The sequence below is a fragment of the Octopus sinensis genome, unplaced genomic scaffold, assembly GCF_006345805.1.
Source record: "Octopus sinensis unplaced genomic scaffold, ASM634580v1 Contig11864, whole genome shotgun sequence".
Taxonomy (NCBI): domain Eukaryota; kingdom Metazoa; phylum Mollusca; class Cephalopoda; order Octopoda; family Octopodidae; genus Octopus; species Octopus sinensis.
The window spans coordinates 11,782-83,870 of record NW_021832439.1 but is presented as its reverse complement, the minus strand read 5'-3'; the positions used below and the strand labels follow the sequence as shown (position 1 = coordinate 83,870).

General features: G+C 40.6%; 1 protein-coding gene across 14 annotated transcripts; it reads left to right on the top strand.

Moving 5' to 3' along the window:
* Nucleotides 1-15,255: 15,255 nt before the first annotated feature.
* LOC115229099 lies at nt 15,256-69,925 on the top strand. 14 transcript variants are annotated; one of them, XM_036499104.1, is made up of 5 exons: nt 17,304-17,895; nt 47,031-52,052; nt 52,112-53,505; nt 65,266-69,827; nt 69,864-69,925. In XM_036499104.1, exons 2-4 carry the CDS (start codon nt 47,875-47,877, stop codon nt 69,789-69,791), a joined length of 10,098 nt encoding a protein of 3,365 aa, XP_036354997.1. In that variant the 5' UTR covers nt 17,304-17,895; nt 47,031-47,874; the 3' UTR covers nt 69,792-69,827; nt 69,864-69,925. The 14 variants fall into 14 exon arrangements, with proteins under 14 accessions (XP_036355001.1, XP_036354997.1, XP_036355008.1 ...); XM_036499115.1 differs by having other exon boundaries at nt 47,031-50,805; nt 50,881-52,052; nt 65,266-69,916; XM_036499117.1 differs by having other exon boundaries at nt 47,031-51,632; nt 51,873-52,052; nt 65,266-69,916.
* Nucleotides 69,926-72,089: the final 2,164 nt, after the last annotated feature.

The window sequence follows — 72,089 nt, the reverse complement described above, 5'->3', positions numbered from 1 at the left end:
CTTTTCATGTGGCACCTGCACTAACACGGTCACCAAGTACTTAGGCAATGGGGGAGGGTTAAGGTTAGGGTTGCTGTAGAGGAATTACAAGGTTACCCAGTTGGAGAGAGAAAGATCAGGAATTATATATATATATATATATCATCATCATCATCATCATCATCATCATCGTTTAACGTCCGTTTTCCGCGCCAGCACGGGTTGGACAGTTCGACCGGGGTCTGGGAAGCCAGGGGCTGCACCAGGCTCCAGTCTGATCTGGCAGAGTTTCTACAGCTGGATGCCGTAGAAACTATATATATATTTATATATATATATATAAATACTTAAAAATGTTTCAGCCCGGAGGCTGCGGCCATGCTGGGGCACCACCGCATGTATTATTTATATAAATATAAATCATACATTTCTAAATCTCTCAGAGGGATTCATACAGTAGTGACAAGATAAAGTGGTGGTATGTTGTCTACTTAATAACTTTATGTGACAGTCCCATGAAAGGGAATAATACTACAGCTGTTTAGCCCTAGGAAGCAACGCTTCCTGTCGGCCTTGACACATTTCCTCTGTCCTTATGTTTACAGAGGCAGGCAGGCATCGACAGCTAGCAACCCATACTACTCCAGACTGATGATGAGCAATGACTCAGAAACTAGTCGCTGGTAGCTAGCTTTGCTTGGTGGAGGTGCTTATCCCTTCCTTTGTAGACATAAGGACACAGGAAATATGTCAAGGCCGACAGGAAGCATTGCTGCTTCCAAGGGCTAAATAGCAGCAGTATTATTCCCTTTCATGGGACTGTCACATTAAGTTGACAACATACCACTGCTTTATACACACACACACACACGTATATATATATATATATATATATAATATATATATATATACGCGGTTTCGATTCCCAGACCGGGCGTTGTGAGTGTTTATTGAGCAAAAACACCTAAAAGCTCCACGAGGCTCCGGCAGGGATGGTGGTGATCCCTGCTGTACTCTTTCACCACAACTTTCTCTCACTCTTACTTCCTGTTTCTGTTGTACCTGTATTTCAAAGGGTCGGCCTTGTCACTCTCTGTGTCACGCTGAATATCCCCGAGAACTACGTTAAGGGTACATGTATCTGTGGAGTGCTCAGCCACTTACACGTTAATTTCACGAGCAGGCTGTTCCGTTGATTCGGATCAACCGGAACCCTCGTCGTCGTAACCAATGGAGTGCTTCCATCCACCAGAGCCTAGCAACTTATTGTTAACTCACATATCACAAAAGGTCCATTGTGGTAAGCCGGCATCTAAAACTGAATTAAGAGGAAACACAGTAACCACTATGGCGATATACCTCTTAAACTCATTTTTGGAGATATATATATATATATATATATATATATATTACGTGCTGGTGGCACGTAAAAAGCACCCACTACACTCACGGAGTGGTTGACATTAGGAAGGGCAACCAGCTGTAGAAACACTGCCAGATCAGACTGGAGCCTGGTACAGCCTCCTGGCTTCCCAGACCCCAGTCGAACCGTCCAACCCATGCTAGCATGGAAAACGGACATTAAACGATGATGATGATGATATATACACATACATATAATTGCCATCCAAGTGTGGCGTCCTATACAGAACAATGCTACTGACGTTTATAGCCCCAGGAAGACATCTCTTCCAGCTGGCTAATGAAACACATTCTGTATCTGATTAGTATTTGTAAATACTAATCAGACACAGAATGTGTATTGTTAGGCAGCTGGAAGAGATGTCTTCTTGGGGCTATAAACATCAGTAGCACTGTCCTGTATAGGATGCCACACTTGGTTGGCAACTATATGTTACTGTTCCATATTGCTACTGTTTCTTCAGAGCTTTAATATAGTATATATATATAACTGTTGTAGAGATACTTACTTTAGAGCAAACAACTATTCCTGACGTGCTTTGACTTGGAGAAGGCCTTTAACAGGGTACCACATTCAGTAATTTGGTGATCACAAAAGAAACTAGGTGTGGAAAGGTGGCAAGCTGGCAGAAACGTTAGCACGCCAGGCGAAATGCTTAGCAGTATTTCGTCTGCCGTTACGTTCTGAGTTCAAATTCCACCGAGGTCGACTTTGCCTTTCATCCTTTCAGGGTCGATTAAATAAGTACCAGTTATGCACCAGGGTCAATATAATCGACTTAATCCATTTGACTGTCCTTGTTTGTCTTCTCTGTGTTTAGCCCCTTGTGGGCAGTAAAAAAATAGGTATTTCGTCTGCCGTTATGTTCTGAGTTCTAATTCCGCCGAGGTCGACTTTGCCTTTCATCCTTTCGGGGGTCGATAAATTAAGTACCAGTTACGCACTGGGGGTCGATGTAATCGACTTAATCCGTTTGTCTGTCCTTGTTTGTCCCCTCTATGTTTAGCTCCTTGTGGGCAATAAAGAAATAAGAAACTAGGTGTAGATGAAGGGCTGGTGGGGGTTGTACAAGTTATATACAAAGAGGCAGTAAGTTATGTTAATTAACAATGATTTCAGTAATGAATTTAGTGCAAGGACAGGAGTTCCTCAAGGCTTATTTATCAAAGTCCTACTGGCCAATACACAAGATTTTAAGACTCAGTTACCCATAAGAACTCCTATTTGGTGATTACCAAATCCTCAAAGCTGAATCTAAAGGGAAATTAGAGAGGAGATTCCAGGCATAGAAGCTAAACATAGTATCTATAGGTCTTTAGTTAAACTTAGTAAAGATAAAGGTTTTAGTAAGTAGAAAAAGAAAATAGACTGACCCTGATATCTTCAAAGAAATGGCCTTGCTCAATATGTAGAAAAAGAGATGGTATGAACTCAATATGTTGCACCCAATATAAGCTATGAACACTCAATAGGGGTTGTGGAATCATTGGAAGACTAAAAGAGAATGTAAGCTTCATATGAGACAGATGCACAGGAGCAGCATGTGCTGTAGATTTTCTTAAATACCTGGATGACTCACTAGAAGTAGTTAATAGCTTTTGTTACATCATCATCATCGTTTAGCGTCCTCTTTCCATGCTGGCATGGGTTGGACAGTGCAACTGGGGTCTGGGAAGCCAGAAGGCTGCACCAGGCCCAGTCTGATCTGGCAATGTTTCTACGGCTGGATGCCCTTCCTAACGCCAACCACTCCTTGAGTGTAGTGGGTGCTTTTTACGTGCCAGGCGAGGCTGGCAAACGGCCACGATTGGATGGTGCTTTTTACGTGCCACCGGCACGGAGATAACATAAGCGTAAATGTCGCGCTTTTCAGGCCTAGCCAGGCTCATGGGCCCGGTTTCCGTGGCGTATGTGTTCCCCCCAGCTGGACGAGACGCCAGTCCATCGCAGCATTACTCAAGAAACAGGAAGAGAGAGTGAGAGAAAGTTGTGGCGAAAAAGTACAACAGGGGTCGCCACCACTCACCCACTGCCGGAGCCTCTTGGAGCTTTTAGGTGTTTTCGCTCAATAAACACACACAACGCCCAGTCTAGGAATCGAAACCACAATCCTCCGACCGCAAGTCCGCTGCCCTAACCACTGGGCCATTGCGCCTCCACCTTTTGTTACATAGGAGATGTAATTAGCAAGGAGGATGGCTGCTCTGAAAGTGTTGTAGCCAGGGTAAGAACAGGCTGGAAAAAGTTCAGGGAGCTATTGCTACAGCTGGTAACAAAGGTTTTTTCCCTCAGTGGGAGGGGCAGATTGCATGATGCTTGTGTTAGAACTGAGATGCTACATGCAGTGGCATAGCTAGTAGGGGAGAAAAGAGAGCGACTACTCACCCTGGGCACATTTTCCAAAACTGGTCCCTTTTCAACAATTTTTTTTAATTCTTCAGTTCACTTTCTCTTTTGCTTGTTTCAGTCATTTGACTGCGGCCATGCTGGAGCACCGCCTTTAATCGAGCAACTCGACCCCAGGACTTATTCTTTTATAAGATTAGTACTTATTCTATCAGTCTATTTTGCTGAACCTCTAAGTAACGGGGACATAAACACACCAGCATCGGTTGTCAAGCAATGCTAGGGGGACAAACACAGACACACAAACACACACACGCATATATATATATATATATATATATATATATATATATATACATATATACGACGGGCTTCTTTTAGTTTCCGTCTACCAAATCCACTCACAAGGCTTTGGTTGGCCCAAAGCTATAGTAGAAGACACTTGCCCAAGGTGCCACGCAGTGAGACTGAACCCGGAACCATGTGGTTGGTAAACAAGCTACTTACCACACAGCCACTCCTGTGCCTGTACTCTAGAAGTCGAATCTCTTTCTTTTGTTAATCACATACCCTTGGAAGAAATTTCTGGAGTCATTACTTTATTTGGCTAGCTTCCCATGTTTTTGGACTGTCTGCTCAATCTCTGGTGATGTGTTGGTAACCAGTGACATCTGAAGAACCAAAACAAACCCTGGTGTCATAACCTCTTGAGACAGGATGATCCCATGTAGTTTTATAGTCCATGTCACACCTATATCAGTAGCTGTAAGATTCATACATAATGAGATTGTTAATGAAGCATGAAATTAACCCTTTCGTTACTGTATTTAATTTGAGATGCTCTGTGTTTCTTTCAACTAATTTAAAATATAACAAAGAATTTAGTAAAATAACTTAGTTACCTTTCGTTTTTGGATTTGGTTTGCAAGATTCTTTATATGAGTTCATGTGTTGAAGCATATTCTGTTGTGTCTGGGGAGAGTCATTTTCTTTTTGTGCCTTAAGAGTCAAGACTATTGAAAAAGTTGCAAGACACAACAAAAATTTTAGGAAAATAAAAATAAGAAATAAGTGGAAATTTTACCAGTGAGTGTGTTACATTATAAGGCACACAAAGAAAATGACTCTCCCCAGACACAACAGAACTTAGTTATCCTCAAGCTAGTGTTAGGAACATAGGTTGTAAATAAGGTTGGGTGGAAGATTTTAATTCAAAACTTATGAAAATAAGACATCTGTACTACAGAGCCAGAAGTGGTTTCAGGCAGGTTGGTATAAAAAGGGTTAAGAATTGTTTCTCTGTTATATTTTTTAACCCTTTCGTTACTGTATTTATTTTGAGATACTCTGTGTTTCTTTCAATTAATTTTAAATATTACAAAGAATTTAGTAAAGTAACTTAGTTATCATTCAGCTAGTGTTAGGAACATAAATTGTGATTAAGGTTTGGTGGAAGATTTTAATTCAAAACTTATGAAAACAAGACATTTGTACTTCAGAGCCAGAGGCAGTTTCAGTCGGATTGGTATAAAAAGGGTTAAGGATTGTTTCTCTATTGTATATTTTAATCCTTTCATTACTGTATTTAATTTGAGATGCTCTGTGTTTCTTTCAATTAATTTTAAGTATATCAAAGAATTTAGTAAAATAACTTAGTTATCATTAAGCTAGTGTTAGGAACATAAATTGTGACTAAGGTTTGGTGGAAGATTTTAATTCAAAACTTATGAAAACAAGACATCTGTACTACAGAGCCAGATGTGTGTTTCTGTCTCTGTAGCTTTCCTCATTGAGAAATACCGAAGAGAGATGACCCTGAGCAGATTCAAAGTTGTAACTTTAGTTAAAATGTGTCACAAACATATTTTAACTAACCTAGTTTCTATCATGTTTTTCATTGTTTGCCATTTTTGTTTATTTAAATGGAGGAAGGTCCACACGCACTCAGCTCTATTCAAAGCTTCACCTTAAAGACCTAGCTCAGATGTTTACCAACAGCAGAGTGCATTTTTCTGAAGGCACACAAGGACCAGGATTTTGGGTTGATGATAGCTCCTTCCTTTCTTCCAACTAGCCTCAAAGGTTCTCAATAAACTAAAGGTCACATATGCTAGCTTGTAGATAGGAATTTGTGTATACAGTGTAATTAAAGATTTATTATTTTTCTTGTCTCGGGAACACTCTCTCCATAAACTTGTAATCATCATCATCATCATCATCACTATCATCGTTTAACGTCCGCTTTCCATGCTAGCATGGGTTGGACAATTTGACTGAGGTCTGGCGAACCAGATCGCTGCACCAAGCTCCAATCTGATCTGGCAGGGTTTCTACAGCTGGATGCCCTTCCTAACACCAACCACTCCAAGAGTGTAGTGGGTGCTTTTACGTGCCACCGGCACGAGGGCCAGCCAGGCGGTACTGGCAACGGCACTTATAAAAGAGATAGAAAGGAAAAAATGGAAAAAAAGAGGTGTGGTTTTAAGACTGGGTGATGGATTATGTCTACTACATAAGGAAGGAACAGATGTGGTCCCTGTGTAAGCTTCTAATTTTCTTAGAAGGCGTTTGTTTACCCAAGATTGTGGTAGAAAATACTTGGCCAAAATCTACAACAATGGCATCAATCTTCGTTTTTTCTAAAGTATTCTTATGTATCATGGAAAGCAGTGCGTTTTTGACAATTTCGAAAAATATTACAATGATTGTTACATTTCAGGTACAAAGCTCCAGGACCTGGTTACACAACTCAGATGTAACCTCCATGAAATTCCAATATATAAGGGTAAAAAATAGTAAGAAACAAGTTTCGTCACTTTTGAAATTCATTAGGGTCCAACTCAGTTATGCTAATACAAGAAGAGCTTTAGGGTGTCTGATTCTCAAACTTTTCGCGTTTACCGTAAATCCTCGAGTATAATCCGCATTCCCCCCCCCCCAAATTTAAAGATCAAAATCCCTAGTGCGTACTATATACGAGGTTAAAAATAAAAATTATTTTCTAAGCAATGTCAGAGTCTCTATTTGCTGTCCAGCAATGTTTATTCAGACGCATTTTGTGATGTTGGGCGCGAAAATACCTTAAGCTAAGCCAGAAAGCAATGAAGTCATAAAAGAATCATCCATAACTTGCAATACGCAACATTTATTAAACGTTATTACTGTTATTTCTTTATTTTCTGCAAACAAAATGCACAAAAAAGCTACACGTTTGCATTATGTTATGTATACAATAATAATAAAGGACGTTACTGTATACATTTTTACAAACCAAGGACATTATATAGAACTCCTTGACTCAAGTTAGAGAAGGGGTGCGTATTATATACAAGGTTTAGGTTTTTCAGAGGTACAGCCCCCTAAAAATCCCCTGCGTATTATACTCAAGGGCGGACTATACTCGAGGATTTACAGTACTGTCCAGTTTTTTTCATTAAACCTTTCTAGCGTGTCTTCAACGAATATAATTTTCGTATCAGAGACGAGGAAGGAAGCTTGGCAAGCGAGGAAAAAATGTAGGCTACATTTAAAGTTTGAACCAGTTCGCTGTCAAAATGCTTAAAAAAATATTTTTAAAAAGTTTCATCCAAAATGTAACAGAATTTTCAGAAAAGAATTTATGTAATTAAAGATTCATTATTTTTTCATTATGGCTACGTTGCAGATATGACGCCTCCCCGCCATAAACTTGTAACAGCATTTTGAAAAGTTTTCCCATACTTTCTCCTCGTGATCGCTGGGATAGCTAGAAACAGCAGTCAAATATCTATCAAATCATAGCTTGCTGTCTTAAAAAAAAAAATAGAAGGGCTTTTTGAATAATGCAGTCCTGGCTGTACTAAATGTGGAGCAAAAATATAAAAAAAATGAAATGTCTTTCGTTAGCAGTCTATTCGATCGAGACCGATTTGTCGCAGACGACAATAACTTAGAAGAAAGACTGGGTCACACGACAATATTGAAGAAAAAGTATTTTATCTAAGACAGGCTAACAATAAATTCTACGCCTTCCTTCGAAATAATTTCCCTTACAGCTCCCTCATCAGCAACAAAGTGATCCCTGTTAGCTATAATGGGAGCAATGGTGCTGACGACTGCTATGGGAACTGCTGGTTTAGATGTTCAACTTGTTGCTAGATTTAACAGCCAAATAAATATGCTGTAAGGTAAAACAATCAACAATGGACAACGAAATGAATTCTTAAGCGTAACGCATCTTTATTTAGTTTTATTAGAATTAAAGACACATAGCCATGATGTTTCTATAATACAAAACGGACTTGGGAATAATGAATACCGGTCGTGGTATGATTAATTAAAATCTTGTATGGTAGTAGAAATGACATGAATATTTTAGTCATAACATCATTCTCTGTTGGAAGGGAAAATGCGGCGGCGACCTAAGAAATATATGAAAATGTATTTTAATATTTCGTCATTCCCTGATTTAAAAAGGCTTCAGGTTAAAGGATCCTTTACTAGGGATTCTTTGAAGCAAATGTTGTATTAAATTAATGTAAAAATATGGTAGTATTTCGTTTGATTTCAGTAAATGATTTTTATTAGGAATGAATATTGAAGAGAAGCAGACTGTTACATAATCGAACAGAGAGAGTTACAAAATAGTCCAAGCTGTAAAAGAATCGATAAAACCATTTGGACAGAAAATGCCTGCCTGCTTCTCTCTTTCTCTCCCTATATACATATATATATATATATATATATATATATATATATATAATACAAAAATGGGACAAGAACGCAAAACATCCATATATATTTATATATATATATAATAAAAATAACCATAAAATCCCTAATGAAATACAGCTTCCCAGGGTTTCCTGGCCGAAATATTAATTTATTTCACCATTTATCAAGCTGTTACCTGATCGAGTGCTTTCCTAATTTTGCTATTTGCTGAAAATCTTACTACACAGTATATATATATATATATATATATATATATACATACACACACTCTGTAATACAAAATAATGCACCTCATAGCTTCACAGAGAGACGAGGCACTTTATGATTGTGAAATTTGTGGAAATGTCGTCATGTCTATTTGATTAAAACAGACGTTAAAAAGTTGACGTTAAAACAGCATCAAATTGTTGAAAAATTGTCTGAATGTTTTACAATATAGTTTTCCTGAAAAACTTTCATCTAATGATAAGCACAAAATTATATTCATGTTGACATTGTGTCGTTTATTTTAGATTTTACTGCAGCAATTTTGGCGCCTTTCCATGTTCCATGGTTTTGTTATGCTTAACCTTAATCAAGCGCTCCAGCCTTGCCCATCCTGATTTTATTTTTCCCATACCTCATTATCAAATGTCCTTCCTCTGAAGACTCTAATATGTAATTTAAAACAGCTTTAGCAGCTATTTTTAGCATGTCAATAGACCAATTGAGAATATTTACCTCGATCTATTTAATGCTACGTAATATAAATAAATCATGGTGCTTTGGGTTTGCTTTTCATGAATTTACTTTATTCTGACACAAATTTATGACAGAAAATTCTGTCAATACTAAACCCCAGTCATTAATAATGTCCACTAAATTAAGATATTAACAGAAACTTGATACAGGTTGGAGAAATTGCAAGATGAAAGGAATGTATTAAATATTTTAAAGAAAATATTTCCAGAAAAAAAAATTCCGCCATTTCAAGGGAGACAATTTTTAGCGTCCAATTTTTAGTGTTAAGAAAATGTCCCCCTTGGTCCGTTTTAATAAAAACCTGAGGAGAATCCACTTGTTTATTAATCAGTAGAATTTTAATTAGATTATCTTTGTTCTAGCTTCATAATGGAATTACTTATTATTATTATTTTCCATTTCCAAAAATATTTTTAATCTTTATTTTTCATAAAATTATAATTTCAACTTAAAATTAAGTTTTCTGAATTAGTGATTTTGAAGTATTTAAGCAGAACCCTAATAATTTGTTAGATTTTTAGAATAGTTTAAGGTAGTGTTTCTCACAGGAATTGGGTTGTAAGGGTGTGGACAAATAAACTTCCATTTTCAATGAAATTCAGTTAGGTTTGTAAACTTTGGTTTTTTTCGCTTTGCCCGGCAGATTTTTAAAATAATTTCTTTGTAACTAAACACTGTTAAACTTCGTATACTGGTAGAATGTGTTTATAAAACATCTTTTTCTCTTGGCTTTCTTGAGAAAATTCTGTAGTTTGTAAGCTATTTGTTGTCTAATTTCTTGCATTTCGGCAATTTCAACCAATCAATTATTTTAAAAATTTGCCCGTCAAAACGAAAATATCCTAAACTTTTAAAACTCATCTAACATCTTGATGAAAAAAGAGGAGTCATACGAAGGTCAAACGAATTTTACTTTGTCATTAATAAAAGGAAGAAAAGGGCTGAGTTCATCACGACAAGGTCAATTTTGCCTTTCAACCGTCTGAGGTCCATAAAACAGTACAAGTAGCGAGGTCAATGGTGTCAACGGATACCCTCTTCAAAACTGGTTGGTCTTATAGCTTAAGTCGGAAACTATTAATAAAGGACAAAAAAATGTTTAATAATTTTTAGGGGTAAATGGTAATTAGTTATGACTCAGTGTTTGCCTCATTTGTTGAGGAGTCTATAAAATAAAAGCCATTTAAGTTCGGGAGCCATGTGTGATGTTATCTAAGTGTCTATCCTAAAATCATTTTGACACTCGTGAGATAAGCATAATAATGCGTTAGATTTTTAAATTCATATTAAATTTTCTCTTTCCTCTCTCTCTAATGGATTAATTTCTTCTGATTAAAATATTTTAATGAATCTTTTCGGTTTGAACGGCAGTTTTTAAACATAATTTCTAGGTAACTAAAACATTTTAATATATATACGATGGGCTTCTTTCAGTTTCTGTCTACTAAATCCACTCACAAAGCTTTGGTCAGCCCAAGGCTATAATAGAAGACACTTGCCCAAGGTGCCACACAGTGGGACTGAACCCAGAACTATGTGACTGGGGAGTTGGCTTCTTACCACACATCCACACCTGTATAAAATGAAAAGTAAAACGAATAATTAATGCGCTAAGTATTTATTTTATGTTTGCGGGATTGCTACTAAAATTTTAATTAAAGTAGCAATTTATAATGAATTTCTAAATTTTGAGTTAGCCTCAGGTCGACCTCCGACCGTAAAGTCCTAAAAAGGTATTGCGTCTCTGTTTTTAAGGCATAGTATAAGGGGGATTACATCATCGAATGTGGTATATCTTAAGGGGGATTTGATTGCCATTTCTAATAGAGGTCAACTCATTAGCTCGTGTTTTTAAAAATCGAAGTTATTGCTGTTTAGTCCAAAACCAATGTTGATCGGAAAGACTTACGACTAAAAGCATTCCAGCCGCGACCATCCCGTAGTTTTAAGGGTAGCATAGACTATTTCATCTAATGTATCAATCCTTGTTTTTTTGTTTTTGTTTTCGTTTTTGTGTTCGTTCCGAGTTCAAATCCCTTTGAGGTCGATAAATTAAAGTACCAGTCCAGTCCAAGACCTGAAATTTTGTGGGGAGAGGGCCAACCGATTACATCGATCCTCTGTGTTCAGCTAGTACTTATTTTATCGACCCGGAGAGCATAAAAAACAAAGTTGGCCTCAGCAGAATTTGAACTCAGCTAACGTAAAAGAAATACCCATTTCTTTACTACCGACAAGGGGATAAACACAGAGGGGACCAACAAGGACAGACATAGGTATTAAGTCGATTACATCGACCCCAGTGCTTAACTGGTACTTAATTTATCGATCCCGAAAGGATGAAAGGCAAAGTCGACCTCAACGGAATTTGTCGTAAAAGAAATACTTGTTTCTTTATTACCCACAAGGGGCTAAACACAGAGAGGACAAACAAGGACAGACAAACTGGTACTTATTTAATCGACCCCGAAAGGTTGAAAGGCAAAGTCGACCTTGGCGGAATTTGAACTCAGCTAACGTAAAAGAAATACCGCTAAGCATTTTGATCGACGCTCACCCATACTATCAGTTTACCGCCTTAGTTAAAGTTTTAATAATAATTACATAGATTTATAAATAAAGCTTACACTAGATTGTATTATATTTTTCGAGGAGGAAATCATTAAATTATTATGCTAATGAACTAATAGAAAACGTGTCCAAAAGATGTTTAGCCCAAGGTCAACGCTTCCGTTTCAATTAGATTTCGAAAATGTTCCAATTCTGATTTTCCTGCCTTGTTTTCGAATAAAGTCTATCTAGAACCACATTATCTAATGTATCACTCCCTTTTTTTTACCTTTTTGGGGGGCTCTAAGTGAATTAAGGGAGATTTAGCTGTTATTTTTACTAATTACAGCGACTTTATAAAACCTGCCTGCCACTGGTTACATGTTTAAAGAAAGATTTATTAGAGATAAAAGTACATAATTAGAAACGTGGCAAATTAATTGAATGAACCCAAGGTAAATATTAAGATCTTTTGATGCCGCCAAAATCTTCATAGGGGGACTGATGGAAATTTAAAAACAACCGTGGGCTCATCTCATTACCTCAACAACTTAATTAATCCCACATATTTCAAAATTTTAATTAGATTGTAGATTAACATAGTACAAACTGTACGCGTTAATTACTGAATTTTTTAAACTATAATTATGGAAATTGATTCCGCTTTATTATTTTTTTTCCCAAACCTGTCGCATGTTTATAAATAACTTTTTATAATTAATGTTATATTAAAAATTCGAACCTATATATTATTAAATTATATTAAATTCGAACCTATATATATACATATATATATATATATAATTAATCGTAGGGAATACAATTTAGTGATTTTTAGAATAATATTTATTATAATATACATCGCCTATATTTTAATTCTTTCTATATGCTTTAATATAGATATATCTTTCACTTAGAGGTTTTTTTCTCTTAATTACATATATAATTTTGTAGTTTGTAACTTCTTAAATTAAACTTAATTCTTTAGTTCCGTTGTAAAAAGCTTGCTTCGAAATTATAATCATGCTACTGAGAAGAAAGATATGAACTATATATAATTGTGTATACATGATATATATACACACAGGCAAACATTATAGTTACAGATTTCTTAGAATCACCTACTTAATGAAACTGGTATAGTTTATCTGTTAGCAAAATACGTTTCCCCAAAGCACATGCCCTCAATATTGCTATAGACCTTGTTTAATGTTGCTTTTTAATGGTCTCGGATCACAATAAATTAACTTCCACTGTACATATTAAGTGTGAATAGTAAATGTTAAAATCTGAATCCATTATATTATTTTCCCATTCGGTTTTTTATTAATATTATTATTATTATATATAAATAACCTGTTGTAGGTTTGTTGTTCGACTCCAGGTCAGCGCTGATCACTCAGGCAGATCTGTGAGAAATAGACATTTCTACCAATTAGTAACCATAGACATTTCGTCCAATTAGTGACCATCTCGTCGTTTCTGGAATTGGATTGTCACTTAATGTACCTTCATAACGGACAATCGGAGTTGATTTTAAAAATAGAAATTAATATTTTACATTTAAAAAACCAATCGAATTCATTGTTATGTTTTCCCGCAAAATAATTAATATTATTCGATTTCATTATAATTTCTTATTTTTGTAAAATTTTTAATGTCATTTTTTTGGGTATAATTATTCTCTCATCTGACCCCAAAATCAGATTGTATTGTCCCCTTTTTGTTGGCCCCATGTGGGTAATAAAAAAACATCAATATTATAATAATTAATATAAGTTCGTTCTTCTCAAATTGCATTTCAGTTTTGACGATCCCTGTTTCATTTTAAATCCAGATTATATTTGGAATTAGATTATCATTTAATATCCTTTTTTTTTTTTATAGAATGAGTAGGTTTTAAAGTTAAAAGGATTTTATTTTTTAAACGAAATCCAGCCCCGATTTGGTTTAATTTCCCTCGTTTTTCCTCACACGGTCAATTAAAACTTTTGTGGGACGTCAAGGTTATAAAATATTTTAGAAAGACTTGTTCCTTATTACTACAAGAAGTCACCAATGTCGCTAGTTCTGTATTTTGTGTATTTATAAATAAATCTGAAAGCGATGTAATTTCACCATAAAAAATATATCTGATTTATTTCTTGCCAGTAATTAAATAATTGAAACACCGTCTTGTTGAGGCAAATGGTTCGTGTTACGATGACTTATTATAAGTCAAACGACCTGCTAGAAAGAGCAGTAATTATACATCTCTTCCTTCTCACTTAAGGAAAATCGTACCCTTGTCTTAAATAAAGGACACATTCAGTTATAGAGAAGGAAGGTAAATTATATGGATGGTCGTGGTTGAAAGGTGCTTTGATCATGTTAGATGGTTTACTCATCAGGATTGACCTGGTGTTTAAAAATAACAGTCTTTAATAGTTCGGGAATTCTTTGCTAACGAATTAAATAAAAAATAACGAAAAATAAAAACGAAAACAAGCAATCAAGCAATTAATAGTCGCACTGCAAATATTTAGAATTCAACATGGATAATTTTAATTTAATTAACGAATAGTTTTGCTTCTTTTCGGTCTAACATTTTGGCTTATTTTAACAGATTCTTCATTCATTACACCAAAATAAAAGCAGCAGGAAGAATTATTGATAGAATAAAGAAATACTGCTTCCAAGTATATTATTTTGACTATAAATTCTTCCTCTTCAAACACTGACTATAATTATCATTATCATCATTATCATCATTATTATTATTACTCATATCTAACCTAAGCCATTATCAGGTCACTGACGAATTAATTTAGCAGCAGGTTATGGATATTTCTTTTTCATTCGTTGAAAGAATGGAAGTGTTATTAGTATTTGTGCATTGTTCGACAATGGAATAAAGCTAGACTCTGTTGCTAGGCGTTCGTTCTTCTTCAGCCATTTGGTCAATTTTTACAACTGGAATATATATACTTCAGACCTGAATTACATGCAGAGCAGGAAGGTGACAGGATAGAGGATAGCCTTCAAGTTGCTTTTGTTCAATTCTTCTTTATATATAAATATATTATCTATGCAGTTTTTTTCCTCCCTCTCTTTGCTTTTGTCGGTCAAGAAAGAAAGGGAATAAAACAGAGACCTGGATGTAAGATACAAGGAATTTTTTCACTTCGTTGTAAAAGAATGCAAAGGAATTCTGTCATTAGTCATATTAGATCCAACCACACAATTTATTTTTATTGCTATATATATATGATGACAGGGTACGCATATTGAATATATAAGTTCACATAATATTCATATACATCTGTTATAAAGTCTAACTGGAATTATTTACAAATTGCCTTTAAAAAAAAATCTCTTTTATTCCACAGTTTTTATTTTTCAGGATCGATTTCTATTTACGAAAATCCAAGAAATAAAGCGAGAATCTAAAAGTCAGGAAATCTAAACGAAAAAAGAACTTGTTGACGATTTGATTACACAACACATGATGTAACCTGTCTTTTATACCAATTTTCCATACAGGTAAATAGACGTAAATGTATATAAATTTTTATAGTAAATTAATGGTATCGTCAATGCCTAAATTAGATAGCTTTTTGAGTGTTTGTTCTTGAAGGAATTGGTTTATATTTCATAAACCTCGTTTTATAATTAAGACGAGTCACTGTACGAGGTGGTATCAAAAAGATCCCGGGCTAAAAAAAAAAAATAGCTCGTTTATCTAAGTTTTAACATAATTTCATTCGAAATAGTAACCTTGCGCAGCACTACACCCGTCCCGGCGTTCCTGCCACTTTTGGAATAGGGCCTGGAAGTCGTTTTCCGTAAGCGAGTCGAGGACGAGCGATTCGCTCCGGATTTCGACAACGGTGTTAAAACGACGACCTTTGAGCTGCATTTCCATTTTGGGGGAAGAGATGGAAAGTTCGTAGGTGCTAACTCAGGCGGGTAGGACGGGTGCAGAAGCGATACCCTGTTGTTTTTGGCGAGAAATTCACGAGTGAGGAGAACTCGGTGACAGGATGCATTGTCGTGAGGAATCCAATCCGCGCCCCACAGATCCTGTCGGTTTTGCTAGATGTCCCCTCCTCAAACGCCGCAGTAGAACTTTCGATTGACGGTCTGACCCTGGGGGACGCACAATACCGCGGATGTAGGAAAAAAGGGAAAAATGAGCAAGCTCTTGATTAAGCTACGGCTCTGTTGTGCCTTCTTCGGTCGTGGAAAGAAAGGCCTCTTCCATTGTGACGACTGCTGCTTCGTCTCAGGGTCGTATCTGTTGACCCAACTCTCGTCACCGGTGATGACCCTCGACATGAAAGATGGGTCATCAGTGACACGCTGACGGAGATCTTGACAGATTTCGATACGATGTTCTAGGAACAAACTTAGCAGAGACACGCCGCATTTTCAATTCAGACGTTAGGATTGCCTTCTCGGACCCATACGACAGACCTACAACACCAGCAATGTCGTTGATGGTGTCCGACGATCCTCATACACAAGTTTATAAATTTTCCCCCACATTTTCGGGGGTCACCTTCGTGGCAAGTCTTCCAGATCACCCAGAGAGGTTCTTCTGCTTTCGAAACCTTGCGTACGACCCATTGCCGAAATATATTCAATGCCTCTCCGTAGCAGACTTCCCAAGTTCAACGCAAAATATCACGTTGGCTTTTTTTTTGTTCCAACTTCCTGTCCGTGACAAAAAATCGCAGACTACAGCCATAAACGTGAGCACAAAAGCACAAATTCCACAACTTGGCACAGTAAACACGGCAATGTCACTCGGCACACTGCCCCATGAAGGTCACTGCTAGCTCTCGCCTCACGTACAACCGTGTGCTGTCATCTGTTGGCGCGCTACAGAAGTAGTCCGGGGGGGGGACCTTTTGATATCGTCTCGTATGTGATACTTTTTTTCTTTTTAACCTCTTTTTTCATTCAATGTTGCCGTTGTTCTCCTTTCTGTTATTATATTTAGCTATTATTATTTCTACAACGACCAAGATTGTTATACATTTTATTGAAAATACGAAAAATTTAGTGTATATATATATATATTATATATACATATGTGCTAATACATGTGCGAAGCCGGATGACAACGCACGAGTGGATAAGAGAGCGAGGGGTAAAATATACGAATGTGTGAGTGAGAGAGTGAAAGTACACCATGTGAGAGACAGAGAGAGAGAGGGAGAAGTGTGAGGATATACGAAAATCAGAGAGAGAGAGAGGAGATAGTGTGTGAGAATGAGAAAGGGAGGGAGAGTGAAACTACATAGGATTGTGACTGAGGGGGGAAACGAGAGAGGGAGGGAGAGAGAGCGTACGTGAATAAAAGGGAGGAGGGAGAGAGACAGTGAGTGAGTGAGTGAATATACACATGAGGTAGTGAGAGGGAGGGGGTGACCGAGAAAATGGTAGTTGTAATGAGAGGGGGGAAAATACGCACGAGGCAGTGAGAGAGGAGAGAATGTATGAATGAATGAGAGAGAGAGAGAGAGAAAGAAAGAATGTGTGTGTGTGTGTGTGTGAGAGAGAGAGAGAGAGAGAGAAGGTAGCTGAGAGATGATGTCTATCTGACCTGTTTTATTTCCACTCTGCCAGAATTTCTCTAAAATTTTTCTACTTCTCTTCTCTTCTCTCATGGTCTCTCATCATTAATATAATTCCAGTTACTGCTAAAAAGATACATCTCTCATATATAATTATTATTACATTATCATAAATATATATTTAACAGCTTTTTTTTTTAATTACAAAACTAGACTTTGCTGTGTTATCTCTAATTTAATTAATCAGTGTAAATATTTGTTTGTTATATATACTTCCCCCCCAATTTCAATTAGTGCGAAAATATCTGTCCTCTTCGACTTGTCGGCTTAAAGGTGGAATAATAATTAAAACAAGTAAACTGCGTAACTAACTACGTGACAAAAAAAAAAAATGAGAAAGTACCTTGCTATATTATTTAAATATACTACACACAGCAAGGCGCGAACCTGACACCTCAAATTACCTTATTGACAATATTGTTATTATTTTACAACATGCAACAATGCCAAGAAGATTCTTTTGCTGGAGGGAAAATTCTTACTTCGGATTAGACTTTAGACTTATTATATTTTCTGATTAAAGTAAGTATTTATAATTTAATTCAATTTAATTATTAATTAATTACAAATTTTAAATTTTGCTTTTATGTATGTATAACAAACCTCATGCGTGTATGCAATTAAGGTACCTGCAATTAATATATTTATAGGTACTAGTAGTACCTTATATATATTCGTAATAACCTGAGTTTGAACTCAATACAGTATCTTAAAGTACAGTTTTATATATCTTAAATCGAAGTATATTATAACTCAAAAAAGAATTTTACAAATGATAGATTGATAATTATAAATAATTATGGTAGAAGCTGCGACAGAATTCTGTAAATGTACAACGCGACACACACCTGTAAACTAAACAGCAGGTAGGAGAGGGGTTTCTTTAATTAGACGGTCGCACCGACCCCGCAAGAAATAGCAGTCAAATTGTCTTCCTTCTCGAATCGAAACCGTATCTGTCGTGGAAAAAAAAAAAGGGTAAAAGATACGAGTATTTTGTACAGTATGGTCGTGGAAGCTTGTATCGTGTCGAGAGGAAAAAAACACGAAGCTGGTTTATAGGCTGACCTGAGGTTTATACAATAACAATAACAACATCAGTGACAGCACCTGTGATCGAGGCAGGGAATTGTCGAGCATGGTTGCTAGCCCTGTATGGAAAAGAAATAGCAGCTAAATCCCGGCTGTGATTATAATGGTTTACAATAATAATAAGAAAAAAAGGGGTGGTGGGGATAAACGGTAGATATTGCAGTTCGAGGTGTATACTGCGTGTCTAATCTATAATAGACAAGATGGTCACGACTGGAACGTCTTTTAGAGCTGATCAGATGTTCGTTTTGTTGGATCATACCTGACCTCAGGTTTACACACATCAGTAACTACTATTACGAAGCCGTTTAGTAGTCGCTCGACTTGCTAGAAACAACACCTTTAGAGGAAGTGAAGGGCACTTTGGATACGTCGTTCCAGCTGTGACCGTCATGTGGCTCACCCCCTTTCCGGGGGCTAAGCAGGCCGGCACTTCGAAGTTACTGTCGAATAATTTTAACGTGAAATCGATTGATTTTACTATAAACCGACATTATAAAGCGGAACTTCCAACATATATATATATATATATATATATATATATATATATATATATATATATATATACTCAAAATATATATATAGGGAAAAGGATTGAGGCTGGATGATCACGCTTGGAACATCTTTAGTAAATCCGTTGTATTCAGTACGGTTGACTGACCTGAGGCTAAACAATGGCAAATGATATCACATTCGTGAATTGTCATCTCTTGATCGATAAATCAATTGATGACTTATCGCATTCATTCATTGATTTTTATGTTATTATTATATAATATTGCCGACTTATGTTGTGTATGTGTATATATGCACATATATATATATACTTGACTGTCTATACATATAATATGGGTGTGTAATATATATATATATATATATACACACACACAATATGTGTGTGTATATAACGATATATTATAATGATTATCTCATATATTATGTGAACAGGCTGTTCTCTTGCGTTTATGAATCATACACACGTGTATCCATCCATCTATTTATCTATCTATCTATCGATCTATCTATCTATCTATCTATCTATCTATCTATCTATCTATCTATCTATCTATCTATCTATCTATCTATCTATCTATCTATCTACCTTTCTATCGATCTATCAATCCATCTATCTATCTATACACACATATATAAGGTGTGTGGGATTTTAACAAGGATAATGTTGATAGTGACTTCGAAATTTCGGCTTGTTCGCCGTCAGCAACCGTTTTTACCTTGTAAGAATTAACCGGTTCTACTTAAGAAGGGTGGTCCCGGTGCGCGCACTCGCGCTAGCTAGTCATGACTAGTCGATCCTTGTGTTTTTGTGTTTTATTTACTTTGTTTTTTTAAAAAGATTATTTACTTTGTGTAAAAAAATTTCTTTATTTTGTGTTTTATTTACCTGGCTAGGTAGTCGTTGTAGGATCGACTAGTCACGACTAGCTAGCGCGTTCTCAAATAGTACCTATGAATCATACACACGTGTATCTGTCTATCTATACACTCACACACACACATATATAATGTGTGTGTGAATTTTAACAAGGAAAATGTTGATAGTGACTTCGAAGCTTGTTCGCCGTCAACAACCTTTTTTTACCTTGTAAGAGTTAAACTATGTACTTGACGGACTTTCGCCTACCCTACCAAACAATTGTACTCTACTCTCGTTCTCCTAAACAGTATGAAGTGATCTTCAAGTTAATGTTAAATTGTTTATATTTATTACTTAGCATAGAAACAAACGTAACATACATACATATGTGTGAGGGTGCATTTGTATATGTATGTATTTATGCTATATATTTATGTATGTGTGTATGCATCCGTGCATAGAGGATGTACTTTCGTTTGTTGGTACACAACACGTACTCGTGTTACTCAATACTAACGTAGACACCATGCTGCAAATATAGTCACCCCCCCCCCCCTCATTCCCAGCTGTTCGTTGATACTTTATTCTCCCACCTTCCCCCTACCGGAAGGATATTGCAAAACAAAGGCGAACAAATTCAGTCCCGGCTGGATTTGATCGCGGGTTTGCAAAGGGAGGTAACTGAAGCCTCACGTAACATTTTTTTCTGACGCTCTACCGGTTCTGCCAATCCATTTTGTAATAATGGTTCTCTCTACGGCGATATAGGTTTACTAGCGGTTATCGCCCGGCGTTGCTCGGGTTTGTTTCGACCCTTTAGAATTGGAATTTTTTGAAAAGTAAAAAATTTGCATTATGTAGCTTGTTATTCTCTTTAAGTGAATATTTTTCTGGTTGAAATACACCGAAAAATGGCGACACAGCTGTCAAAAAAAAAATCGTAAAAAATAGGGATTTTCATAGAAACAAAAGCACCTTTTTGATGTAAATAATTTATGGTGCTAACGTGGTCCAATTTGAATTTTTATTCTTCTACGGAAGGAAGAACAAGCCTTCTTCTATCATACTCTCAATTTTGGTCAACTTGCGCCGCAGGGTCTCGGAGGAGATAGTGTTAGTTGAAGGCTTCCAAACCTGCCATACACAGACAACTTCAGCTTTATATATAGAGAAAGATTAATGCGTGACGTCAGATGAGGGGTTCATGGCTTGCTGGTTGGGCTTCCTGGTGGCACGTTGTATCGTTGAGCAAGACACCTTATTTCACATTGCTCCAGTACCTTCAGATGGCAAAAATGAATTGTGCCTGTAATTTAAAAGGGCCAGCTTTGTCACATCCTATGTCACGATGAACCTTCCCGAGAACTATGTCTGTGGAGTACTCAGCCAGTTGCACGTTAATTTCGCGAGAAGGTTGTTCAGCGCGAACCCTCGTCTTTGTAACAGATGAGGTGCCAGGTTTTTTTTTGGAAGGACCCCCCCCCCCAAGGGTGGGGTTTTTTTGGGGGGGGACGGGCGGAAGTCTTGCCTTTTGTTTTTATCGACCTCGGAAAAATGTAGGGCAAAGTCAATCGCTGCAGGATTTGAACTCAAGATTGTTAAGTGGTATTTTGTCCAACGCTCTGCGACTGTGTCAAGCCTTGTCTCCCTCATAAAAAAAATATTTTTCGTTATTTTCTCAAGGATGATGGATCACATCACAAAAGAATGTGTTGTAGTGGGAATACATCGAAATCGAAATGAATGAAGAGCGATTGACCACAGTTTACACACGTGTTAAGCCTCAAGAGGAGGGCTGTCACTTAGGGTCGATCAAAGAACACTCACGGTCCCACATTACTCTGAGTACCAAGTGTGAGTGCCGCCTCCACTCCTCAGCTCTATTTCCCGCCTTACAGACGCATGCTGGGTCCAGTCTCAATTATTAGAATCGTGTGTGTGCTGCTCTCATCCACCTCTCTACAGATTTACTGGAAGGTAGCCTTACCATCATCACCTGGTCCAACAATTTGATTCCTCTGTAATTATTTCTGTTTAAGGCATCACCTTTATCTTTGTAGCAACTAACTATAATGCTGCTACAACCAGGGCTGTGGAATCGGAGCCTGAGTCGTGGAGTCAGAAACAATTACGGGGTAGCTGGAGTCAGAGTCGGTAAAACTATGACGACTCCGACACAATATCTTTATTGTTTAATATAAACCAGTTATAACATGTAGGCCTACTCAGTGTACAAGCATCTGCTTTAGGAGATATGGAGACCACAATCACTTGATTACATAAAGAGGAGTCGGAGTCAAAGTTTTTTGGGTATAACTCCCTTGTGGACAACCTGATTCACTGATTACAGGTAAGTTCGCTGCCATCAATTCCCATGAAGGAAGTTCACCACCAGGAAAGTTTACCGAGAAAATGTACCCATAGTATCTCACCATTAATAATTAAAAGCTATTTTATTGAAAAATGAACAATAAATAGATGACTGTGAACTTACCAAACACGTGATCAAATTCAATGACTGGCATCCATGCTAGTGGAGCGCTAAGAGCACCATCCGAGCATGATCATTGCCAGAGCAGCTAACTGGCTTCCATGCTGGTAAGGCAGTGTGTTTAAGGAACTCTGCAACCACGTGGTTTTGAGTTCAATTCCACTGATAAGCACATTGGGCAAGTGTCTTCTACTTATAGTTCCAAGCCATGTGAGTGAATTTGGTTGACGGAAACTGTGTGGAAGCCTGCTGTGTATATATGTACGTGTGTGTGTCTTTATGTTTGTATTTGTCCCACCTCCACAACAGCCAGTGTTGGTTTGTTTGTATCCCTGTATTTTAGTGATCTGACGAAGAAAGACTGGTAGCATGACTGCAAGACTTCAAAGAATATATTTACTGGGTCTGTGATTTTTCTACTCTAACCCTTCAAGGCAGAGCCCCAGCATGGCCGCTGTGTATACACATAATTGCATACACAAACACACACACCACCACCATCATCACCATCACCATCATCACCACCACCATCATCATCACCACCACCATCATCATCACCATCATAACCACCACCATCATCATCATCACCATCACCTTCATCATCACCATCATCATCACCTTCACCATCATCACCACCATCACCATCATAACCTCCACCATCATCACCACCACCACCATCATCATCATCATTTAATGTCTGTTTTCCATGGGTTGGATGGTTTGATTGGCGCTGGCAAGACCAGGGGCCCTCACCAGGATCCATTGTCTGTTCTGGCATGGTTTCTATGGCTGGATGCCCTTCCTAATGCCAACCACTCCATAGAGAGTGCTGGGTCCTTTTAATGTGGCAACAGCATGAGTGCCTTTTACATGATACCAGCATCAGTATCAATTCTGCAGCGGCAGCTGACGGGTCTTCTTGGATACAGCTTGCTCCCCAACCACATGGTTCTGGGTTCAGTCCCACTGCATGGCACCTTGGGCAAGCGTTTTCTACTACAGCCTTGGGCCAACCAAAGTCTTGTGAGTGGATTTGGTAGATGAAAACTGAAAGAAGCCTGTTGTGTGTGTGTGTATATATACTCTTTTACTTGTTTCAGTCACTTGACTGCGGCCATGCTGGAGCACCGCCTTTAGTCGAGCAACTCGACCCCGGGACTTATTTTTTGTAAGCCCAGTACTTATTCTATCACTCTCTTTTGCCGAACCGCTAAGTGACACACCAGCATCGGTTGTCAAGCAATGCTAGGGGCACAAACACAGACACACAAACGCACACACATATATATATATATATATATATATATATATATATATATATATATATAATATATACAATGGGCTTCTTTCAGTTTCTGTCTACCAAATCCACTCACAAGGCATTGGTCGGCCCGGGGCTATAGTAGAAGACACTTGCCCAAGGTGCCACGCAGTGGGACTGAACCCGGAACCATGTGGTTGGTAAGCAAGCTACTTACCACACAGCCACTCCTGCACCCATATATATATAAAATAAAGACAACTGCAATTTTATGGAAGATACGAACTGATAGGCAAGATGTATTGAATGTTTATCGATGTAGAAAGATAGGAAGGAGAAATGTAAATATAGTTTTGGAGAAAAAGGATCACTTGGAAAGAGGGTTTCATCTCTGAAACCCCACAATACTGATTGGTATGTATGTACATATGTATGTGTGTGTGAGGCGCAATGGCCCAGTGGTTAGGGCAGCGGACTCGCGGTCGTAGGATCGCGGTTTCAATTCCCAGACCATGCGTTGTGAGTGTTTATTGAGCGAAAATACCTAAAGCTCCACGAGGCTCCAGCAGAGGCTGGTGGTGATCCCTGCTGTACTCTTTCACCACAACTTTCTCTCACTTTTACTTCCTGTTTCTGTTGTACCTGTATTTCAAAGGGCCGGCCTTGTCACTCTCTGTGTCACGCTGAATATCCCCGAGAACTACGTTAAGGGTACATGTGTCTGTGGAGTGCTCAGCCACTTACACGTTAATTTCACGAGCAGGCTGTTCCGTTGATTCGGATCAACCGGAACCCTCGTCGTCGTAGCCGACGGAGTGCTAAGAGAGAGTGTGTGTGTACGTGTACTTATAAATAAAAAAATATATATGTATGCACATGGTGACCTCAGCTGAAACAGCAGTAACACGTGCTCTGTAATCTTTTGAAAAGATATTTCAAAAGGACATCCAGTTGAATGGTCGGTGCCTTCTGGTGTGTGTGTTTAGCAGTAAACACACACACACACACACACACACACAAGCATGCTTGATTAGGTTTTGTAAGGAAGATGTTGATAGTGACTTCGAAGTGTCGTCTGTTTACATCCATGTCCCACGATTTTACCTCTACATGTGTGTGTGTGTGTGTGTGTATATATTTATATATATATCAAAATAAGCAACAAGAATGACTCCGGTAATTTGGTACGATCGTTTCATACTTCATCATTTTATTAAATGTTGTAAGTATTACAACGGATTTAAAATGCCGAGTATTCATCAGCCAATTATAGAGGTTTTCCATTAATACAAAAATTTTATATTTATATATATATATATATATATATATATATATATATATATATATATATATATATATAGGTGCAGGAGTGGCTGTGTGGTAAGTAGCTTGCTAACCAACCACATGGTTCTGGGTTCAGTCCCACTGCGTGGCATCTTGGGCAACTGTCTCTGCTATAGCCCCGGGCCGACCAATGCCTTGTGAGTGGATTTGGTAGACGGAAACTGAAAGAAGCCTGTCGTATATATGTATATATATATATATTTGTGTGTTTGTGTTTGTCCCCCTAGCATTGCTTGACAACCGATGCTGGTGTGTTTATGTTGCCGTCACTTAGCGGTTCGGCAAAAGAGACCGATAGAATAAGTACTGGGCTTACAAAGAATAAGCCCCGGGGTCGATTTGCTCGACTAAAGGCGGTGCTCCAGCATGGCCGCAGTCAAATGACTGAAACAAGTAAAAGAGTAAAGAGTAAAAGAGTATATATGTATATATGTGTGTGTGTGTGTGATGACTAATCTTCGTTGTATTCATTCTAATTAAACAAATGCTAATCACTACATAAAATGATTTTTTTTCTTTTTCCTCTTCATTTAGTCTGTCTTTTATCTGATGCTTAGACGATATGTGCCATCTATTCTATAGCTGTGCATGTGTGTGTGTGTATAGTGGAGGCGCGTGGCTTAGTGGTTAGGGTGTCAGCATCGTGACCGTAAAATTGTGGTTTCGATTCCTGGACCGGGCGATGCGTTGTGTTCTTGAGCAAAACACTTCATTTCACGTAGCTCCAGTCCACTCAGCTGGCAAAAATGAGTAACGCTGCGATGGACTGGCGTCCTGTCCAGCTGGGGAACACATACGCCATTGAAACCGGGAAAGCGGGCCCATGAGCCTGGCTAGGTTTTAAAAGGGTGCATTTATTTATTTTGTATATGTATATATATATATATATATATATGACCGCGTGTGTACCGTTGGCGATTTTTTTCCTCTGTCTTCCCTTCTCTGGATCTTTCCTTCTCCTATGTTTCCGACGAAGAGCTCCGCTCGAAACGTTAAACCCTCCTTCTTCCCTTCTTTCCTGAGCGTCCAATAATACTATATTTGTTCCATGTCCTCGTGTTGTTGTGTTTTTTTGTGCTTTCTTGTTTGGATTAACTATATATGTACATATATAGGCACAGCTTGGCTGTGTGGTAAGAAGCTTCCTTCCCAACCACATGCTTCCAGGTTCAGTCTCACTGTGTGGCACCTTGGGTAAGTGTCTTCTACTGTAGCCTCAACAGGTTAAAAAAATAATTTTGTCAATCTACTTCATTTTGGTTAATAATACTAATAATAACAACAACAACAACAACAGTGAAAAATACCTTAGGAATGAGAACCTAGGTTCAAAATTTCCCCGAGACACCTGATGAAGGCTGGAGGGTACATCAGCTGAAATGTTGTGTTAACAACAAACAAGATGAGGACAAATATCCATCAAATGTAAATAATGTAAATGTATGGTCGAATGTAGTGTTCCAGCATGGCCACAGTCCACTGATATAAGTAAAAAGCTAAAACATCAGAGTTATGCTTTGATGTTGTATTTGGCTCATGCTGCTCAAGCTGATCTCTTATCAAAGACAATCCAGTGAAGACCATCCCATTTTTTTCTCTTACTCTATTATTCAATTGTCATTCTCTCTTTTTTTTCTTTCTTTCTCAGAACACGGAATTAGCTGCTATTTCTAGCAGACCTATGAAGACTCTCTCTGTTGTAGGTGAAACAGTGGTGATGGTCATGTCTGTACACGCATTATGACACCATTTGGCTGCTCTTTGTCCTCATCGTGTTATTGTTTTACATTTAGCAATCAACAACAAACCACCACCATAATAATAATAATAATAATAATAATAATAATCGTGTAATCATAAATTCCCCCGCTCACCACCACCAACGCTGCCACCACCATCTTGTGGTGTTCCTTGGTTAGTGGTGTTTGTTGTTGTAGCTGTTGGTTTTTGACTCCAACCACCTCCCCTCATCATCCTCCATCCAGCATACTTCTGATTCTAACCGATCAGAGATGTTCCAGATGTAACCATCTCCGCTTATATTTAATTTGGAGTGGTTGGCGTTAGGAAGGGCATCCAGCTGTAGAAACTTTGCCAGATCAAGATTGGAGCCTGGTGCAGCCATCTGGTTCGCCAGTCCTCAGTCAAGATCGTCCAACCCATGCCAGCATGGAAAGCGGACGTTAAACGGCGATGATGATGATGATGAACTCAGGACAGCAGGAGGCTGTAAAACTGTCATCAGCTTTTCACCCTCTCTCTCACAGTTGTGATCCCTGTGCTGGTGGCATGAAAAAAGCAGCACCATCCGAATGTGGCCGATGCTAGCACCGCCTTGATGGCCTCCGTGCTTGTGGCACGTAAAAAACACCAACCAATTGTGGTCGTTGCCAGCCTCCTCTGGCCCCCGTGTCGGTGGCACATAAAAAGCACCCACTACACTCTCGGAGTGGTTGGCGTTAGGAAGGGCATCCAGCTGTAGAAACACTGCCGGATCAAGACTGGAGCCTGGTGCAGCCGCCTGGCTTCCCAGACCCCGGTCGAGCCGTCCAACCCATGCTAGCATGGAAAACGGACATTAAACAATGATGATGATGAGGATATACAACAGGCTTCTTTCAGTTTCCGTCTACCAAATCCACTCACAAGGCTTTGGTCAGCCCAAGGCTATAATAGAAGACGCCCAAGGTGCCACGCAGTGGGACTGAACCTGGAACCATGTGGTTGGTAAGCAAGCTACTTACTACACAGCCACTCCTTTCAGAGTCGATAAAACAAGTACCAGTTAAACACTGGGGTCAATGTAATCAACTCATCCCCACCTCCTCCAAGCTGCCCTTGTGGCAAAAAAAAAAAGAATTTAAAATAACTATTATTATTATTTAAATTCTGCTGAGTTTGACTTTGCCTTTCATCCTTTCGGGGTCGATAAATAAAGTACCAGTTGAGTACTGGGGGTCAGTGTGATTGACTGTTCCCCCCCCCCCACAAAATCCAGGTGTTTGGAAGGGCATCCAGCTGTAGAAACACCTGCCAGATCAAGACTGGAGCCTGGTGCAGCCTCCTGGCTTCCCAGACCCCAGTCGAACTGTCCAACCCATGCCAGCATGGAAAGCAGACGTTAAACAACGATGATGATGATGATGCATATAGCCCAACATTTATGTACTTATGTAAAATACAGAGATCATCATCATCGTTTAACGTCCGTTTTCCGCGCCAGCACAGGTTGGACGGTTCGACCGGGGTCTGGGAAGCCAGGGGCTGCACCAGGCTCCAGTCTGATCTGGCAGAGTTTCCACAGCTGGATGCCCTTCCTAACGCCAACCACTCCAAGAGTGTAGTGGGTGCTTTTTACGTGCCACCTGCATAGGTGCCAGAGATGTTAACCAAATATCAAGTAAGAAATATATGAAATAATTGCTGAGTGGAAGGTGTTTATAAGCCATTTAAAAACACACAAAAATTCCATACTCTTTTTACTTGTTTCAGTCATTTTGACTGCGGTCATGCTGGAGCACCGCCTTTTGGTCGAGCAAATCGACCCCGGGACTTATTCTTTGTAAGCCCAGTACTTATTCTATCGGTCTTTTGCCGAACCGCTAAGTGACGGCAACGTAAACACACCAGCATCGGTTGTCAAGCAATGCTAGGGGGGACAAACACAGACACACAAGCATACACACATATATATATATACATATATACGACGGGCTTCTTTCAGTTTCCGTCTACCAAATCCACTCACAAGGCTTTGGTCGGCCCGGGGCTATAGTAGAAGACACTTGCCCAAGATGCCATGCAGTGGGACTGAACCCGGAACCATATGGTTGGTTAGCATGAACAGGTCATGGTTTCAAAGCGACGGAAATATTTTGGCACAAGTTAAATTGAAATGTTGAGGTGAATCTAATGGTTTTTGTGTGTTTTTAAATGGCTTATATACACCTTCAACATGTGGAGGCACATGGCCTAGTGGTTAGAGCAGCGGACTCGCGGTCGAGGAATCGCAGGTTCGAATCTCAGACTGGACGATGTGTGTGTTTATGAGCGAAACACCTAAGCTCCATGCGACTCCCTCAGAAGGTAATGGCGAACTTCTGCTGACTCTTTTGCCACAACTTTCTCTCTCACTCTTTCCTCCTGCATCTTGCAGCTCACCTGCGATGGACCGACGTCCCGTCCAGGTGGGGAACCTATACGCCAAGGAAACCGGGAAACCGGCCCTTATGAGCCAGGCATGGCTCGAGAAGGAACTAACAAACAAAAAAACCTTCCACGCTGCAAATGTTTTTGTTTCAGCACACGATCTCAGATCAAGTTACTTGCTATGCAAGTATATCTCTGTAAATATAAGAAAGATTTATAAGAAGTGTTTGGCAGATAAGAGAGCTTGGAGGTCATACAAGTGACTAATCAAATATTTAATTTTTTATTGAAAAGAGAGATTGTAAATAGATATAATGAGAAAGAATAACACAGAGGCCAGTGACATTTTATATTCGAGAGAAAAAGGTGAAAACAAAATTAACCATGCTGTAGGTGAAGGTGTAGTTTTACGGTAAGAAGTTTTCTTCGTTACTTCCTGGTTCTAGGTTCAGTCCCTCTGCTGGCAAACTTCTTACCATGGGGCCAGGCCACGACTATGCCTATTGTGCTGCTTTACTCTTTTACTCTTTCACTTGTTTCAGTCATTTGACTGCGGCCATGCTGGAGCACCGCCTTCAGTCGAGCAAATCGACCCCAGGATTTATTCTTTTTGTAAGCCCAGTACTTATTCTATCGGTCTCTTTTGCCGAACTGCTAAGTGACGGGGACGTAAACACACCAGCATCGGTTGTCAAGTGATGATGGGGGTACAAACACAGACACACGAACATATACACACACACACATACATATATATATACAGATATACGACAGGCTTCTTTCAGTTTCCGTCTACCAAATCCACTCTCATGGCTTTGGTCGGCCTGAGGCTATAGTAGAAGACACTTGCCCAAGGTGCCATGCAGTGGGACTGAACCCGGAACCATGTGGTTGGTAAGCAAGCTACTTACCACACAGCCACTCCTGCGCCTATGCTGTTTTTTTTTTTTGGCTTTTGTTTTTGTATAAGGCTGAGTTGTGTGATTCAAGGGAGATTTTGTGGATCTTTTCGGTTTGACCGGCAGTTTTTAAAAATAATTTCCACGTAACTTAACACTTTTAACTTCGTATACTGGTAGAATGTGTTTATAAAACATCTTTTTCTCTTGGCTTTATTGAGAAAATTCTATAGTTTGTAAGATATTTGATGTTTTTTTTCCTTCAATTTTTGCAATTTCAACCAATCAATGACGTCTATTGAGGTAAAAAACATTCTGTGCCGTATGAAATATGTCCCTCGTTTAAGAAACAGATTGGGTTTATTTACATTTCTGAAGAAAAAAAGATACCCTTCCCCTCACCCCTAACCCTAAAACAGATTGAAATGCAATAGATCGATACTAGGGTCATAATTATGGGTGACAATTTCATATGACACCGCTGGAAAAAACTGCCGTTCAAACCCGAAAAGATCTGATTTTGTTGTTATTTCTTGTAGGTCAAGTGTTCGCGTAGAGGCTGTGGCCTTGTTCAAGTGAGGTTGGTAGGTAAATGAGGAGATAGAGAGAGAGAGAGAGAGAGAGTGTGAGTATATGAGTGTATTGTTTGTTTGTATACTCCCACTACTGCCTGAAGGCATCTGGATAGAATACTTGACAAGAGGTCTTTTTTAATTTATGATGATGGTGGTGTTGCATGTGTGTGTGTATGTGTGTGGGAATGTGCATGCAGCTGTGGGAATGTGTGTGTGTGTATGTATGCTGTAGAAATTAGTATGTCCGTGGATCTCATTGTAGTTAGTTTTAAGTATCAGGCTCACTTGGTTAGACTAACAGAACACTGTCTGTCTGTCTGTCTGTCTCTCTCTCATTTCCCTCTCTCTCTTTCATTATTTCCCTCTCATTTTGTCTTTAGTATATCTCCACATTCTCTGTCTCTCATTTTCTCTGTCTATTTGTCTCTCTCTCTATTTCCCTCTCTCTCTTTCTCTCTCTCTTTCATTTCCCTCTCATTTTGTCTTTAGTATATCTCCACATTCTCTGTCTCTCATCTTCTCTGTCTATTTGTCTCTCTCTCTATTTCCCTCTCTCTTCCTCTCTCTCTTCTCTCTCTCTCCTCTTCTCTCGCTCTTTCATTTCCCCCTCATTTTGTCTTTAGTATATCTCCACATTCTCTGTCTCTCTTCTTCTGTCTCTTCTCTCTTCTTCTCTGTCTATTTATCTATCTCTCTCGCTCTTTCCCCTTCACTTTCCCTCTCATTTTGTCTTTAGTATATCTCCACATTCTCTGTCTCTCTTCTTCTCTGTCTCTCGTCTTCTCTGTCTATTTATCTATCTCTCTCTCTCATTTCCCTCTCATTTTGTCTTTAGTATATCTCCACATTCTCTGTCTCTCCTCTTCTCTCTCTATTTGTCTCTCTCTCCAAACTGCTAATGCATGTGTGTGTGTATGTATGTGTATATGTGTTTGTATTTCTCTTCCTGTCTTTGTCTCCCAGCTGCCCTTTATATCCCTGCACAACCCCCTACCTTTATCTCTCTGTTTCGTTAGCCCTAAAGCCCCTTCTGGTGGAAAGGTATCGAAAACCCGATGCATCTAACAGTTGCTTAGTTTTATAACGCAACTATTTACAATCAACACACTCACCAAACTGTTTTGCCATTATATACGGCAGAAGGAAGGAAAGTAGCATTTATTTACCCAAATACCTTGTAATAATATAAGGTGAGAACACTTTAGCACCAAGATGCGAGTTGCTGCACATTGGAAGTTCCTACTGCCACAACTGAATGATAAACTGCAATATGCATGTTGTCGGAATGTGTAGCAAGCTTCATAGCTAAGCAGAGAGGTATGTTGTTAATATCTGCTGCTATAGATTCTGCGATGGGTCGATCAAACCTCGGCATTTATGTTGGTTGTCGACATGCCAAGGGTGTAATTCTTTCAGGACTGGCCTAGGGCTAAACAACAACAACAGCAGCAGCAGCAGTAACAAGCATACAGGTATGGACTGAACAAGGGAGAGAATGCAATGCGTCTTTACACCTTATTGCTAATCCTTTAGCATTCAGGATTACTCTGTCAAATGTATACTCTTTTACTTGTTTCAGTCATTTGACTGCGGCCATGCTGGAGCACCGCCTTTAATCGAGCAACTCGACCCCAGGACTTATTCTTTTTGTAAGCCCAGTACTTATTCTATCGGTGTCTTTTGCTGAACCGCTAAGTGACGGGGACGTAAACACACCAACATCGGTTGTCAAGCAATGCTAGGGGGACAAACAGACATACAAACACACACACGCATATATATAAACATATATGCAACAGGCTTCTTTCAGTTTCCGTCTACCAAATCTACTCACAAGGCTTTGGTCGGCCCGAGGCTATAGTAGAAGACACTTGCCCAAGCTGCCACGCAGTGGGACTGAACCCGGAACCATGTGGTCGGTAAACAAGCTACTTACCACACAGCCACTCCTGTATAATATTTATTTATTGAAAGTGTTTCTGATTCTTCATGCCTTGTCTCATCACCATCATCATCATCATCATCATCGTTTAACGTCCGCTTTCCATGCTAGCATGGGTTGGACGATTTGACTGAGGTCTGGCGAACCAGACTCCAATCTGATCTTGCAGAGTTTCTACGGCTGGATGCCCTTCCTAACGCCAACCACTCCGAGAGTGTAGTGGGTGCTTTTACGTGCCACCGGCACGAGGGCCAGTTTGGTGGTACTGGCAACGGCCACGCCCAAATGGTGCTTTTTATGTGCCACCTGCACAGGAGCCAGTCCAGCAGCACTGGCAACGACCTCGCTCGCTATCTGGTAGCTTTGAGATTTCAGTGATATGATTGGTTATTTTTTTGAATGACATTGTAGGATAGGTGTGATAAGCCAGATTTGGCTGGTTTGAATCAGGGCTGTGGAGTCGAAACAAAAAACTTTGACTCTGACTCTTCTGCTATTGGCACCTTTGACTCCGACTCCTCTTTTTGTAATTAAGTGATTGTGGTCTACATATCTTGTAAAGCATTTGCATACACTTGTACTCTGAGTAGGCCTACATGTTATAAGTGGTTTATATTAAAGAATATAAAGACATTGTGAGTCAGAGTCAGTCAGTATAGTTTTACTGACTCTGACTCCAGCTACCCCGTAATTGTTTCCGACTCCTGGTTTGAACTCAATACAGGTAGAATATTTGTTTCTTTATTGCCCACAGGAGGCTAAACATAGAGGGGACAAACAAGAACAGACAAAGGGACTAAGTCGATTATATCGACCCCAGTGTGTAACTGGTAATTTAATCGACCCCGAAAGGCAAAGTTGACCTCGGCGGAATTTGAACTCAGAACATAACGGTAGACAAAATACCTATTTCTTTACCACCCACAAGGGGCTAAACACAGAGAGGACAAACAGATTAAGTCGGTTATATCGACCCTGGTGCGTAACTGTTACTTAATTTATCGACCCCTAAAGGACGAAAGGCAAAGTCAACCTTGGCAGAATTTTAACTCGGTACATAACGTCAGATGAAATACCGCTAAGTATTTCGCCCGGCGTGCTAACATTTCTGCCAGCTCGCCGCCTTACAGGTAGGATATTTGGGCAGGATATGGCCAGATTAAATGCTAAACGATCAATCACTACATGTGAGGGTATACAGCATGGCTTGTTGATTAGGGGTAGCTTATGCAATATCTCCTGGAACTTTAACATTTAGGGTTGCAGCTTCATTCCGTGACTATACTCTTTTTACTCTTTTACTTGTTTCATTCGACTGTGACCTTTCGTCGAGCAAATTGACCCCAGCACTTATTCTTTGTAAGCCTAGTACTTATTTTATCGGTCTCTTTTGCTGAACTGCTAAGTTACAGGGATGTCAACACACCAGCATTGGTTGTCAAGCAATGCTAGGGGGACAAACACAGACACACAAACTTATACACACATATACATATATATATATATATACATATATATGATGGGCTTCTTTCAGTTTCCGTCTACCAAATCCACTCACAAGGCTTTGGTCGGCCCGAGGCTATAGTAGAAGTCACTTGCCCAAGGTGTTACACAGTGGGACTGAACCCAGAACCATGTGGTTCGTAAGCAAGCTACTTACCACACAGCCACTCCTGCGCCTATGTATCATATGTCTGATTGAAATCGGGTTACGCAGTAGCAGCTGGTATGAATATTGTTAATAACAATGGTTTCTATTTTAGGCACAGGGCCAGCAATTTTGAATGGAGAGGTTAGTGGATTTCATCAGCCCCAGTGCTTGGCTGGTATTTTATTTTATCGCCCTCAAAAGATGAAAGGCTAAGTCAACCTAGGTGGCTTTTGAACTCAGAAAGGTGGAGGAAATGCTGCGTGGTGTGCTAATGATAATAATAATAATAATAATAATAATACAGCGCCACTTTGACTGGCTTCTGTGCCAGTGACACGTAAAAAGCACCATCCAAATCGTGGCCGATGCCAGCGCCGCCTTGACTGGCTTCCGTGCCGGTGGCACGTAAAATGCACCAATCCTATCGTGGCCATTGCCAGCCTTACCTGGCTGCTATGCTGGTGGCACGTAAAAAGCACCCACTACACTCTCAGAGTGGTTGGCGTTAGGAAGGGCATCCAGCTGTAGAAACACTGCCAGATCAGACTGGAGCCTGGTGCAGCCTTCTGGCTTCCCAGATCCCCGGTCGAACTGTCCAACCCATGCTAGCATGGAGAACGGATGTTAAACGATGAATAATAATAATAATAATAATAATAATAATCTTTTCTATTATAGGCACAAGGCCTGGATTTTGTGGGGAGGGTGACTGTCAATCACATCGACCCCAGTACAAAACTGGTATTTGATTTATCAACCCCGTTTCTCTTCTGCTTTCCTGGTCCTTGTCATGCAGTCTGCTCTAACGTGGTCCTTCAGGCCACACTTAAAGCAGGGGTGGAACTCTGCCTTCAACCCTGACCTCCATTATTATTATTGATTCCACGATTTTTTACCAAAGTTTCATTTGATCCTTGTACTATCACAAAAGTCGAAGCATATTGATTTCTGGCTTCTATCGCTGAAGGGATGTGCTAATTTGACGATGGCAAAATAAACAGATTAATGATTTGCAACGGAGTCAGAGAGAACGAGGGAGAGAGAGAGAGAAGAGAGAGAGAGAGAGAGAGAGAAAGAGAGAGAGAGAGAGAGAGAGAGAGTTGGTGTGGGAGGGCGTGTGGTCTTGTTTTTTGCTCAACAGTATCAAACCTGTTGGTGTTTCAGTGGTGTGTGTTATTGTTAGTCTCCTATTGTATCTAACCCGTTGGCAGAGTTGGTGTTGTCGAGCAACTTTGGCTGTTAGTGTTGATGTCGATGTTGTTGTTGTTATTTAACTCTTGGTTGCCAATATCTGAATTACATAAAACCCCACGGTTCAAATTCTCTTGATGTTTTTGTTGTTGTTGTTGTTGTTGCTGCTGTTGAGCGAAGCGGTCTTCGTCCCCTTGGGAGAAGTCCGAATCGTGGTCCTTTGCTATTTGTAAGACTCGCAGAAGAGAAAGCAGGTCAATCTCCTGACACCGAGAGCATCGACGGATGGATGAATGCGCATCCAGGCTCAGCGGTTGCGTAGGAAGTCGGGGAAGAGTGAGAGAAAGTTGGAGCGAAAGAGTACAACAGGGGTCGCCACCACCCCCTACCAGAGCCTCGTGGAGCTTTAGGTGTTTTCACTCAATAAACACACACAACGCTTGGTCTGGGAATCGAAACCGCTATCCTCCGACCGCGAGTCTGCTGCCCTAACCACTGGGCCATTGCGCCTCCACCTGTTGTTCCTGCTTAGGAATTGAATGCTAAGCACACTCTTCTGTGTAGGGAAACAAAATTTAGCCTCGTTTTAGAATGAACTTCCTGTGAAAAGACTTCCTCTTTGCATTTGTTGTATTTTTTTGTTTTAGGCACAGATGTGTGGTTAAGAGGTTTACTTCTCAATCGTGTGGTTTTGAGTTCAGTCCCACTGCACAGCACCTTGAGCAAGTATTTTCTGCTATAATCCTTTGTGAATGGATTTGGTAAATGGAAACTGTAAGAAACCTGTTGTGTGTATATAATATATATCATCATCATCATCAAAGGAAACGAGAGCCCTTTCACATACATATACATGTGGTGGAACTTCTGCCTACCAAATTCACTCACAAGGCTTTGGTTGGCCCGAGGCTATAGTAAAAGACACTTGCCCAACGTGCCATGCAGTGGGACTGAACCTGAAACACTGTGGTTGGGAAGCCGGAGCACCACCTTTAAGGGTTTTTAGTGAAGCAAATCGACCCCCAGGACCTTTTTCTTTAGAGCCTAATACTTATTCTATTGTCTCTTTTGCTGAAATGCGAAGTTGAGGGGACATAAACCCACCAACACTGGTTGTCAAGTAGTGATTGGGGACAAGCACAAACGAAGTATGCATATATATATATATATATATATATATATATATATATATGTATGTATATATGTACTACACTCTCGGAGTGGTTGACGTTAGGAAGGGCATCCAGCTGTAGAACTTTGCCAGATCAGATTGAGCCTGGTGCAGCCTATGGCTCACCAGTCCTCAGTCAAACCATCCAATTCATGCCAGCATGGAAAGAGGACGTTAAACGACGATGATGATGTATATATATATATATATATATACTCACATATATAAGCAGACACACACGAAGGACTTCTTTCGGTTTCTGTCTACCAAATCCATGCACAAGGCTTTGATTGGCTCGAGGCTATAACAGAAGACTTTTGCCCATGGTGCCACACAGTGGGACCGATCCCTGAACCATGTGATGGGAGGCAAGTTCCTTACCACACAGCCAACTCCCGCACTAGATTGTTTATTTAAAAATGATGTTTTTGGGGTATGAGATGTCAGATCCGGACAGTTTGACAGTTATGCACTGGGGTCGATATAATCGACTTAATCCCCTTGTCTGTCCTTGTTTGTCCTCTCTATGTCTAGCCCCTTGTGGGTAGTAAAGAAATAGGTATTTCGTCTGTCTTTACGTTGAGTTCAAATTCCGCTGAGGTTGACTTTGCCTTTCATCCTTTCGGGGTCGATAAATTAAGTACCAGTTACGCACTGGGGAGGGTCGATATAATCGACTTAATTCCTTTGTCTGTCCACCCTGTGTTTAGCCCCTTGTGGGCAATAAAGAAATAAGAAATCATTTCAAAGCTGACATTGGAACTCTGCAGCACAACTCTTTGCTTCATCTGTTCATGTCAAATCGCCCAACCCATGCTGGCATGGAAAAACGGATGTTAAATAGTGATATATAATATACCCTCCAAACACTCCCACTGACATATATATCTATTTCACTACTACCCACAAGGAGCTAAACACAGAGAGGACAAACAAGGAGAGACAAACGGATTAAGTCGATTATATCGACCCTAGTGCGTAACTGGTACTTAATTTATCGACCCTGAAAGGATGAAAGGCAAAGTTGACCTCGGTGGAATTTGACCTCAGAACATAACAGCAGATGAAATACCTATTTCTTTATTACCCACAAGGGGCTAAACACAGAAGGGACAAACAAGGACAGACAAACAGATTAACTTTACATCGCCCCCAGTGCACAACTGGTACTTAATTTATCGACCCTGAAAGGATGAAAGGCAAAGTCGACCTCGGCAGAATTTGAACTCAGAACGTAGCGGCAGACGAAATACTGCTAAGCATTTCGTCCGGCGTGCTAACGATTCTGCCAGCTCGCCACCTTAGTGACATATATATCCCCCCCCCACACACGGAGGGGGGTGGGGGTGCAGGTGTTTTATGTCTTCATAAACATGATTGGATGTGACAGCTCTCATTTCTATGTAAACCGGGAAGTCCACGGGGGAGTAAATGTTCAGGAGGTCGCGATGCTCCGTATGTTGCTTGTTGTTACTGTGCGGAGCAGCTTGTCGTGGGTGCGTGAACTCCGAATGAAGCACATTCGCGAACAAGGGACATATTTATGTCCAGCTATATTTATTGCTGGACATAAAGATGTTTGTTGGATATTGGCTGTTTACAATGAACGGCATAAATCATTGTTTGACTGAGAGGGAGAGAGAGAGAGAGAGAGAGACTGTGCTGCGACTCTCTTTCTCTCTCTTTTACTTGTTTCAGTCATTTGACTGCGGCCATGCTGGTGCACCGCCTTTAGTCAAGCAAATCGACCCCGGGACTTATTCTTTTGTAAGCCCAGTACTTATTCTATCGGTCCCTCTTTTGCCGAACCGCTAAGTGACGGGGACGTAAACACACCAGCATCGGTTGTCAAGCAATGCTAGGGGGACAAACACAGACACACAAACGCATATATATATATATATATACACGACGGGCTTCTTTCAGTTTCCGTCTACCAAATCTACTCAAGGCTTTGGTCAGCCCGAGGCTATAGTAGAAGACACTTGCCCAAGATGCCACGCAGTGGGACTGAACCCGGAACCACGTGGTTGGTAAGCAAGCTACTTACCACACAGCCACTCCTGCGACTGTAGAAATTACTTGTATGACATTGTGTGAACGTTAGCAATGGGTCCGTCCTAGAACCTGGAATTGCGTGCATAAATGTCTGGAGGCACATGCATTCTACAATTAACCGAGAGGCAAAACTGGCTATTTTTAGGGAGCTGGAAAGAACATTTTAGAAAGTCCCATCATGCCATAGCCTCACGCTGGTCGGTAGATTAATAAACCAGTTGCATGAATCTACGATGGTTCGTTTGTAGTGTCTGACTGATTATCTAGTGGTTGAGGTTTCGAATCACTGTTACGGCCATTGTTGTGATAACGATGTCTTTACATCATCACCATCATCATCGTTTAACGTCCGTTTTCCATGCTGGCATGGGTTGGACGGTTCAACTGGGGTCTGGGAAGCCAGGAGGCTGTACCAGGCTCCAGTCTGGTCTGGCAGTGTTTCTACAGCTGGATGCCCTTCCTAACGCCAACCACTCCGTGAGTATAGTAGGTGCTTTTTACGTGCCACCGGCACGGGGGCCAGGCGGGCCTGGCAAAGGACCACAATCGAATGGTGCTTTTTACGTGTCACCGGCACGGCGGCCAGTTGGGGTGGTGCTGGCAACGGCCACGTTCGGATGGTGCTTTTTACATGCCACCGGCACGGAGGCCAGTCAGGGCAGCGCTGGCAATGACCACGTTCGGATGGTTCTCTTATGTGCCACCAGCACTGGTATCACAGCTACAATTTCCATTGATGTTGATCGATTTCGATTTTGATTTACATAGCTAATATTTTTACCGTTTTTTCTTCAGTTACAGTTAGTTTGGATCAGTACACACCTTGCACTTCCTGTTGAAACTTTTTCCGAAGAATGGTGTATAGAAACCGTGTTTTGATCCACCCTCTGTGTGTGTATTTGTGTAGTTCAAAAGAAACTTCATTGCAAGTTTTATCCATTTTATTTACTTACGCCATCGTCCTGAAGTAACATTTGATCACACTTCATTAAACACTGCGTTTGTATGTGTGTGTATGGCTGCTGTTTCTTGCATATTTCGCGACCACATACGGGCTCGTTTTTATCGTATATACTTCAGTTTAAAATTCATTGAATTTCTCGTATTTACTTTCGATTTTCATTCACGTGAAAAGACTTTTTTTTTGTTTTTGACTATCTTTTCATTACATGCTCTTCTCTCTCTCTCTCTCTCTCTTTTACCTTTCCTTTCTCTTTTCCTCTCTCTTATACTTTTCCCCTCTCTTCTCCTCTCTGTTTCTCATCTGATCTCTAAATTTCAGTGTCTTTCCATAATCCTGTCTCTCTCCTCTCCTTTTGTTTCACCTCCCATCTCTCTCTTTCTCTTCTCGTCTACCATTGTCTTTCTGCACTTTCCAATCTCTCTCTCTCTCTCTCTCTCTCTCTCTTCCTCCCTCTCTCTCCACCTTATATTTATCTCTCTCTCTCTCTCGTCCTCTCTTTCCTTCTTATCTTCCTTCCCGTTAAAATTGCTCAGGTCTCTATAATTAACCTCAAACATTTGCTGTTCTCTGTTGGCCGTCATTTTTATAAATAGCTTAGTCAACGTATGTCGTCCACACACACACACACACACCACCACCACCACCACACCACGGAACTAAGAACATCTCTCGTTTCACTCTTAATTCCCTCTGTCAGCAATGTAGTTCGACTTCCTAGACACAGCAGCGAAATTAGCCAAGGAGTTTTTTTCATTGCTGTCACTCAACCCGCTAAAAATAGCAACCAAATTTCCCTAAAATCACAAACGACTGGCTGTGTGGTGGTAAGTAGCTTGCTTACCAACCACATGGTTCCGGGTTCAGTCCCACAGCGTGGAACCTTGGGCAAGTGCCTTCTGCTATAGCCTCGGGCCGACCAATGCCTTGTGAGTGGATTTGGTAGACGGAAACTGAAAGAAGCCCGTCGTATATATGTATGTATATATATATGCGTGTGTGTGTGTATGTTTGTGTGTCTGTGTTTGTCCCCTAGCATTGCTTGACAACCGATGCTGGTGTGTTTACGTCCCCGTCTCTTAGCGGTTCGGCAAAAGAGGGACCGATAGAATAAGTACTGGGCTTACAAAGAATAAGTCCTGGGGGGGGGGGTCAATTTGCTCGACTAAAGGCGGTGCTCCAGCATGGCCGCAGTCAAATGACTGAAACAAGTCAAAGAGTAAAGAGTACACAGCCTTAAAAACCCACGGAATGGACATCACCGATTTGAAGTGGTTTTAGATCTTTACCGTTTGACCGACAGATTTTTAAAATAATTTTTTGTAACTAAACACTTTCAAACTTCGGACACTGGTAGAATGTGTCATATAAAACATCTTTTACTCATAGCATTTTTGAGAAAAACTTATATTTACGAAGTAATTTCACGTTAAAGTAGGCCTATTTCGGTAATTTCAACCAATCAATGACGTGTATTCAGTGGACTAAAATTACTGCCGTTGTTTGTCAACAACTATCGGCGGTGTATTTTTCGTTTATATTACCTTCTTCCGGCATCACAAATGTGTACCCGTTCGACTTTGTTTCCTCTTTAAGAATATAAATTAAAAAAATTAATGTTTTTTAATGAAATTGGATCTTTTCGGCTTGAACGGCAGTTTTTTCTAGCGGTTTCATATGAAATTGTCACCCATAATTATGACCTTAGTATCGATCTATTGCATTTCAATCTGTTTTAGATTTAAGGTTGGTTAGGGGAAGGGTATCTTTTTTTCTTCAGAAATGTAAATAAACCCAATCTGTTTCTTAAACGAGGGACATATTCATACGGCACTGAATGGTTTTTTTTTTACCTCAATAGACGGTCAGTGATTGGTTAAAATTGCCGAAATGCAAGAAATTAAAGACGAAATATCTTATACAAACTATAGAATTTTCTCAAGAAGGCCAAGAGAAAACGATGTTTTATAAACACATTCTACCAGTATACGAAGTTTAAAAGTGTTTAGTTACGTAGAAATTATGTTAAAAACTGCCGTTCAAACCGAAAAATCCCACACTTGTGTGGTATGTGTCGCTTTTTCCTTCCCTCTTACAAGTCTCGGTGGCCCTATGAAAGCTCAGGGGTGATGCCTTCATTCTTGAGTTAAAAACTCAAAGAAAATAAACAAACAGGAATATCTTTTTTCAGAATTCTATTGAAAAAAGCCGTTGAGGTCGGATGTGAATTCACAGTCAGCTTTTAACCAGATTATTATGACTTCATTAAAATACGTTTGTTTTTCCTTCTGCAGCAAATGAAAATATCCTTATTGTTTTGTCTTGTCTTTATCAAAGAATCGCACTATTTGCGCTCTCTCACACATGCACACAGTCGTAGGTATGGTTGTGTGGTTTAGAAGTTTACTTCGCAGTCATGTAGTGGTTTCGGGTTCTGTGAGGAAACTTAGTAGACGGAAACTGTTTGGAAGAAATCCGTTGTATGTATAAGTGCGTGTGTGTGTGTGTGTGGTGTGTGTGTATTTCTTACTGTTTGATAAAAAGAGGTGTTGGTTTATTTACATCCCTACATTTTAGTGGTTCGGCAAAAGGAACTAGTGGAATTAAATACAGTAAGTGCGGGAATTTAAAATAAATAAATCTTAATTGTAGTGTGAGAAAGTATATATATTCTGATGATAAAATATATTATCTTTCAAAAACATCCCACATTTATAGACTATATCGTGTATGTTTAAGAAATGGTTCATTATATATATATATATATATATATAGCAGAGAATGAGACATCGTTCATCTGTCTCCCCACCCCGCCTCCACCCGCATAAAAATTATTTTGGGCGCGAACGAGTTTTTTTTTTTCGTAAAACACTGGTCCAAAACTCGACTGAACTAGCAAGTTTAGAGTGTATTTTGTTGAGAAATTCTCTCTCTTTTACTCTTTTACTTGTTTCAGTCAGTTGACTGCGGCCATGCTGGAGCACCACCTTTAATCGAGCAACTCGACCCTGGAACTTATTCTTTTTGTAAGCCCAGTACTTATTCTATCGGTCTCTTTTGCGGTTGATAAAATTAACACCAGCGGTTAGGATTAAAGTACTGGGGTCGATTTGTTCGACTGAACCTTTCAAGGCGGTGCCCCAGCATGGCTCTAGTTCCATGACATAAACAAGTATGATAAAAGATATGTAACTGCGTGAATGTGTGTGTGTGTGTGTGTTTGACCCCCTCAGCATCACTTGACGACCGGTCTTGGTTTGTTTACGTCCCTTTAATATAGCGGTTCGACAACACCGCCCGATAAAACAAGTACCAGGCTTGGATGGCGGTTCTACATGAGAACAGTGGTCTCAGTGCGCGCACTCGCGCAAGCTAGTCATGACCAGTCGATCCTTACTTTGTGTTTTTGTGTTTTATTTACTTTGCTAGGTAGTCGTAGGATCGACTAGTCACGACTAGCTAGCGCGGATACGCGAGTGCGCGCACCGGGGCCACTGTTCCCAAGTAGTACCTGTGTTTGACTTCCCTCCCAGCATCTCTTCACGACTGGTCTTGGTTTGTTTACGTCCCTTTAATATAGCGGTTCGACAAAATCGCCCGATAAAACAAAGTACCAGGCTTGGGAAAAAAATAATAGGCAGTGAAGGACGATTCATTCAAACTTAAAATTTTCTCAAAGCGGTGCTCCAGCACGGCCGCAATTTTAGTTTAATAAACCGAAGCCAAATAAAAGATTACAAAAAGATGTATAAATATATAGGCGCAGGCGTGGCTGTGTGGTAAGTAGCTTGTTTACCAACCACATGGTTCTGGGTTCAGTCCCACTGCGTGGAACCTTGGGCAAGTGTCTTCTACTATAGCTTCGGGCCGACCAAAGCCTTGTGAATGGATTTGGTAGACGGAAACTGAAAGAAGCCCGTCGTATATATATGTGTGTGTTTGTGTGTTTGTCCCCCTATCATTGCTTGACAACCGATGCTGGTGTGTTTATGTCCCCGTTACTTAGCGGTTCGGCAAAAGAGACCGATAGAGTAAGTACTGGGCTTACAAAGGAATAAGTCCCGGGGTCGATTTGCTCGATTAAAGGCGGTGCTCCAGCATGGCCGCAGTCAAATAACTGAAACATGTAAAAGATGTATAAATACATATCCGAGATGGGTGTGTTTTACGACTGTCGTAAATCGCGATTCGCGTCGATCTTTTTTACCCGCCACCTTCACTTCTTCTCTCTGGGATATGAATAGAAGTCTCAACTTTGATGTTCAACAAACAAACACCAACGGCTCGTCACCTCGTCGACAAGCCACACGGAAGTACCGAAGTAATTAACCAACTGTTTTTTTCCTCTTCAAAGATTCCTCTATGTCTGATTTTTATTCCATTCATGTTTTGTTATGGTAAGAAGAAAAAGGAAAAAAGATTGAGAGATGTATTTGCACACGTGTAACATGGCCTTAGATTTTAATTTAGAGACGGTTTTAGAGTCGCAATTCCATTCGCTTCTTTCTAATACACCGGCCACTCTAGACATTGTGGCTGTGAACTATGAATCCTGAATACCTATGTATGTATGTGTCTGTCTGTCTCATATATCTATCTTCTGTTTCTAGCTTATCTATCTTAGATCTTTTTATCTTTTTTTCTCTTCCTACCTCATCAAGAGACGGGGCTAACGCGCCCGCACGCACGCACGCACGCACGCACGCACATACTCGCACGCACGCGCACACTCTTTCGTCCTTCAAAAAAAAACCCAAAACAAAACAAGGAAGAGGGGATAATTTTATAATGATAGAGGCTGTCCTTCGAAATAATAACGAAGATGCAGTAAAAAAAAAAAACAAAAGGGGGAAAAAAATGGACGAGACGGTCACAGCTGGATCGTCTTTTATCGTAAGCTTGTTCGACCCACTACTACATATACCAAGATACGCGTTTAATATATCTAGATAAATATACATACGTATATATATATATATACACACACACACACACACACATACATGTGTCGTGTTTTTGTATCGTCTTCTAAATGTTTTACGTTCTTGTCCCAGTTTGTATTTTTCTACATATAATATATATATATATATATACACATACATACATACATACGTACATACACACATATATATACTACCTTTGGATATCCTTGTTGCTTATTTTGATAATAGTCACCCCGTTTGAATTATATGGGTAATACCATACCAAATTCTGGTGCCTTTTGCTTAAGTACCATATACCATATTCATCTGAATCTAAATTTTTGCTGAACTTATATATATATATATATATATATATATATAAGGAATCTATCCTCAACTTTAAACGGAGTCTGGATAGATTCCTTCAAGGAATACCAGATAAGCCACCCATAATTGGATACAACTCACCCAACAAAAACTCACTACTTGAATGGACCATAAACAAAACTTGACTTAAACAGGATTTAGATAATCCTATCAGGTGGTGCTATTAAGTTAGACATGGCCTGGACCAATCTTTGGTCGAAACATATCTAAGTTTATATATATATACACACACACACACACACACATGATTTCCGATCTAAATTTTTTAGGTCTTTGGAAACATTAGACGTGTGGTTTAGAAATGTTCGTTTTTGCTGCCACGCATATCTGGGTTTCGATCCCACTGCTCGGCGTTTACTCAGGTGTTTTTTTTTTCCTTATTTTTTTTTTCTGTAGCCACGATTCGATCGATCGATGCTTTGTGTGGAATTTATGGAGAAACTGCGGATTATTTATGGGTGTAAAACGATTTTATATCGAGTTGCGCCCCTTCATGAGACTCTTTTAGTTGTTTCAGTCATTTGACTGTGGCCATGCTGGAGCACCGCCTTTAATCGAGCAACTCGACCCCGGGACTTATTCTTTGTGTAAGCCCAGTACTTATTCTTTGTGTAAGCCCAGTACTTATTCTATCGGTCTCTTTTGCCGAACTGCTAAGTAACGGAGACATAAACACACCAGCATCGGTTGTCAAGCAATGCTAGGGGGACAAACACAAACACACACACATACATATATATATATATATATACACATATATACGACGGGCTTCTTTCAGTTTCCGTCTACCAAATCCACTCACAAGGCTTTGGTCGGCCCGGGGCTATAGTAGAAGACACTTGCCCAAGTTGCCACACAGTGGGACTGAACCTGGAACCATGTGGTTGGTAAACAAGCTACTTACCACACAGTCACTCCTGCGCCTATATGCCACTCCTGCCACTGTGGAAAATACGCAGCAACATAGATGTTCGCTTATCGATATCGATAAAATAGTTATTTGAGGCCAGTAAGGTCTGACTAAACAATTCAAGAAAATGCCCTCGTCAGGGGCCGTAGCAACGATAAATAAAAATTGACATACGAACATTTGGCGCAAGTGTGGCAGTGTGGTAAGTAGCTTGCTTCCCAACCACAAAGTTCCGGGTTCAAGTATCTTCTACTATAGCCTTGTGAGTGGATTTGGTAGACGGGGACTGCAGGAAACCCCGTGTGTGTGTATGTGTGTTTCCTTCACCACTGCTTGACAACCGGTGTTGGTGTGTTTACATCCCTTTAACTTTGCGGTTCAGGAAAAAAGAATATTAGGATAAGTATCATGTTTTATCGTGTTCCTGCTGTCAGCACTATTCTGCTTTTGAGAATAAATTATTTCCTTATCTTTATCTTTCAGTACATCTCAACGCTTCTAAAAGCAAATTTTGTTTGCTTACATTTATCATCATTATTTACCTTTGACAGATATTTGTCCTCATCTTGTTTGTTGTTAACACAACGTTTCGGCTGATATACTCTCCAGCCTTCATCAGGTGTCTTGGGGAAACTTCGAACCTGAGTTCTCATTCCTAAGGTATTTTTCAAAGTTATTATTATTATTACTCTCAGAGTGGTTGGCGTTAGGAAGAGCATCCAGCTGTAGAAATTCTGCCAGATCAGATTGGAGTCTGGTTTGCCAGACCTCAGTCAAATCGGCCAACCCATGCTAGCATGGAAAGCGGACGTTAAATGATTATTATTATTATTATTATTATTATTATTATTATTATTCAGGTCACTGCCTGGAATCGAACTTGGAATTTTGGGGTTAGTAGCCTGGGCCCTTAACCAATATGCCATATGCATATAGCATAGTGGTTAAGAGCGCGGGCTATGAAACCCAAAGTTCCGAGTTCGATTCCAGGCAGTGAACTGAATAATAATAATAATAACATACCTTAGGAATGAGAACCCAGGTTCGAAATTTCCCCAAGACACCTGATGAAGGCTGGAGAGTATATCAGCCGAAACATTGTGTTAACAACAAACAAGATGAGGACAAATATCCGTCAAATGTAAATGATGTAAATAATGTACATAATTCCTCATCTCTTAAATATAGAACCGTATTTTGTATTTATCATAATTTTGAAGAATAAAATTGTTAAGCAAGCATATATTTATTCATATTTTCATTTTCATTTACTTGCAGTTTCACCTCCAATGTGAATGCCGAGGAACTTTGGTTTAGAGATACAAAACAGGAGGAGTTCTGAACTACTATGGGCGCCAAGAATCGCCATAAGTATTACAATACATCTAGGAAGAAAATGACTCTCTTGGACTTAAAATAATTACCCTTTGTGTTCTTTCCGTGTTACGTTCTTGGAATTATGAAGTTGAGTTGATGTTTTTAATGTCAGAAAGTAGACAAATGTTAATTGATGTGCTTCCGGCATTGTTGAAAGAACCGTTGAAATGGAAAGTAGCTTCTTTTGGAGATGCCAACTGAACGTCTGATTGGATCGTTAGTCTCTGACAATCATTTATTTACGGTTAGTAGCAGTAGTTGAAGAACTCGGCCGGATGGTTGTTGTTGTCGTAGTAACCACCTTTCCTTGTTCTGCACCATAGGATGGTTTTTATATTACCTCCAGTTAGCATGCAATACCATTTCTGTGACCCCTTGTAAATTCAGAACAGTGTACCATCACCTGACACAAATTAAACCTAACCTTCTGGTCATGTCATTTTAAAGAATTCACAATTTCTGTCTTTTAAGTGCAAATTACAAAGGAAGCTATCAGAAAATGCAAAGAAAAAGAAATTTGCCCTCAACTGTAAAAAAATACCAAAACAAAACAAGATTTGTTCTTCCTTTTTAACGATTCCAAAATAATTCTTATTGGATTTTAATATTGGATAAATTTAACTAAAATAGATGTTTAACAATCTCTGCCCTTTTCCAAACTTGCTGAAGATTCAGTGGATATCCTCCTGTAAACGGTTCTACCACTTGATGGCTCTGTCTTCATGTTAATCTCAGAACCGTTACCATGGCTTGTTCATCTGACACTACCACCAGCAGCAGCAGCAGCAGCAATTTGGCAAACACTGAAACTGGATTTGGCAGCGTCTTGACCCTTATTAAAGCTACCACATCAGACACAAAACCTAAATATAACATGAACTTTTTATCAGAAAAGGACTGCGTGTGGCCCCGTAATTATGCTGCGTCTAGTCAATCAAACATTTCCTCAGATAACGACATGACGTGGTCTGGTGAAAACGATGTGACGCTTTTCACCGATGAAAAAGATGACACTTCGGATATTAATTTCAAATCTGAAGAATTAAACAATTCTAGTAAGATAGACAGTGTAAAAGACATTAATGCCAAACCTAGGGGCCCAACACTTATCTCAAGCGATGGCTCAACTCCATCTATTCAACCTAAATCCAGTGATGGATCTAGGTCCACAGAGAGGATTTGTACAGCTAACACTAATCCTCAGCTCATAGTCTCAACACATTCCTCAGACAAAGTCGATAATGGCTCCGTTCCCAATAATTTGACTTTGTCTTCTGAAAACAGACTCGGCTCCAAGTTTAAAAAAACTGTTACTTCAAGCGAACAAGGTCTTGATCGGAGCCCTGCTCTAACATCTAGGGTCTCCAAGGCAGCATCGGTAACCAGTGCTTCATTAAGTAGTTCCAAATTATCCCAAGACGAAACAACTTCTCCACTGAGTTTGTCACCGCAGAAAGAAGATAGCTTGGATGAGGTCAAAGTTTGCACGTCGCCATTTCCGAACCAAACGTACATCCATCGTTATGGGAAGACCTACTCCGCTCACGGCAATCTGACCCCTCTACCCGGGAAAAGTCATAGGAAATATGGAAAGACTTATTCACCTCGAGGCAATGTCAACCCTAAACCTGATGCAACTGTCACAGCCACACTGTCATCGTCTCTGTTGTCCCAGGACAATCTCTACGGCAACAGGGATAAGAATTTTAACGTCCTTGATTTAAAAACACTCTCTTCTTCGTCTTCTTCATCATCATCATCCTCATCATCTTCACATTTGGATGCTGTCAGTGTAATTGCAAAATCTATGGCAACAGAAAAGAATGAAATGAAATTGTCTTCGAGTCTTTTGTCCAACAGCAAAAACACCTTTGTCCAAAAAAAGTCAGTGATAAACCTTACAAAGGGTCCGCCTGAGAAATTATTAGGGAACGCCAGTCAAAAAATCGATATATCCTCTGGAACTCTAGACCTCCAGCGAAACAGAATGGTAATACTGAACAATAAGACGAGTAGGAAACCTTTTGTTACCGTCTACCTGGTATCAAAGAATGACACCGGCACTAATATCTATGATAGCAACAAAAGCACCTGTTCCGTAACTGAATACCACGATGTGAAGAATGGCAAAGGGGGTTGTTCAAAGGTGGGCCATCCGCAGATAACTGCCAAAAGCGAAGCTAATAATACTGTTGTTAATTTAAATAATGTTCTTGTACAGTCTCTCCATGACTACAAAGAAAATGGTATTCCTGCTCGTAGCTTATTGACTCCAGAATCATTGAAGAATGTGACGAAAGAAAATGCCGAAGCCACTGATGGTTCTTCCACTTTGTTCCACAATCCACAGCCACAGTTGCAATCCAATGACACGAAGAATTTTCCAAAATTTAAAGAATCTGCTACACATGTTAGTGCTCGTGTTGAAACTTTGGCATCAGATGCTGGCGGGAAGAAGGACCAGGATGTCCCTGCTCTTGTAGAACCGCAGCGCAGTAAATCGTCCAAAACGAACGAGGCTGTTGCCAAACTGCATTTAGGAGGGAAGCCTGAGCAATTAGCTGTTAATAATCCTGGAATTGGTAAAGGTAACGTGCAAATGTCTTTGAAAACTAACAGCTTCGAGAAAGTGAAAGTGAAGAAAGAGATGCCAGATACCAGCGAGGAAGAAGGTAATGGTGTAATGAAGGTTTCTTCAGGTGCAAAATCAAACGAAAACAGTCCTGCAGGGCTGAAAAAGCAGTTTTCCTTGATTTGTTCTTGCTCATCAGGCAAAGTGAGTAAAAAGGAGGTGGTCGGGACCCACCAACTGACCGCTGGTCCTTCTGGTGCAAGTTCGACACAGAAGAAAGCTGTCGATTCAAACACCAACACAGGTGGGTCCGATTTGATGGTGGAAGTGAAGTCTGAGAAATCCGAGGAGGAAAACGATAACTATCACTCACCTGTCGTTAAATCCAAGAGCGATCATTCCTACAACACAGGTGTTAAAATTTATGGCAAGAATTCAGCCGACAATATTACCAAAGAGAAAAATGTACTTTCACGGTCAGCAGAATCTCTTGAAAATTTCACACCTAAAGTTAAAACTGACAAAAGTGAATTAACTTTGAATGCAACTAAGAACTGCAATGAAACCGTTTCTTTTAATATAAAATCTGAGAAAGGTTTGTCTTCATCTTGTATCTTAACTAAATGTCCTGATGCAAGTGCTAATTCCAAAACTAAAAACGAGCATTCAGTTGTGGATACTAAAGAATCTCTCAAGAGCTTGCCTTCAAAACAGAATGTTAAACAGCTTCCTTCTCAAAGCAGCATCTCAAATAATTCCTCAACAGTTGTGTCTTTGAAGAAAGTGCAATGTTCACCCAAGTCATTGCTTAATAACCCCCCTGTTTCTTTGGAGCCAAACACAAAGAATTTAAAAACCGTTACTGTCATCAAAACAGAACCAAATTCTTTTGACTGTGCCCCTCTTCAAAACCCTAATGTTTCCACAAACATAGAAACAAGCAAAAAGACTTTGAAACCCATTGCTGACATTAAGAAGGAACCAAATTCTTCAGAACCTTCCTCCCTTCCTTTGAACATGGAAGCAAATAAAAAGGCTTTAAAAACTGTCATTAAAACAGAACCTAATTCTTCAGATTCTGCCCCTCCTCAAAACTTGAATGTTCCTGTGAATATGGAAACAAACAAAAAGACTTTGAAAACTGTTACTGACATTAAGGTGGAACCTAATTCTCCAGAGTCTGTGAAAAACGGTAAGTCGCTGGTTACTGCTAGCGAGCCAACCAAATCAAAACCTCAGCAACATAAACCTGTTCTTCATACTAATGATACACCCACATCTGTTCCTTTAACTCTGGAAAAGGCAAGGTCTCTTTCTTATGTTACATCAGACAAGGACAAAAGCAAGAATTCGGTAGGGCCAACAGCCGTTGGTAATTCAACCAGCGTTTGTTCCCCACCATTTCCTCTTAAACGCAGCACCAACGCCACGGTCAGCACACCAGTGGCTTCTGCAACTACTTCAAGTAATAAAACGTTTGTTCATAGCACTTCTGGTGTCCCGAATGCGCCAATTTACTCAACATGCAGTACTCAAACTTCAAGTTTCACGGCTACTAACTCTCAGAAAGCTGGTGCCATGAATGATGGCTGTAGCAAACCTGGAGTTAAAGCTGTGTCTAAACCTTGTTCAGATAACCCCAGTGGGAAAAGTGCTGCTCTCGATGCTAAAGGCTTGGGGAATTGTGCTAGTAACAAAGTGTCAAGGACTTCGAATGATGCTAAATCGGTGGCACCCGATCCATTGCCTCATAAGCGATTGCCAGTGGTTAGTAGTACAACTAGTACTGTTGATATTAAAGAGAAACCACTTCTAATTCCCAGACAACTACAAACAGTCCGTGTTAAGATTGAAGATAAACAACATTCACCACCTAAACAGCTTAAGGTTGCTCATAGTAGTACTAAGACTCATCATAAATCACTTTCAGCATCTAAACACCAGTCAGCGGTTAATACCAGTACCAAGACTGATCATAAGTCATCCCCACTTCCTAAACAACTATCAATAGTTAATACCAATATTAAGACTGATCATAAGTCACTTCCAGCATCAAATCAGCAGTCGACAGTTTATATCAATATTAAGACTGATCGTAAATCACTTCCAGCATCAAATCAGCAGTCAACAGTTAATACCAGTACTAAGACTGATCGTAAATCACTTCCAACATCTAAACAACTGTCAGTGGTTAATACCAGTACTAAGACTGATCATAAATCGCTTCCAGCATCCAAACAAGTGTCAACAGTTAATACCAGTACTAAGACTGATCATAAATCGCTTCCAGCATCCAAACAAGTGTCAACAGTTAATACCAGTACTAAGACTGATCATAAATCAGTTCCAACATCAAATCAGAAGTCAACGGTTAATACCAATATTAAGACTGATCATAAATCAGTTCAACATCTAAACAACTGTCAGTGGTTAATACCAGTACTAAGACTGATCATAAATCGCTTCCAGCATCCAAACAAGTGTCAACAGTTAATACCAGTACTAAGACTGATCATAAATCGCTTCCAGCATCCAAACAAGTGTCAACAGTTAATACCAGTACTAAGACTGATCATAAATCAGTTCCAACATCAAATCAGAAGTCAACGGTTAATACCAATATTAAGACTGATCATAAATCAGTTCCAACATCTAAACAACTGTCAGTGGTTAATACCAGTAATAAGACTGATCATAAATCACTTCCAGCATCCAAACAAGTGTCAACAGTTAATAGCAGTACTAAGACTGATCATAAATCGCTTCCTGCATCAAATCAGCAGTCAACAGTTAATATCAATATTAAGACTGATCATAAATCACTTCCAACATCTAAACAACTGTCAGCGGTTAATACCAGCACTAAGACTGATCATAAATCACTCCCAGCATCTAAACAACTGTCAACAGTTAATACCAGTACTAAGACTGATCATAAGTCACCCCTAGTTCCTAAACAACAGTCAACAGATGTTAATACCAATACTAAGACTGAGCATAAATCACATTCATCTAAACAACTGTCAACAGTTGCTAATGTTAATTCTAAACCTAATCCTAAGTCACTTCTAATCCCTAAGCAACCACAAGCAGTTCCTAATAGTAATCCTAAGACTGGTCATAAACCACTTGTGACAGTGATTAATGTTAGGGTGGAAGATAAACCACTTTCAGCTCATAAGCATCAACCAATAGTTGCAAATATTAAGGTTGAAAATAAGAGTTTTTTGCCGGCACCTCGTCCAAATACTTCTGGCGTTTCAAGAGTTCTTGTGCAAACGTGTTCTAAGAATACCTTGTTGGTGTCACCTGCCGGATCTCCAGCTCGGCCGCTGGAAAGTCTCAGTAAGGCAGCCGGCAAGCAACAGAAAGGCAATCGGATTCTGTGGAATACATACTGCTATTCCTGTTGGCAGCGGAACCGCACCAAATATGTCTCGAAAAAATATAATAATAACAATAAGAATCGTAAGAGGGGCAGCAACAACATGTGCAAAAACTGCGGGGCTTCCTTGCTAGGAAAACAAAGCAAGAAGTGGAAGTCGTCCAGCATGTTGCTTGACCGTCGGACTTGTAGGACCAGTGATGGTGTCGGTGGTGGTGGCGGTGGTGGTCGCATCACGAACAGAAAACGAGGACTGCATTTTACCTGCTTCAGCTGTCAGCTTCAGTTCTCGAGCCGATGTGCATTCACTGCCCACACGTTGGTCCACCACGCTCTCCGGCCGTATAAGTGCCGGCTGTGCGGACAATCAGCAGCGTCGAAGCAGTTTCTTCAGAGGCACCTTCGAACACACACGACAGGTAAATTATATCTCTTTTTATATTCGTTTATTGTTTATTTCAGCCATTTGACCGCGGCCATGCTAAAGCGCACCGCCTTTAGTTGATCGAACACATCGACCCCCCAGGACTTATACTTTGTAAGCCTGGTACTTATTCTATCGGCCCCTTTCACTGAACTGCTAAATTAGGGGGATGTAAACATACCAGCATTGGTTGTCAAGCAATGGTAGGGGCACAAACACACACACACACACACATACGGGCTTCTTTCAGTTTCCATCTACCAAATCCACTCACGAAGCTTTGGTCAGCCCAAGGCCATAATAGAAGACACTTACCCAAAGTGCCACACAGTGGGACTGAACCCGGAACCCCGTGGTTGGTAAGTAAGCTACTTACCACACAGCCACTCCTGCACCTATTTTTCGTATCTCATCTTTGTTCTCTTTACGTATTTATGTTTTTAATATTCCAGTGGTCTTGTCGTTTAGATCAAGGTGAGCCCATACTGAACAGGGCTATTGGTCAACGACATTCCATCCATGACCGTCTCATCGGTTTTTTTTTTTTTTTGCTTCTGACTGTGGTATCTAAGACTTGCAGATACTATTCAATGTGGCCATCTTTCTTTTAAGACAAGGAGCTGTGATATTAGGGTAATTTGGCTGCTGTTTCTAGCTGGTCAAGTGTTGTCTGTGTGGGCACAAGCACCCGCGAGGTCAGTTTTGGCAAGGTTTTTACAGCTGAATGCCCTTCCAAATGCCAACCATTTTACAGTGTAGACTGGTGCTTTTAAGTGGCACCTGCACTGACAGGGTCACCAAGTTATCTGCAAGACCAAAAAAGAAAGTGGACGTCAAATGATGAGAATTAGTGTGTGTGTGTGTACTATCTTTTACTTGTTTCAGTCATTTGACTGTGGCCATGCTGGAGCACTGCGTGTAGTTGAGCAAATCGACCCCAGGACTTATTCTTTGTAAGCCTAGTACTTATTCTATTGGTCTCTTTTGCCGAACCGCTAAGTTACGGGGACGTAAACACACCAGCATCGGTTGTCAAGCAATGTTGGGGGGACAAACACATACACACACACATATATGTATATATATATACACGATGGGCTTCTTTCAGTTTCCGTCTACCAAATCCACTCACAAGGCTTTGGTTGGCCCGAGGCTATAGTAGAAGACACTTGTCCATGGTGCCACGCAGTGGGAGTGAACCCGGAACCATGTGGTTCGTAAGCAAGCTACTTACCACACAGCCACTATAAACTTTCATAAAAAAAAAAAGGTTGAATAGTGACTTCAAAGTTACAGTCAACCTTTGTAAATGTTATCAAACTTGCATTCTAGTAAAAGTATTGAGCAATCCTGTTTTATGTTAAATAGTTGTTTCTATGTTACTCAACATAAAAGCAAACTTTGAAACCTGCACACCCGCACTCGTCAGAGGCTTCTTTCAGTTTCCATCTCTCAAATTCACTCGTAAAGCTTTTGGTCAGCTTAAGGAAAAAAAAAAAACAAAAAAACACTTGGTCAAAGTGTCATGCACTGGGACTGAACCTGGAACCATTTGCTTGGGAAGTTCACTTCTCAACCACACAGCCATGCTGTTTGTGTGTGTGTGTAGGGCCATTTCTAATGCCTTATTCATTTGGCATTGCTGTTATGGAAATATCTATGGAACACATAATTGCTACAATAATAACTCTCTCTCAATATAATTATACTAGCAGGATCGCCCGGCGTTGCTCGGGTGTGTTTCGACCCTTTAGAATTGGAATTTTTGAAAAGTAAAAATTTTGCATTATGTAGCTTGTTATTCTCTTTAAGTGAACATTTTTCTGGTTGAAATACACCGTAAAATGGCGACACAGCTGTCAAAAAATCGAAAAAAAAAACGGGATTTTCATAGAAAAAAAGCACCTTATTGAGGTAAATAATTTTTGGTGTTAACATGGTCCGATTTGAATATTTCCTTCTACGGAATGAAGAGCAAGCCTTCTTCTATCATACTCTCAATTTTGGTCAACTTGCTCCGCAGGGTCTCGGAGAAGATAGTGTTAGTTGAAGACTTCCAAACCTGCCATACACAGACAACTTCAGCTTTATAAATAGTAAAAAATAGGGATTTTCATAGAAAAACCCCCACCTTTTTGATGTAAACAATTTTTGGTGTTAACATGGTCCGATTTGAATATTTTCTTCTACAGAAGGAAGAGCAAGCCTTCTTCTATGATACTCTCAATTTTGGTCAACTCGCGCTGCAGGGTCTCGGAGGAGATAGTGTTAGCTGAAGGCTACCAAACCTGCCATACAACTTCAGCTTTATATATATATAGATTTCGGAATTCATCTTGTGCTAGTCTTTAGATTGTGATACAAGGGAGGCTACTCATAGTTCTCCTTTATAGTCACTACAACGAACTGAAGCCAATAAGAATTTAAGAATCCTGATTTTAAAGTCTTTTGGCCTTGACTGTCCTGTCTTTTTTGGCCAATGTGTCATTTGAGGGAGATCATCATCATCATCATCATCGTCATCATCATTTAGTGCTCCGTTTTCCCTACTGGCATAGATTCGATGGTTTGTTAGGAGTTGGCAATCCAGAGGACCGTCCCTAACCCCTAAATCTGCTTTGGCCAGGTGTTGTCTGTGGTTGGTCGTTCTTCCTAACGCCGACCACTTTACAGAGTGTGTACTGGGTGCTTTTTACATGGCACCAGCACCTGTGAGGTCACCCCAAGTAATTTACGAGACAAAGGCCCTCTCGATTGAAGTATTGAGAGAAATGGCTTTGTGTCAGGCAATGGAAGGTTGAAATATGATAGGGTTGGGGGACAGAATCGGGTGCCTTGCTGGTCATTTATAACATTAGAAGTAACAATATAATTCTACAAATGGCAGTAGATTATTGAGTAATTTCAATAATAATGTAGCCTGAATGAGGGGAAAGAAAGAACAAACGTTCCTTCCTAAGTTATTCAACTCCCTGGACAAACTTTTAGATACTAAAGATCTCAACAGATTCACTCATATTTATAAACTTTCAGCCAGACGAATTGTCAGGTATTGTCCACCTTTTCTTTTCTGGTGTTTTGACCCGAAACTACAACATCCCTTGGTGGGTAGGTCAGTAGTGATGGACAGTCACTGCTAACCTTCTCCTAGCTTCCAGTTCAACTCCTCCTCCGGCTCATTCCAGAACCCCAAAAAGATGTTCCTTCTGTTGCCATCCCCAACCTTTTGAGTAAGTGCTGCCTTCTGGCTCCCGACCAATCCCAGAGCTGTCAGCATCTTCCACAAAAACCGTACTAGGGAACCCTTACAATTAACCTCAAATGGAAATAGCCAGACTTGCACATATAGGGATTATTAGGGCAAGACAGGGAATAACAAGTATAAGAAATTTTTAATTGATATTTTTGGTTTCAGCACCTATTCATTCCCAGGCCCCCTTTGAATGTAAAAATAATTACTTTGTCAGAAAAAGGTATTTTCTCTGCCGAAAAAAAGGAAGTGTTTTCCTCTTGTTCAATACGCTTCTTTCAGAAAATTACTATTTTTAAATCTCACAACGAGAGATATTCAGCAACAATACTTTGGAGTAAAGATTGTTTGCGATCCTAAAATGGCAGTCCTGGTTTAGGACGAATGTTACTGTAATTTAGTCCCAGGAGACATCTTCTCCAGCTGGGTATACGACACGATTTGTGTTTGAAAATATAAGTATTATATTGATACTTCTAATGTTATAAATGACAAATTATCATCATCATCATCATCATCATCATCATCGTTTAACGTCTGTTTTCCGCGCTAGTGCGGTTCGACCGGGGTCTGGGAAGCCAGGGGCTGCACCAGGCTCCAGTCTGATCTGGCAGTGTTTCTACAGCTGGATGCCCTTCCTGACGCCAACCACCCCGTGAGTGTAGTGGGTGCTTTTTACGTGCCACCTGCACAGGTGCCAGGGGCGGTCTGGCATTGGCCACATTCGGATGGTGCTTTTTATGTGCCACCGGCACAGAAGCCAGTCTAGGCGATGCTGGCATCGGCCACGTTCGGATGGTGCTTTTTATGTGCCACCAGCACAGAAGCCAGTCGAGGCGGCGCTGGCATCGGCCACGTTCGGATGGTGTTTTTTATGTGCCACCGGCACGGAAGCCAGCCAAGGCGGCGCTGGCATCGGCCACGATTCGGATGGTGCTTTTTATGTGCCACCGGCACAGAAGCCAGTTGAGGCGGCGCTGGCATCGGCCACGTTTGGATGGTGCTTTTTATGTGCCACCGGCAGAGAAGCCAATGAACATTGAAACTGAAATTGGAACTCTGTGGTTTGCCAGCAAACTTTTTTTTTGCCACAAAGCATATGTGAAAGGCGCATATAGCCCCATGGTCAGGGCGTTGCCCTTAGGATCACGAGATCGCGTGGTCTCAATGCCCGGACTGGGTTGGCCGTAAAACACTTCGTCCCTCGTTGCTTCCGCGATCACTTGGGCACTTGGGACCCGTGCATTGTGTGTGTGTGGTCGCATGTCAGCGGGCGGAGGACTTAGTAGACTGGGTGGGATAACATAGGGGTGCACCGTACCCCTGTTCAGACTACGTCGATTTGATGGAGGGTGTGAGCTAAAGGGCAGCACATTACACTTTTACTATTTAGTCTTTACTTGTATCAGTCATTTGGCTGCGGCCATGCTGGAGCACCGCCTTTAGTCGAGCAAATCGACCCCAGGACTTATTCTTTGTGATCCTAGTATTTATTCTATCGATCTCTCTTTTGCCGAACCGCTAAGTTACGGGGACGTAAACACACCAGCATCGGTTGTCAAGCGATGTTGTGGGGGGACAAACACAGACACACAAACATAAACACACACACACATTATATATATATATATATATATATATATATACACACACATACAACAGGCTTCTTTCAGTTTCCGTCTACCAAATCCACTCACTAGGCTTTGGTCGGCCCGAGGCTTGTAGTAGAAGACACTTGCCCAAGATGCCACGCAGTGGGACTGAACCCGGAGCCATGTGGTTGGTAAAGCAAGCTACTTACCACCACACAGCCAGTCCCTGCACCATATCTGATCACTATAAACGAATCGTTCGTGCAGGTTTATTCAACGAGAATAAACCCCCCGGACTACGAGGGATTACCAACACCACACACACACACACACACACACACACACACACCACACACACACACACCACACACACGCAACACGCACATACACACACATATGCACGACGCACGCGCGCACATTTATTTATTTATTTATTTATTGGGTCGTCCGAAACGCTTGTATTCTCTATGTCGTCACTTCCGTTCTGTTCCGCAGTTGAAGGTCGGTCGGCGACGGAGCGAATGAATCATCATCGGATTTGCCGAAAGTATGAAGAGCATGACGACAGGGACACACGCACGCGCACGCACACACATATTCAAAAATATTCGTAATAATTTTTTTGAAAGAAAGAAACATAAAATAATAGTAAAACTGAGGAATAACGGAAAGAACCATTTTTCAGCTTCAAATAAACGATCCTCTCTCTCCACCACTCCCCTCTTCCCTCTCCCTGTTCTCGTCTCTCTCCCGCCTCCTTCGTCTTTTCATCATTCCCTCTTCCCTCCTCTCATCCTTCACTCATTTCTCTCTCCTTCCATGTTTTCCTTGATTTTTTTACCTGTCTCCCCTCTGCCTCCTCCTCACATCTTTCCTCTCTATCACTCCCTTGTTCTGTTCCTCTCTCTCTCTCTCCCTTTTCCTCCTCTCATCGTTCATTCCTTATTACTCTCTCCTTCCATATTTTCCTTATGTGTCTTTTTTACCCGTCTTCCCTCTGCCTTCTCCTCATATCTTTCCTCACTCGTTCCTCTGTCTCTTCTCTTCCTGTCCTCGTCTCTCTCTCTCCACCTCCGTCTTTTCATCATTCCCTCTTCCCTCCTCTCATCCTTCATTCCTCATTTCTCTCTCCTTCCATGTTTTCCTTACGTCTTTTTTTTACCCGTCTCTCCTCTGCCTTCTTCTCATATCTTTCCTCTATCACTCCAATGTGTCGTTCCTCTCTCCCTCCTCCTTCGTCTTTTCATCATTCCCTCTTCCCTCCTCTCATCCTTCATTCCTCATTTCTCTCTCCTTCCATATTTTCCTTATCCTTTTTTTTCGTCTCTCCTCTGCCTTCTCCCATCTTTCCTCTCTATCACACTCCATTGTCCCGTTCCTTCCCTCTCCCTTCTCCCTTCTCCCTCCTCTCTCCTCATTTCTGCCAAAGTTAGTTAAAGGGAAAATATTTATGTAGAACTATTGCAAGAGTTGCCTCCCATATTCGATGCACTCTTATTCTTTTGAGAAAAACTTTTAACGCACACACACCCACACAGACGCATATACACATACATACATACATGCGGACACACACAAACATCCACACACACACACACACACAACACACACACACACACACACCACACACACGCAACACGCACATACACACACATATGCACGACGCACGCGCGCACATTTATTTATTTATTTATTTATTGGGTCGTCCGAAACGCTTGTATTCTCTATGTCGTCACTTCCGTTCTGTTCCGCAGTTGAAGGTCGGTCGGCGACGGAGCGAATGAATCATCATCGGATTTGCCGAAAGTATGAAGAGCATGACGACAGGGACACACGCACGCGCGCACACACACATATTCAAAAATATTCGTAATAATTTCTTTGAAAGAAAGAAACTTAAAATAATAGTAAAACTGAGGAATAACGGAAAGAACCATTTTTCAGCTTCAAATAAACGATCCTCTCTCTCCACCACTCCCCTCTTCCCTCTCCCTGTTCTCGTCTCTCTCCCGCCTCCTTCGTCTTTTCATCATTCCCTCTTCCCTCCTCTCATCCTTCACTCATTTCTCTCTCCTTCCATGTTTTCCTTGATTTTTTTACCTGTCTCCCCTCTGCCTCCTCCTCACATCTTTCCTCTCTATCACTCCCTTGTTCTGTTCCTCTCTCTCTCTCTCCCTTTTCCCTCCTCTCATCGTTCATTCCTTATTACTCTCTCCTTCCATATTTTCCTTATGTGTCTTTTTTACCCGTCTTCCCTCTGCCTTCTCCTCATATCTTTCCTCACTCGTTCCTCTGTCTCTTCTCTTCCTGTCCTCGTCTCTCTCTCTCCACCTCCGTCTTTTCATCATTCCCTCCTCCCATCCTTCTCCCCTCATTTTTCTCTCCCATGTTTTCCTTACGTCTTTTTTTTACCCGTCTCTCCTCTGCCTTCTTCTCATATCTTTCCTCTATCACTCCAATGTGTCGTTCCTCTCTCCCTCCTCCTTCGTCTTTTCATCATTACCCTCTTCCCTCCTCTCATCCTTCATTCCTCATTTCTCTCTCCTTCCATATTTTCCATATCCTTTTTTTTCGTCTCTCCTCTGCCTTCTCCCATCTTTCCTCTCTATCACACTCCATTGTCCCGTTCCTTCCCTCTCCCTTCTCCCTCCTCTCTCCTCATTTCTGCCAAAGTTAGTTAAAGGGAAAATATTTATGTAGAACTATTGCAAGAGTTGCCTCCCATATTCGATGCACTCTTATTCTTTTGAGAAAAACTTTTAACGCACACACACCCACACAGACGCATATACACATACATACATACATGCGGACACACACAAACATCCACACAGACACACACACAAACACTGCCACACACACACACACACATTTTTTACACGAAGTTTAAAAGAAAAAACTTTTAGAAAACCTTCAAAATATTCCTTAAATATCTATTTTACCCCCTTTTTTCTCTCATCTCCATTACAACAAATATTTAAAAGTATGTTTCCATCTCAAAGAAACTTCATTACTTAAAAAGAAAACCCAAAATTTCAATCCAATCCCAAAGAAAGGTACATTTTATTCCATTTCTTCATTCAAGTTTCTATGGAAATAAGGTTTTTTAATTTATATATCTTTGATCATATTGGGGACATATAGAAAGAATGTATATAAATTGTTCACATACACATACATACATACATACATGCATACATACCTACATACATACATACCTACATACATACATACATACATACATACATACATACATACCTACATGCATGCATGCATGCATGCATGCATGCATACATACATACATACATACATACATACATACATACATCATACATACATACATACATACATACATACATACATACATACCTGCATGCATGCATGCATGCATGCATGCATGCATGCATGCATGCATGCATGCATACATACCTACATGCATGCATACATACCTACATGCATGCATACATGCATACATGCATACATGCATGCATACATACATACATACATACATACATACATACCTACATACATACATACATACATACCTACATGCATACATGCATGCATACATACCTACATACATACATACATACATACATACATACATACCTACATGCATGCATGCATGCATGCATGCATGCATGCATACATACATACATACATACATACATACATACATACATACCTACCTACCTACCTACCTACCTACCTACCTACCTACCTACCTACCTACCTACATACATACCTACCTACCTACCTACCTACCTACCTACCTACCTACCTACCTACCTACCTACATACATACATACATACATACATACATACATACATACATACATACATACATACATAATACATACATACATACATCATGCATGCATCATGCATGCATGCATACATACATACATACATACATCATGCATGCATCATGCATGCATACATACATACATCATGCATGCATACATACATACATACATACATACCTACATACCTACATACATACATCATACATTCATACGTTTGTCATTGTATTGTGGCCATGCTGGGGCAATCGCCTTCAGTTTTAGTCAAGCAAATCGAAACCATTGCTTATTTTTTTGCCTTTTGGAAAGCCTGTTGCTTATTTCGTTGATCTCATTTGCTGAACCCTCTAAGTTGCAGGGACATAAACGAACTAACACCGTTTGCCACATGGTGTTCAGGGGCAAGCACACATGCACGCGCGCACAACAGGCTTCATTCGATTTCCTTGTACTAAATGCACTCACAAGGCCTTATTTGGCTCAAAGCCAAAGTAAAAGACACCTGCCTCAGGTGCCACACACTGGGACAGAACCTGAAACCTTGTGGTTAGTAAGCAAACCTCTTACCACCCAGCCACGATTATTTTGAAGTTGTTTTAGTTCTTACTAATCTATCCACTTTCTGTGGTTCTTCTGTTTTGTTTATGGTGTGCTGCTGTCTCTAAGGCACCAATCCTGGGTGTTCCAGAATGTTCTTCCACACTTATCGCTGTGTGGTAAGTAGCTTGCTTACCAACCACATGGTTCCGGGTTCAGTCCCACTGCATAGCACCTTGGGCAAGTGTCTTCTACTATAGCCTCGGGCCGACCAAAGCCTTGTGAGTGGATTTAGTAGACGGAAACTGAAAGAAGCCTGTTGTGTGTATATATATATATATATATATGTGTGTGTGTCTTTGTGTCTGTTTGCCCCCCCTCCCCACCATCACTTGACAACCGATGTAGGTGTGTTTACGTCCCCGTAACTTAGCCAAGTAAAATCGCAGATGTGGCAGATACCGGTGTCATGCAAATGGCACCTGTGCTGGTGGCATGTAAAAGCACCCACTACACTCTCAGAGTGGTTGGCATTAAGAAGGGCAGCTATAGAAAGCCCTGCCGAATCAGACTGGATCCTGGCACAGCCTTCCAGCATGCCACCCTAGTCAAACCGTCCAACCCATGCCAGCATGGACAATGGACGTTAATGATGATGATGTGTGTACCATGATTATGTGTATTGGATGTTTTTCTATTTTTTTTAAGACGATGGGTCTTGATTTCAGAGTGGTTTGGCTGCATTTTCTAGCAGGTCAAGCAATGACCATAATTTCAATCCTTGACAAAGGTAACTTCTGGGGAGTGGTGGGTGAAGCTGAGCGATGTGGAGGTGGGTGTCTAGTTGATTCTAAGACTGCAGTTTGTCCATAACTGTATCTACTCTCTTTTATCAGCCTTGGAGGGAAAGGTGTCTCCACAACATTGGTCGACTAGCTAGAAATAGTAACTAAATCTCCCTCAAATCACACCTTGTTACCTTAAAACAAAGGAAAGACACACTTGATATAGCAAGCCCAGGTATTATCCTGTGGGGATGGTCACAGCTAGAACGTCCTTTGATTATAGTTCTCAATTAGGTCCTACCTGGGAGTTGAGCATCAAAGTATTCTAGTATAAAGTATATAAGCACAGTAGTTATTTTCATTAATGAAACCGCCTTCGAATTGAATTCATCATCATCATCATCATCATCGTTTAGCGTCCGTTTTCCATGCTAGCATGGGTTGGACGGTTCTACTGGGGTCTGTGAAGCCAGAAGGCTTCATCAGGACAGTCAAATCTGGCAGCGTTTCTACGGCTGGATGCCCTTCCTAACGCCAACCACTCCGAGAGTGTAGTGGGTGCTTTTTACGTGCCACCCTTTATACGTGATTAAATAAATGATGAAATGGTCATGGTTGGAATGCCTTTGATCATGGGTTTGTTTGTGTATTCTGATGAATAATTTGTGCACAATGGATTGTTAATGAATTGACAAGGATTTACCTAACAAAGAATTGTGGAAAGCATCCTAGTATTGGTGTATAGTCCTATACACTTTGTGTATAGGACTCATTTGAGACACTTTTATTAAAGAAATGTGCATCTTATTACAAATGCCTTCAATTACAGTTTATTCGTTAACCCATCAGCATTTAAATCAACCGTATCCGGCCCCAAAATTCTTCCTGATGTATGTTCAAATCAGCTGGATCTGGCCTCTTACACATACCTTACAATATCATTCCCAAAGTAAAGAGTCACATCACTGAAATCATAAAGCTATGAAAGCATGTATGAGTAATTGAAAATGATGTAAAATATATAAGCGTTATCTTATATATAAAACTGAAGTTGTCTGTATGTGGGGCAGGTTTGGTAGCTTTCAACTAACACTATCTCCTCCAAGACCCTGCGGCGAAAGTTGACCAAAATTGAGAGTATGATAGAAGAAGGCTTGCTCTTCATTCCATAGAAGAAAAAATTCAAATCAGACCATGTTAACACAAAAAATTATTTGCATCAAAATGGTGCTTTTTTTTCTATGAAAATCCCTATTTTTTACGATTTTTGTTTTGACAGCTGTGTCGCCATTTTTCGGTGTATTTCAACCAGAAAAATGTTCACTTAAAGAGAATAACAAGCTACATAATGCAAAATTTACTTTTCAAAAATTCCTATTCTAAAGGGTCGAAACACACCCGAGCAACACCGGGCGATACTGCTATCATCATCATCATCATCGTTTAACGTCTGTTTTACGCGCAAGCACGGGTTGGGCGGCCAGCACCAGAAAACTTATAACTTTGGAATTCGATGTGATGGTTAAGATGGGAACGCCTCTGGAGTTGTGGTTCTCAACCTTTTCCATATCCAGGCCAGATCCCAAACCTCTGGTTTACTTTTCAAAAATTCCAATTCTAAAGGGTCGAAACAAACCCGAGCAACGTCGGGTGATACTGCTAGTATTTTATAAAAGAATCTGAAAGCTAAATCGTTAAAAACAGATAATTAATTGTTGATTTATTTTTGTTGTATCTCTTAAGTTTTAAGTTTTTGCTAATGCGTTTTTTTCTTCTTTCTGTTTCCAGGGAGACGACAGTTTCAGTGTTCCGCTTGTCTTAAAAAGTTCCTGTATCTGTGTAATCTCCGTGTGCACAGTCGTCGACATCAGAATGAGAAGAGATTGTTCCAGTGCTCCAGTTGTTGCCATCGTTACAGTCGGAGCAGAACCCTCGCCAAACACAAATGCTTCTTCGCTCATGGAACCAAATCTAAATCTGTCTCCGAGTCTAAAACGAGGTCTGTAAACGTGATGAAATCTCAGCCTCCACAGCCGGAACAATGCCGACAGTATGGTGCAAAACCAGAGCAAACGGGATGTAGCAAGCAGCTGAAGAATGCGTCCCAGAGGAAACAATTCTCATCAGATTCCGTGGAAGTTGATAATGGTAAAGCTGGTGTGGTCGGCGTACGCCAACAACCTGATGGCATTAAACAGCTTTCTACCGATGCCTCTGATTGTAGCGGTAGTAGTAGTATTAGTAGTGGTGGTGGTGATAACGATGTTGGCAGAAAAACTTCTTCATCATCAACGGATTTAATGAACGGTCTGATATCACCAGCAGCAAGTAAGAGGAAACCGTCTGCGACAGTAGCAGAGAAACTTCTATCTGCTTCTTCTTCAGTTGCCAAGGAAAATTCTTCATCAAAAGACTCACCATCTAGTTTGAAAATGTCGCCAGCAGCGAGCAAGGAGAACATGTTGATGCTAGTCACAGACAAACCACTTTCCGCTCTCTCTGTTGATGGTTCCAAGAGGAATGATTCTTCTAGTATTGATAACAAACCTGTCTTTGTTTATGGTGTGGCAGTGAAAGTTGAAAAACCTGCCGCCAAAGTGTTGAACTCAAAATCTCCTCTTCTTGGGGCCACAGATAAAGTTGTAACTTCTCTCCCTCAGAAACCTACCACGAAGTCTGAATGTTCAAATCAGTTACAGGCTGCCGATGTGGATGAAAAGAATACCTGTCAAGATTTGAGCTCAGGTTCCAAGAAGGCAGTGTCTCAGAACTCTGTGAAGATCGAGAAGGATTTAGACGATGAGGTTACGAAAACTCAGATAATAAAATCCGAAGATGATGTAGGAAACGGCTCATCTTCAGCGTGTTTGGTTTCTAAACTCAGTTCTAAAATGGGTGAATTGCATGGCGATTGCAAAGATAACAGAAGGGCCAAAGAGCAATTGAATGTGTTACCTTTGGAAAAAAAGTTTGTTAAAGAAACAATTGGTGTAGGGGCTGATAAAAAGGAGCCAGAGGTGAAAGCAGAATTGGGCAGTGTTGCGCCTGGTACCCTGCCAGGTGTGGTGGCTCTCCCTGGGGAAGATGGAAAGAAGGAGAAGAAAGACATTGGTATTGAACACTCAGAAACGAAGGGAAGGTCAGGTAATAACCAATCAATGGCTGTGGTGATTGCGGATGAAGATAATAAGGCTGTGAATGTTGATGTGACTGACAATGAGGGCAAGGGGAAGAAAGCCGCAGTTAAGGAGATGAAGAAGGTGGATGCTGGAAGTGTTGTTTTGGTAAAAGAAGAGGAGCCGAGAGTGGCTGTTGAAGGTGGTGCCGAAGGTGTGGGAGTTGATCGGACGAGTTCCAGAGTTAAGCTGAAAGATAAGGAAGTGAAAACGCAAAGTGGTGATGAAGGGAGCAAAAGGGAGAAGCCACATTGGGCGATGGAGCCGAAGGGTCAGAGTGGCGAAGATGGGGAACTGTGTTGTGAAAGGAAGGATAACAGAAAGAGAAAAGAAAGCAAGGCACCACTAACGGAAGATGAAGAAGAGGAAGAAGAAGAGTTGGAGAAAGAACTCAAAGACATTCAGGTGTTGAACAAAGATCTGAATGTAAAAGAGTTGGGTGGGGAGGCTGAAGAGGAAATGCTTGAATGCCAGACGCCGGTCTCAGAAATTATTGAATCTCATGAGTTCCACGAACAAGAAAGGGTCATATTTCTTCCGAACGCATTGCCTGATGGGAAAATGAGCAATGGCTCCGAGACGGACGGCAACCTCATTAAGTTGCCTCGTACCATCAGGCAATGTGTGACCGTTGATGGTGACTATGTCAGTGGACAACCAATTAAGGTGGGATCTACCGATGTTACTGCTGCCGATCCTAGCAAACTTAGTACTGCTGTGATATATTCTCCCAGTCATCAGAGAGAAAAACTAGTAGAAAGTTCTGGTAGTGGCCAAAATAAAAACTGCTGGCACAAAGAAGATGGTGATAATAATGATGATGATGTTAAGGGTGTGATCCCGGCATCCAAACTGTCTTTACATGACTTGAAGATTAGCTCGATTTTTGGAGCCTGTAAAAGCGATAATAGTAGCAAGCTGTTAGAAAAGAGTGAACGACAGCAGCATGATGTGCGGTCGGGTGAAACAACAGCGCTTACCGATGGTAAGAATGACCAATTGCTACAAGTGTCCAAGGACGGTCTTGGTGGTCAAGGGGAAGATCATAGTTTCACATCAACAGAAGGCGTGACCGTTAAGACCAATGTTGGTGGAAACCATGACCCTTCACTCGACAGTCAGTCGACAGTCACACCCAAAGAACAATTGAAAATTTTAGAGCGTGTCCGTTCGCTGCCCAAGCGGAAGTGTAAGAAACCTGTAAAATATTTCTGTGATGACTTCATTTCGTCTTTGTCCGAGAGTCCTGGAAAGTCCAAGGACAAACTTCAGAATCCATCATCTTCCACAACTGTTCCACGTGTATCATCTCCACAGACAGCATCGTCAAATACTCGACACTCGTTACCGTCATCATCTCTGTCGTCATCTTCCTCGTCATCATCTTCGTTGTCATCTTCGTTATCATCGTTATCGTCGTCATCGTCGTCTGCTGCGTCCACGTCATCATCCAAACCTTTGTCTTGTGATAAATCTGATCAGCTTAATAATCAAAATGCTACTACGAGAGAGAAAAAACCCGCGGCAGAAAAATGTGAGGAAGAGAAGAAAGAGAAGGGCAACAACAACAACAACAGCAACAACAACAATAGCAGAAAGCGGAAATTGTCAGAAACCGCTCCTGGATCGAAGTCTAAGAAGTCTTTGAGATGTAGCAAGAAAGTGGAGCCCAAAGATGAGAATTCTAATAGCGGCAGCGTTGAAGAGGACATGAAAGTGGACAGGAAGCACGTTTTGAAGAACTTCTTGAAACTTCGGTTCAGTACGTCTACGCAAAGTAAGGAGAAACACGATCAAGAGAAACTTCTCGGTCAGAAGGTGCTCAAAAAACACACGGTGATTCCAAAGACGGCGAAAGTTCGTAAAGTGCCGCCGTCTCCTCCTAAGAAGAATCGACCAATGTCGAATTCATCTTATGGTCTTCTTAAAATGGCGGCTGCTGACCGAGGACTACTGCTGCCCGATCCACCGAAATTAAGGAGACCTGTTAGCATCTTGCCCAAAGTGGATCCCGATGTGAGTAAGGTACTGGTAACCCTACCTGACCCCCAGAAAGATTATTCTTGTCTGCAGCAAGAACCTCTTCACGATGAGAAACCTGCTGCAGCCAGTGTAATGTCACGTCGCGACGAGATCCTTAAGAACTTGATCCATTTCAAATACGACACGCCATCCTTTCCGGAAGTGTCCGTGGAGGAAGAGAGTCATAAGCCCGGTGGTGGTGGTGGTGGTTTGCCGAAGAAATCCGAAGTGTTTGATATGCGAACGGAACCGATCCAACTGACGAAACTCTTGGAGCGGCCAATTGTTGCTACCGTTCCGCCGCTCAACCTTGCTTTGATCCCGACATCCTGTCCTATCGGGATGATGACCCCAATGCCGCCAACAACACCAGCAGTAGCAGCGACACCAATAACAACATTAACAACACCGCCACAAATGACAATGACTGCCACAACAGCCACCTTACCAATATCGACGCCGTTGCCATATCCCTCAGCTGCTGTTTCTGTTAGACCCCCATCTGCTTCAACGGTTCCGGTGTTACCTACCATAATGCCAAATATGAAGAGTGACTATGATTTCAAAAGAAGCTTGGTCCCTGGCGAATATCCATCCGGCGGGGCAATGATACCCCTGGCGCCGGAGCAGGCCCACACGTGCTGCGAGGCCATGCAACCAAACTTCTACGAGAAAGGAACCTTGCTGTACACGATGCCGATGGTAGAACCGAAATCCAAGATGGAAGTTCCGTCGTATTCGTTGGTGAGCGTCAAGATGGAACACGTGTCCCCGGCGCCCGACACCTTCTGCGGGGAGCAGCCCGACAACCAGTACGGACTGAGAATCAGCGATGTGACCGGGAATATTTCCATGTCTGACCCCCTCTCCTTGATCCCCCCTGCGGTCCCGGTTACCGAAGAAGACTCAAAGTTGTCCGTTGCCAATGCACTTCTGCAGGACCCACCGGACGACAAGGCGAAGGACTGGGCCATAACGAGGCGCCGTCCTCTGAGGTGCACATTAGTCGAGAATGAAGATGGCCTGGGACGTTCCATATTTTCATTCGAATGCTGTGGCCAGTCATTTTCGCAACCCATGGACTTAGCTCGTCATCTTGATCATTGCCATAAGTAATATATATATATATATATATATATATTTATATATATATAATATATATATATACACATATATATATATTTATATATCTTCATGTATACTTACACAAACACCGCATACATACATATGAATTTATAGCATATATATATATATTGACACAGACCTACTATAAATTCATGAGTACATACACAAATACATACATAAACATTTATAGTGTATGTGTGTATGTATGTATATATACACACACACATCTGAGGAACCAATATGAATTTTTACATACATTTATATATATATATATATACATCTGTGTGCACATACATGCAAATGTCTAAGTGAACAATTGAAGACAAAATCTTATTGGAACATGTTAAAAATAATTAATTAATTAATTAATTAATTATAAAAGAGACTGAAAAAAAGACTAAGATTATAATTTAAAAGAAAGAAAAAATGAGGCTAATTACTTAAAAAAAAAAGACTTGATGAAAAAGAAACTGTAAAGAAAATTTTCCCTTTTTTTTTTTTTCCCAAAACAGGAATTTAAATAGAATTTAAATAGTAAATAAATATGGAAGTTAATTTCATGTTTATTATTATTGCAAAAAGAAAGAAATCACTATGATTATTATTATTATTATTATTATTATCATCATCATTATCATTAAGGTGGCGGGATGGCAGAATTGTTAGCATGCCAGGCGAAATGCTTGGCGGTATTTCGTCTGCTGCTACGTTCTGAGTTCAAATTCCGCCGAGGTTGACTTTGCCTTTCATCCTTTCAGGGTCATTAAACCCATAAATCCACTTTTCTGTGCTTGCATGAGGCAGATTTGCTATGGTTTTTTTGTCTATCTCCTTCCTGTCAGCAGCTCACTGTTTCTTCATGGCCAGACATGTTTTTGTAGAAGATTGGAATTACACACTGCTTGTATGACGGTGACACTCGCTTACGACTCTCACGATGGCAAGACAAGACATAGACATAAAAACAGTCACACTCACCCACCCACACACACACGCATGTATGCATGGCTAGGGTATTGCAGTCACAACGATGAGATTCTGGGTTCGATTCCTGGACTGGGCAAGTGCATCGTGTTCTTCAGCAAGACTCTTCATTTCATGTTGCTCCAGTCTGCTCAGCTGTAAGCAGGTAACCTTGCGACGGACTGATGTTCCATTCTAGGGGAAATGCTGGCCTGCTCACCTGGCCAAGCGCAAGGGTGACATCATTCAAGCGCCACATCATTGTGAGGAAGCATTGTGACCATCAAACGACAGCTGATGGTCTTGCTCAATGATTCTCAATGTGAGACATACACCCCATCGGTGGGGCCTGGGGAAAATTGCAGTAGGGGGGGGCGTGGGATAAAAAGAATTTTTTTTTTTAGGTGAGACAGGGAATTTTGAAAATGTTTTTCTTTGTTTTTTTTTCACAGCAAACATTCTCCACTTTCGTATGTTTCTGACTACCAGTGGGGCATAGATTTTTCTGGAAAATTACAGTGGGGCCTGTGGGGGGAAAAGTAAGGCTGGGAAATACTGGCCTAGCCAATAGACTGATGCACACACACACACACACACACACACACACACACACACACACACACTCTCTCTCTTATGCACTTGGAGTTACATGCACGCACACACACACTCTCATGCACATTCTCTCTCTCGCACACATACACTCTCACACACACATGCACTCACACACACACACACTCACACTCATTCACACACTTTCTCTCTTTCTCATTCACACACTCTCACACTTTCTCTCTCTCACTCTCTCCGTCACACTCTCTCACACACTCTCTCACACACACACACACACACTCTCATTCACACACTTTCTCTTTCTCATACTCTCTCACTCATTCACACACACACACACACACACACACACACACACACACACACACACTCTCTCTCTCTCTCTTTCTCTCTCTTATAAGGAAAATGTTGCCTGCAACTTCCAACTATCCTCGCATCACAATGCAGTTGTTATACCAATGTTTGTCTCTATGTCAAATTACATTTAAAAATATTCATTTATATACATAATTAACGACTTTTTTCAAATTCTAAAACCGTTGTAAATAAATTATAAAATAGTTGTTAATTATGCACCAACCCAATATATATATATACATCATCATCATCATCATCATCGTTTAGCGTCCGCTTTCCATGCTAGCATGGGTTGGACGGGTCAACTGGGGTCTGTGAAGCTGGAAGGCTTCGTCAGGTCCAGTCAGATCTGGCAGTGTTTCTACAGCTGGATGCCCTTCCTAATGCCAACCACTCCGAGAG

Coding starts and splice junctions, on each gene's coding strand:
- LOC115229099 (XM_036499104.1), top strand. CDS start 47,875: ATGGCTTGTTCATCTGACACTACCACCAGCAGCAGCAGCAGCAGCAAT. Junction 52,053..52,111: donor GATCATAAATCAGTTCCAAC/ATCAAATCAGAA, acceptor AATCAGTTCAAC/ATCTAAACAACTGTCAGTGG. Junction 53,506..65,265: donor CCTTCGAACACACACGACAG/GTAAATTATATC, acceptor TTCTGTTTCCAG/GGAGACGACAGTTTCAGTGT.